At 43.7% G+C, this 70,161-nt stretch overlaps 1 protein-coding gene, 1 long non-coding RNA gene and 1 pseudogene across 4 annotated transcripts; all 3 read left to right on the top strand.

The window, feature by feature from the left end:
* The first annotated feature begins 11,645 nt into the window (after positions 1 to 11,645).
* On the top strand, positions 11,646 to 12,122 carry LOC120550700. The gene is made up of 2 exons (XR_005637767.1): positions 11,646 to 11,722; positions 11,766 to 12,122. It is a non-coding gene; the product is annotated as an uncharacterized LOC120550700 (long non-coding RNA).
* An 8,916-nt stretch (positions 12,123 to 21,038) lies between these two features.
* LOC120550788 lies at positions 21,039 to 22,192 on the top strand (annotated as a pseudogene).
* A 7,660-nt stretch (positions 22,193 to 29,852) lies between these two features.
* tmem81 (transmembrane protein 81) lies at positions 29,853 to 63,415 on the top strand. 3 transcript variants are annotated; one of them, XM_039788748.1, is made up of 6 exons: positions 29,853 to 29,960; positions 37,922 to 38,166; positions 41,339 to 41,457; positions 62,166 to 62,281; positions 62,867 to 63,060; positions 63,279 to 63,415. In XM_039788748.1, the coding sequence occupies exons 2-6, from the start codon at positions 37,942 to 37,944 to the stop codon at positions 63,396 to 63,398; spliced, it is 774 nt and encodes a 257-aa protein (XP_039644682.1). In that variant the 5' UTR covers positions 29,853 to 29,960; positions 37,922 to 37,941; the 3' UTR covers positions 63,399 to 63,415. The 3 variants fall into 3 exon arrangements, with proteins under 3 accessions (XP_039644682.1, XP_039644680.1, XP_039644681.1); XM_039788746.1 differs by having other exon boundaries at positions 41,312 to 41,457; XM_039788747.1 differs by having other exon boundaries at positions 29,871 to 29,889; positions 41,312 to 41,457.
* Positions 63,416 to 70,161: the final 6,746 nt, after the last annotated feature.

The raw sequence follows: 70,161 nt of genomic DNA, 5'->3' as shown, positions 1-70,161 counted from the left end.
CCCGCCATTACGTAATATAAAAAGAGAGAGAGGGGAGGGAGGGAGGGGAGAGAGGGAGAAGAAGGAGGGATGGAGAGAGAAAAAAAGAGAGAAACAGGGAGAGAGAGAGAGAAACAAAGAGATAGAGAGGGGAGAGAGAAGACAGACCAGAACAAGAGAATAAGAAGAGAGAAGACAGACTAAAGTTCATATCCCTGCCCTGAAGTCTCTGGGTGGGTGTCTGTTGTCATGGTAACCTGACTAGCCAGTGAATGTTTGTAAACATGTCCCTGAAGTGTAATCAAGTTAACGAAAGCAACACCTGCTGAAACTCTCAGCTGGGCCAAACTGAAGCTATTGAGAGACACTGAGAGCAAGCTTTCAAACAAAGGCTCAAACTGCCAAAACGATAAATACTATCGGGTCAAAATGACGTCATCCTGAGCACCACAAGGCCTTTGTGAACGTATCGCATATAAAATTTATATGGATAAACGTAAAAATGTGGTCATATCAGCGATTTCAAAAAGTGGTTTGCTAGCGTGTTTCGCTGGGAAATATCCACGAAGTTGTAACATTGAAGCCAATGGAGAACGAAATGGACAACTTCTCATTTGGAAGCTCAACCAGCCAAAAGTAAGGTGTATCACAAAACTGGTAGCAGATTTTCTGAAACTAGACAAAAATACCTACGTTTTGATGTAATAATTGTGTTTGGACAAAGTAGATATTGGGGGTGGAGAACAATTTGTTGAGCAGGGACAAAGATAATTTTTTTCAAAGCTTCACCCTCTACCTATGACATCATCCACTCTAGCAAGCTAATACACACTCTGTTTAATCCGTAAAATTTCCTGAAATGATCACTAAACTTAAACAGGTTTTGACAAAAAGTGTAAAAGATATCAAACTGAAAAGCACAAGCCGGATAGCTGAATATTTTATGAACATTTTTAAAGTTTGTTTGACGCTCTGTAGGTGAAAGTATGAAGGAGCTGAAAATTTTGGGGAGCCGGAAGAGGATTTGAAGGATTTGAAGTCTGCTCTCATTGACTTTAATGTTAAAAAAAGTGTTAAAAGCTGAATATTTTAAAAAGTAGAAATAGTAGAAAAAAAGTTGAAGAAGTCCCATCATTAGCTGAAAGAGCTGAACATTTGAAAAGTGGAATGGTTTAAATAGGTGAAAGTATGCAGAAGTTACGCAGAGCCAAAAAACTTACAGAATAATAAGAATAATAAAAAAACGAATACCAATAGTTGGAATGCTGTTGAACAGCATTCCCACTAATAATAATAAGCAGAAAAATAAAGAACAGGATAACAATAGGTGGAATGCTGTAAAACAGCATTCCCCCAAATAAAACCGAATAACAATAGGTGGAATGTTGTAGAACAGCATTCCCAACTAGAAAATGCATTTCCCGCGAAAATGCGTGGGAATGCTGAATAGCTAAACTGCTAAAGCCAACCGGTTGAATAGCTGAAATCTGTAAGAAGAAGTTGGAAATAGTGAGAATAGTTGAAAAAGTGGAAATTGTTTAAAAAGTTGGTTTTAAAAGCTGAAAATGACAGAATATGTAGAACATTGTGGAGTCTTTAGCTGAAGTTGAAGAATAGTTGAAAAGAAAAGGAAATTGGTCTCAATAAGTAAGAAAGTAAGAGAGGGAGGGAGGAGGGAGGAGAGAAGGAGAGAGAAGAGAAAAAGAGAAGAGGAGAGGAGGGAGGGATGAGGAAAGGAAGGAGAGAAAAAAAGAGAGAGAGACAGAGAGAGATGGAGGGAGAAGGAGGGATGGAGAGAGGACAGAGACAGAGAAAAGAGAAAGAGACAGGGAGAGGGAGGGAGAAGGCGCGATGAAAGAGAGAAGGAGAAAGAGAGAAAAAGAGAGAGAGACAGAGAGGATGGATGGAGAGGACAAAGGGAAGGAGGAGGGATGGACGGAAGAGAGAGAGAGAAGGTGAGAGAGGAAAAAAAAAAAAGAAAAAAAAAAAAAGAGAAACAGAGATAGAGAGGGAGAAGGTGGATGGAGAAAAGAGAGAGGAAAGAGAGAGAGAGAGACAGAAGAGAGAGAGGGAGGGATGGAGAGAGGACAGAGAGAGGGAGAGAAGGAAGGATGGAGAGAAAAGAGAGAAACAGGGGGAGAGAGAGAGAAAGAAAAGAGAAACAGCGAGATAGAGAGGGGGAGAGAGAAGACAGTCAGAGAGAAGTGGAAGACCACAGACTACTGTTCATATTACTGCCTGTAGTATCTGTATAGACTACTGTTCATATTACTGCCTGTAGTATCTGTATAGACTACTGTTCATATTACTGCCTGTAGTATCTGTATAGACTAGTGTTCATATTACTGCCTGTAGTATCTGTATAGACTAGTGTTCATATTACTGCCTGTAGTATCTGTATAGACTAGTGTTCATATTACTGCCTGTAGTATCTGTATAGACTAGTGTTCATATTACTGCCTGTAGTATCTGTATAGACTAGTGTTCATATTACTGCCTGTAGTATCTGTATAGACTAGTGTTCATATTACTGCCTGTAGTATCTGTATAGACTAGTGTTCATATTACAGCCTGTAGTATCTGGGTGTGTGTCTGTGAAAGTGTTGTCATGGTAACCATGGCCTGGGAATGTTTATAAACTTGCTTTGATGTCTGTAATCAAGCTAACGAGCCTGTCACCTGCTGAATCTGTCAGCTGTGCTGTGCTGCAGCTATTCAGAGTCCCTGAGAGCGAGCTCTCAAACAAAGCCTCACTGTGGCAACAACATAACTGCTATCAGTCAAATGACGTGATCCTGAGCACCACAAGGCCTTTGTGAACGTATCGGTATAAAATTTATATGGATACACGTAAAAATGTGGTCATATCAGCGATTTCAAAAAGTGGTTCGTTCAGTGTTTCGCTGGGAAATATCCAGGAGTTTGATCATTGAAGCAAATGGAGAACGAAATGGAGATCTTGTCATTTGGAAGCTCAACCAGCCAAAAGTAAAAGGCGTAAAAACTGAGCAGAGTTTCTGAAACTAGACAAAAATACCTACGTTTTGATGTGTAAATTGTGTATGCCAAGTAGATATTGTGGGCGTGAGAGCAATTTGAGAAGAAGGGACAAAGATAATTTTTTTGAAGCTTCACACTCTGAATGATGACATCATCACTCTAAGAAGCCACACACACTCTGTTTAATCGATAAAAAATCCTGAAAAGATCACTAAACTTAAAAGGCTTTTTCACAAAAACTGTAAAAGATGTCAAACTGAAAAGTAGACCCCAGATAGCTGAATATTTTGTGAACAGTTTAAATTTTGAATCACGTCTGTAGGTGGAAGAATGTAGGAGGAGATACATTTTGAAGCAGAGGAAGATTTTAAAGGGTTGAAGGCTGCTCTCATTGAATTTAATGTTAAAAAAAAGTGTTAAAAAGCTTAAAATTTAAAAAAGTATAAATAGTAGAAAAAAAGTTGAAGAAGTCCCATCATTAGCTGAAAGAGGTGAACATTTGAAAAGTTGAATGGTTTAAATAGATGAAAGTATGTAGAAGTTACAGAGAGCCAAAAAAGTACGGAAGACGGAATAATAACAAATAAAACCGAATAACAATAGGTGGAATGCTGTAGAACAGCATTCCCCCAACTAGAAAATGCATTTCCTGCAGAAAATGCGTGGCAATGCTGAATAGCTGAATTGCTAAAGCTAAACTGGTCGAATAGCTTAAATCCGTAAGAAGAAGTTGAAATAGTGAAAATAGTTGAAAAAGCGGAAATCGGTTTAATAAGTATGAATTTCATTAAAAAGTTAAAAGTTTATGCTAAACTGAACTGTTTGCTTTAAATGTTGAATAATGACAAAATATGTAGAACATTGTGAGGTCTGAGTAGATTTTCTAACTGATAATGACTCATATATGCAGAAATATGAAACAAATTAATACTGTTATACTGTTAAAGATGAAAGTTGAAAAGGCTGAAAGAATAAACATTTTCATTATTATCAGATATATACACTGCATAGAACAAAAAAGCATCAATCTAGCTGAGATGAGATGTGAAATATATTAGGTGAAAAGAATGGGGCTGAACAAGAAGAAAGAGAGGAAAGAGAGAGGGAGAGAAAGAGAGAAGAAAGGAGAGCAGGAGAGAAGAGACGAGAAGAGAGAAGAGAGAGGAGAGAAAGAGAATAAAGAGAGAAGGAGAGAGAGAGGAAAGAGAGGAGAGGAAAAGAAAGATAGCAACTTTGACTAAAATAGACTAAAAAGGCTGAAAGTTTAAAGACTTTGTATTATTATCAGCCATATCCATTGCGTAGAACAAACAAGCATGACCCTAAAGAGCTGAGAGGTGGATATATTGCCTGAAAAGAAACAGGCTATATACATGGATGAAATCACAAATGACCCTGGAGGGAGAGACAGAAGAAGGAAGGAGGGAGGCATAGAGAAAGAGAGGGAGACAAGAGGGAGGGATACAGACAGCGGGAGGGAGGGAGACACAGACAGATAAGGAGACAGACAGACAGACAGACAGAAGTGGAACGCAAATGATATAGACTGATGATCATAGTTAGTCTAGTTAGTTGACTCCTACAGCAAGCCTGGAGTAATCAGTAGACTGTCTGTGAAAGGGTTGTCATGGTTACTAAGGGCCTGGGCAATGTTTATAAACATCTCTTTGATCTGATAACGATAGCACCTGGTCTTAATATGTCTCCTGTAGTACACGCCAGCACTTCCAGACACTGAGAGCAGAAGAAATAGTTTCATTACTATCAGATATATACTGCGTAGAACAAAAAGCATCAATCTAGCTGAGATGAGATGTGAAATATATTAGCTGAAAAGAATGGGGGAAACAAGAAGAAAGAGAGGAAAGAGAGAGGAAAAAAAAGAGAGAAGAAAGGAGAGCAGAAGAGAAGAGATGAGAAGAGAGAAGTGTGTAATGAGAAGTTGTGTGTGTGTGTGTTTGTGTGTGTGTTTGCATGTGTGTCTGTCTTTGTGTGTGTGTGTGTTTGTGTGTGTGTGTGTTTATGTGTCTGTTTGTGTGTCTGTGTGTGTGTATATGTGTGTGTGTGTGTGTTTATGCGTGTGTGCATGTGTGTGTTTGCAAAATAAAACATGAATAGCTGAATTGCTAAAGCTAACTGGTTGAATAGCTGAAATCTTTAAGAAGAAGTTGAAGTAGAGAGAATAGTTGAAAAAGTGGAAATGGTTAAAAAGTTCAAAGTTGACGCTAAACTGTTGGCTTTAAAACCTGAAAAATGACAAAATATGTAGAACATTGTCAGGTCTTTAGCTGAAGCTGAAGAATAGTTGAAAAAGTGGAAATTGGTTCAATATGTATGAATTTCATTGAAAAGTTGAAGAACACCACTAATATAATATTATATATAATAATAAAATAATTTCTTGAAATACATTTGTAGAAAAGCGGTAAGCTAAACTGTAAAACTGTCAAAAGTGGAAGTTTCAATGAATTGACTAAAAAGACTTATTATCAGCCATATCCATTGCATAGAACAAACAAGAGAGAAAGAAAGGGATAGAGAGGAAAGGAGAGGGAGAGAGGGAAAGAAAGAGATGGAGAGAGAAAGGAAGAGAGGGGGGAAGAGAGGGAGGGAGAAGGAGGGATGAAGAGAGAAGGAGAGAGAGAGAAAAAGAGAGAGAGAAAGAGATAGAGAGAGAGGCAAAGGTAAAGAAAAAGAGACAGAGAGAGAGAGAGGGAAAGAGAGAGATGGAGGAAGGGAGAGAGACAGAGAGGGAGGGAAGGAGATAGAGAGGGGGTGAGGGGAGACAGAAAAAGAAAAAAAAAAAAAAAAAAAAAAGAAAAAAACATAATACCCCCCCCCGTGTCTCTGTATACCCACCTTTTTAAACCCCCCCCTACCTCTTTTAAAAAAACTACTAACCACATTCCTCCCCCAAAAACCTAAAAACACTATTCACCCCAAACCCATCCTTTAACACCTATAAAAAAACAAATAAACACACCAATAATAATATTAAAAAAATACATTTAAAATTATTCATTATTATATTTTTAAAAACTATTTTTATTAATATTTTTTTTTTTATATATATTTTCATATTACTTCGTTTCAGTACTGATATAATATGTTCATATTACTGCCTGTAGTATCTGTATAGACTACTGTTGATATTACTGCCTGTAGTATCTGTAGTAGACTACTGTTCATATTACTGCCTGTAGTATCTGTATAGACTACTGTTCATATTAATGCCTGTAGTATCTGTATAGACTACTGTTCTGTATAGACTACTGTTCATATTACTGCCTGTAGTATCTGTATAGACTACTGTTCATATTACTGCCTGTAGTATCTGTATAGACTACTGTTCATAACTAACTGGATGAATAGCTCAAATCCATAATAAGTTGAAATAGTGAGAATAGTTGAAAAAGTGGAAATCGTTAAAAAGTTCAAAGTTGACGGCTAAACTGAATTGTTGGCTATAAAAAGTTGAAAAATGACAAAATATGTAGAACATTTTGAGCTCTTTTGCGCAAGCAGAAGAATAGTTGAAAAAAGTGGAAATTGGTTCAATAAGTATGAATTTCATTGAAAAGTTGAAGAACACCACTAATATAATATAATAATAATAAAATAATTTCTTGAAATACATTTGTAGAAAGGTAGAACTAAAACTGTAAAACTGTCAAAAGTGGAAGTTTCAATAAATTGACTAAAAAGACTTATTATCAGCATATCCATTGCATAGTACAAACAAGAGAGGGATAGAGAGGAAAGGAGAGAGAGAGGAAAAGAAGATAGAGAGATAGAGAGACAGAGAGAGAGAGGGGAGGGAGGGAGGGAGAGAGGGAGGAGAGGAGGGATGGAGAAAGAAGGAAATAGAGAGAGAGGGACATTGGGAGAGAGAGAGAGGGGATGAGAGAGAGGGGGGAGAGAGAGGGGGATGAGAGAGAGAGGGGAAATACAAAGAGAAAGAAAGGAGAGAGGGAGAGACAAAGAGAGAGAAAGAGGAGAGAGGGAAAAGAGAGAGAGGTATAGAGAGAGAAAGAGAGAGAGAGGATAGAGAGGGAGAGAGCAAAGGGAAAGAAAGAGACAGAACAGAGAGGAAAGAGAGTGAGAGAGAGAGAAAGGAAGAGAGGGGGAGGTAGAGACAGGGAGGGAGAAGGAGGGATGGAGAGAGTGAAAGAAAAAGAGAGAGAGAGAGAGGGATAGAGAAAGAGAGAGAGAGACAGATAGAGGAGAGAGAGGCAGATGGAAAAAGAGAGACAGAGAGGGGAGCGAGAGAAGACAGACAGACAGACCAGAACAAGAGAATAGAAGAGAGAAGACAGACTAAAGTTCATATTCCTGCCTGTAGTATCTGGGTGTGTATCTGTTGTCATGGTAACGACTGGCCAGTGAATGTTTGTAAGTAAAGTTGAAGTGAGAGAGTAGTAGAAAAAGTGGAAATCATTTGAAGAAGTATGAATTTCATTATAAAGCTAAAAGTTGACGCTAAACTGAACTGTTGGCTTTAAAAGCTGAAAAATGACAAAATATGTAGAACATTGTGAGGTCTGAGAGGGAGAGACAAAGAGAGAGAAAGAGAAGGAAAGAGAGAGAGAGGGGGATAGAGAGAGAGAGAGAGGGATAGAGAGGGAAATAAAGAGATGGAGAGCGAAAGGAAGAGAGGGGGGAAGAGAGGGATGGAGGAGGGATGAAGAGAGAAGGAGAGAGAGAGAAAAAGAGAGAGAGAAAGAGATAGAGAGAGAGGCAGAGGTAAAGAAAAAGAGACAGAGAGAGAGAGAGAGGGAAAGAGAGAGATGGAAGGAGGCCTGTAGCCTGTAGTATCTGGGTGTGTCTGTGAAAGTGTTGTCATGGTAACCAATGGCCAGTGGATATGTTTATAAACTTGCTTTGATGTCTGTAATCATGTTGATGAGCAACACCTGCTGAATCTGTCAGCTGTGCTGTGCTTCAGCTATTCAGAGTCCCTGAGAGCGAGCTCTCAAACAAAGCCTCACAGTGGCAAAACCATACCTGCTATCAGTCAAATGACGTTATCCTGAGCACCACAAGGCCTTTGTGAACGTATCGGTATAAAATTTATAGGGATAAACGTAAAAATGTGGTCATATCAGTGATTTCAAAAAGTGGTTCGTTCAGTGTTTCGCTGGGACGAACAGCATTCCCCCAATAAAGAACAGGATAACAATAGGTGGAATGCTGTAAAACAGCATTCCCCCAATAAAGAACCGAATAACAATAGGTGTTTATAAAGAACCGAAAAGTTTATAAAGAACCGAATAACAATAGGTGGAATGCTGTAGAACAGCATTCCCCCAATAATAATAATAATAAAAAAAGCGTAGAATAATAAAGAACAGGATAACAATAGGTGGAATGCTGTAGAACAGCATTCCCCCAATAATAAAAAAAAAAATAATCCTTAGAAAAACAATAGGGTTCCACGCTCCGCTGGAGTGTGAAACGCGTTGCCTTGCAACACGCGGTTCCCTTGCCCCCTCGGGCTTGGACCCCTAATAATAAAATATATCAATGTTTTGCTTATTATTTCAAGTAATTAAAACAGTGCCATCTAATGGCAGATTGCCGCTACATTTGCCACAGATGCTGAATCGGCCATGAGGAACAACGTTGTCAAGTTTCGGGGCATTATGCTCGAGTGTCAAGATACGCAACTTCCTGTCTAGACACATGAAAAATGCATAAATTAAAAATGGGCGCCTTACGGTTGGGCAGAGCTAATGAAGGTAAACTGGAAATATGTCCGCAATGATTAGAGCATTAGGTTTATTAAATCTGGTGAATATCGGAGCAATTATGGCCAAATTAAGGCCTTCCACGCATTAGGGAGTGCTATGGAGCCCGCTTACAGGTATGGGCCAAATTGCTGTACAGTCTCGCAAAGCTCCCAGGTGTTTATCTGGGTGCCAATTTTTGTGAGTTTTTGTATATATTGAGGCCGTCAAAAATGTTCCCAAGGGCTAAAACCAATTAGGGGGCGCTATAGAGCAACCATACTACTCCGAAGCCTAAATGTGAACTCAGATCAAAGAATTTACTATTCTGCACATGGCTGCAAAATTTTGAGAGTTTGTGTGCATCTTAAAGTCCTCAAACAAGTGTTGGTAAAATGAAAATTTTCCCAAGATTTGGAAATTTTAGAATTTTTTCAAAAAATTGCTCCATTGACTTCAAGATGAGACCTATGTTCCCTCAAAATTTGGTATATTAACTTATTACTTTTAGCTGAATTATGGCGCTCGTTAGCAACACCCAAACCCAATCACTACAGAACTTTGCAATTTTCACCAGGTCTGACGTGTGCAAATTTTTGTGAGTTTTCATGCATTCTTACCCCCTCAAAAATGCGACTCGGAAAAATAATAATAATCCTTACAAAAACAATAGGTTCCTCACACTTTCAGTGCAAGGCACCGTTGGGGCTGTGCTCGGGCCCTAAAAATAATAATAATAATTCCTTCAGTTTCAATAGGGCCTTCGCCGCTGTCTGTGCTTGGGCCCTAATAATTTATACTTTATTAATCCTGCAAGGGGAAATTACAATGTTTTCACTCTGTTGTTATTATACACACATTACACACAGACCTGAATTACACACACATGCTCAGTACCGCTACATGCACTAATGGAGAGATGTCAGAGTGAGGGGGCTGCCCATGGAAAGGCGCCCCAAGCAGTTGGGTGTTTGGTACCTTGCTCAAGAGCACCTTGGCAGTGGCCAGGAGGTGAACTGGCACCTCTCCAGCTACCAGTCCACCACCATACTCTGGGGAGTGGGGTGGACTTCTCCTAAAGTCCACTGTCATCTCCACAGTCTTCTTGGGGTTTAACTCCAGGTGGTTCTGACTGCACCATTAGACCAGCTGTTCTACCTCAGGAGTTTTACAGACGGGTTCTTTGAGGTGCAGTCATTAGTGTAGAGGGAGAAGAGCAGCGGGAAGAGGACACACCTCTGTGGTGCGCCAGTGCTGATAGACCAGGTTTTGGATGAGATGCTCCCCAGTCTGACATGCTGCTGCCTGTCAATCAGGAAGCTGATGATCCACTGACAGCTGTTGGCAGGCACTGAGAACTGGGTGAGCTTCTGATGTAGGAGTTCAGGGATGATGATGTTGAACACCAAGCTGAAGTCCACAAGCAGGATCCTGGCATACGTCCCTGGGGAGTCGAGGTGGTGCAGGATGTATTGCAGTTCCATATTGACAGCATCATCCTCCGACCTGTGTGCCCTGTAGGAAAACTGCAGGGAGTCCAGCAGGGGTTTTCTTATGTCCTTCAGGTGGCTCAACAACAGTCTTTCAAAGGATTTCATGACCACAGACGTCAGGGTGACAGGCCTGTAGTAATTTAATCCTGTGATGGAGGGTTTTTGGGGACTGGGATGATGGTGGGGCGTTTGTAGCTGGAGGGCACTTCACACAGCTCCAGGGACCGGTTAAAGATCTGTGTGAAGTTGGTGCCAGCTGTTCAGCACAGACTCGCAGACAAGAGGGGGACACACCATCAGGTCCTGGAGCCTTCTTGATATTCTCCTTCTAAAAGACCCGGCACACATCACTCTCACAGATCGTTAGCGCAGGTTGGGGGAGGGGGTTGGGTGTTGAGGGAAAACCTTTTGTGCGTGAGTGGTGTGATAATGGGTGCTTTTCAAACCTGCAGTAAAAATCATTCAGGTTATCAGCCAGTCTGGGATTTTCTGCAGGGAGGGGGAATGGTCTCTTGTAATCCGTGATCTTTTGCAGGCTGTGGGATATAGATACACACGCTTTGCTGACCAAATGACTTATGTTCCTATAATATACTGCCTAATTATTACAGCAAGCTGCCTAGACTTAACGAGCTAAAAGTATGCTGCACGAGAACAGAACCAAGGCTGCACACAGGTGGCCTGCATTGTGCAAAGGAGGACATGTTCCTCTGTGGAATGCAGTAAGCAAGGACGGAGGACACCAAGACCTGGCTCAGTCACAATCCATCAAAAGCAACAGCCCACTTTGTAGAGACAGATGTTCTTGTGTGATATGTAACTGCCCTTGTTAAACCTCAATAAAAGACAGGCAAAAGAGGAAGAGAGTCAGAGCTCACTGGTGAGAAGCAGACTGCGGAGTCTGCTTACGGAGTGATGCTCTCCTTCTATAGAAGCCTATTGTATTAATACATATCTGTGTCTGTGAAGTTATTGCTATCTATTTCAGAGAAGAAGTCCTCACCTGGGAGTGCACCTTGGAAGCACGACAATTGGGGGCTCGTCCGGGATGAGAGGAAAAGAGGATTCTTCAAATTGATTGACAAAAGTTCGGTCCAAGGGTGAAAGGTTGCGTTGAACATCTGGTGCCATAAATAAGGTAAGCAGACCATTATTCTGCATTGACTATTCTAAATCAAGGGTGTTCAACGTCTTAGTAACCCACAGACCGCTAAAATTAATTAATTAAATACATAGTGACAACTTCCATTTCTATAAAGGTACAGGAAATATGGTATGGTTTATGGAACAAATATGAGGAAATATTTGTGAAAGTCTGAGTTTGGCAACTCCACCCGTGTCCTGACGAGGAGCGGTTTTGGCTGGGTTGAAACACCCGAGAATTGAGACATCTTAAAAACAAAAAGGTTAAGTTAAGGTTAATAAGGGTAAGTCCTCCACAGTAGAGGTAAGTCCCAGGTAATTGTAGGGGTAAGTCCTCCATAGTAGAGGTAAGTCCCCCGGGGTAAGTCCTCCATAGTAGAGGTAAGTCCCAGGTAATTGTAGGGGTAAGTCCTCCATAGTAGAGGTAAGTCCCCTGGGGTAAGTCCTCCACAGTAGAGGTAAGTCCCCAAAGGAGTTGAAGTCTCCTAGGTATGACTGGTGAACGATTGTATTATTGAACCATTTCACACTATTTAGGTGATATGACAAAATAATCCAATGTTCACATGACTTGTTGGTTTTGGTGTCAGACAATTGAGCTAGTTCGATTGTCCAAAGGCTGAGAACCAGGGTATAGCGAGCCATAGATCTCAGCTGGCCAAAATCATAGGGAAACTTGATTTTGGTGTCAAATAGGAATATTACTTTCCTGTTTAAGGGTTGAGAACCAGGGACATAGTGTGCCATAAATCTCAACTGGCCACAATCAAGGTTTAAAAAATAAAAAAAAAAATTTAGGGTAATGCATGAATGAACAATGTGTATGAATGCTAAATAGAAGCAATTGAAGCAGCAGCACTGCCTGAAACCTGACGGTGTTAACGTAAAGCAGTGGCCTGTTGAAGTAAATTGTGGATATTTAGATCAAGGGATTTTCTGTGTGGCAATTTAGAAGTATTGAGTGTGTGGCAGTTTTGGATAAATATTTCTGGCAAAATTAATAAGCATATTTTGGCAATCTCATAAAGACCAGTGTTACTAGTTAAGGAAATGGACGGAGAATTCGACAGAGAGATAGATGATGGGGGTTGGGGAATTAAAGGACCATATAAGCCAGTTGGGGAGCAGTTAGAAGTAATGGAAAAAGCAGTGAAAGCGGCCTATGGGACAGGGAAGGAGGCAGAGGATATGATAATACAAATGAGGAAAGATGTTAATCAGATACTGACCGATCAGGGGGAAATTGCTAAATGCACAGATCCACTGTTAGCAGCATTTTGGAAGACAGGAAAAGAGAGCAGGTCAGGATCAGGAAGAAGCACAGAAAGATGTGAAAACAGGCAGTTGGCTAAAAAAGGGAGAAGCCAAGGATAGGAGAGATAAAGCAAGTCAAGATAGGAAGAAGTGGGCACTATGGGCGCTATTATGGCAGGGAGTGAGGCATCTAATGGTTGATAATACAGGTCATACACAACCACATAAACCTCCATCGTACTCACCACCTCAGCCCACTACAGGGTTGTACCCAGTGTTTGATGTTAAGGAAGGAGCAGTGGAAGTTACAGGGCTTGGCAGATGTGTCCCCTCAGCCCCGTTTGCGGGCCAGGACCAAACCCACAGGGGGAAGATTAGGCAACCAACTGATGAGTGGCAATTACAGAGACTCAGAGATGAATTTGAAAACCGCGGCCAAGGCAGCAGTGGGAAGGAAAGCAGGAAAGGCAGTCTTACCGACGGTGCCGGGGCAGGACAGGACAGGGACAGGGATGGGGACGAACTGAAGCGGGGGTTGACTGCAGAAGACGTTTTTAGGCTAGACCGTATCCTAACGGATGCGCTAGAATTCAATTCAATTCAATTTTATTTATAGTATCAAATCATAACATAAGTTATCTCGAGACACTTTACAGATAGAGTAGGTCTAGACCACACTCTATAATTTACAAAGCCCCAACAATTCCAACAATTCCAGTAATTCCCTCAAGAGCAAGCAGTGCGACAGTGGCGAGGAAAAACTCCCTCTTGGGAAGAAACCTCGGACAGACCCAGGCTCTTGGTAGGCGGTGTCTGACGAGCCGGTTGGGGTTGTGATGAACAGTGGCGATAGTAGTCACATTAATAATGGAACAGTGACTGGATGTAGCGGGAAGCTGCGGGGTTCAGCAGGCCGCAGCATGACATTGCAGGGCGTCGCTGAGCTCAGCAGGGAGTGCAGCAGGACCACGCGCGACAGCTGCAACCAAGGTCTTGGTGCCAACGTTCTCTCAAGGAAATACGCTGGGGAAAAAAGCATAAGGACTCCGGGGTAAACTCCCCAGAAGCTAGGATTAGTAACAAGCAATTCTGGGACGGGCTGCACACAAATAGTAATAGTAATAGTAACAGTAATAGAAACAGTAATAGAAAGGGAGAGGAGAGAGCAGCTCAGTGTGTCAAAGGAAGGAAGTCCCCCGGCAGTCTAGGACTATAACAGCGTAACTATAACAGGTAACTAAGAGAGACAGGTCATAAGGAGAGTAGCTTTTCGGGCTTAGAACTCTCCCCCTGCCGGATCTGGCTTGGCTGGCCTGCCTCCCTCTACTTTGTTATGTATTATTAATCTAACAATTATGAAGAGAAGCAGTTGGGCCAGTTAGGTGAACACTGCAACTCCTCACTCCCCTAACTATAAGCTTTATCAAATAGGAGAGTTTTAAGTTCATTCTTGAATGAGGTGACAGTTTCTGCCCCCAACCCCAGATCGGGAGCTGGTTCCATAGGAGAGGAGCCTGATAACTGAAGGCTCTGGCTCCCATTCTACTTTTAGAGACTCTAGGGTACCACCAGTAACTCTGCATTCTGGGGGGCGCAGTGCTCTAGTAGGACAATAGGGTATTAGGAGCTCTTCTAGATATGATGGTGCTAGACCATTTAGAGCTTTGTAGGTCAAGAGAAGGACTTTAAACTCAATCCTGGATTCAACAGGAAGCCAAGCGCAGAAGCTAATACAGGAGAAATATGATCTCTTTTCTTAGTTCTTGTGAGAACACACGCAGCATTCTGGATCAGCTGGAGAGTCTTAAGAGACTTATTTGAGCAACCTGACAGTAGGGAATTACAATAGTCCAGCCTGGAAGTAACAAATGCATGGACTAGTTTTTCGCCGTCGTTTTGAGACAGGATATTCCTAATTTTGGCAATGTTACGAAGATGAAAAAAGGCTGTTCTTGAGGTTTGTTTTAGATTGGCATTAAAGGATATATCCTGATCAAAGATAACTCCTAAATTTCTAACAGTGGTGCTGGAGGCCAGGGCAACACCATCCAGAGTAGCTATATCTCTAGATAATGAAGTTCGGAGGTGTTTAGGGCCCAGCACAATAACTTCAGTTTTGTTAGGGTTTAACATCAGAAAATTATAGGTCATCCAGGATTTTATATCCTTGACGCACTCTTGAAAATTTTGCTAGCTGACTGGTTTCGTCTGGTTTGATTGACAAGTATAATTGGGTGTCATCCGCATAACAGTGAAAGTTAATTGAGTGTTTTCTAATAATATTGCCTAGAGGAAGCATATATAAGGAGAATAGAATTGGTCCAAGCACTGAGCCTTGAGGAACCCCATGGCTAACTTTAGCGTACTTGGAGGATTTATCATTAACATTCACAAATTGAGATCGATCAGAGAAATAGGACCTAACCAACCACAGAGCAATTCCTTTAATGCCAACCAAGTGTTCCAATCTCTGTAACAGGATTGAATGGTCAATTGTGTCAAATGCAGCACTAAGATCTAGTAAAACAAGAATGGAGACAAGACCTTTGTTTGCAGCAGTTAAAAGGTCGTTAGTAATTTACACCAGTGCCGTCTCTGTGCTATGATTCTTTCTAAATCCTGATTGAAAGTCATCAAATAAACTGTTGCTATGTAGAAAATCACATAACTGATTAGCAACCACCTTCTCAAGGATCTTGGATAGAAAAGTAAGGTTAGATATAGGTCTATAGTTTGCTAAGACCTCAGGATCCAGGTTGGGTTTTTTCAGAAGAGGTTTTATCACAGCTACTTTAAATGACTGTGGTACATAACCTGTTAATAGAGACATATTGATCATATCTAGTAATGAGGTGTTAACCACAGGTAATGCTTCTTTGAGTAGTCTCGTTGGGATGGGGTCCAAGAGACAGGTAGATGAGCGCTGAGGATATCTTTAACAATAATTGTTGAAGATCTATAGGATAAAAGCAGTCTAAGTAAATGTCGAGACTAGTCTTTATTTCCTACGACTCTGCGTTTAAAAGGTGAACCGTTAGAAGTTGAGTGTAAAAGGTGATGAATTTTATCTCTAATTGTTGTAATTTTATCATTGAAGAAGCTCATGAAGTCATCACTACTCATAGCTAGAGGAATAGATGGCTCAGTAGAGCTGTGGCTATCTGTCAGCCTGGCGACAGTGCTGAAAAAGAAACCTTGGGGTTGTTCTTGTTTTCTTCTATTAGTGATGAGTAATAGTCTGATCTGGCCTTTCTTAGGGCCTTCCTATAGGTTTTTGAGACTTTCTTGCCAATCCAAACGAGATTCTTCCACCTTGGTGGGAACGCCACTTACATTCGAGGTTTCGCGAGATTTGTTTTAATTCGCGAGTTTGGGAGTTATACCAAGGTGCTAGTTTCCTTTGCTTCATCATCTTCTTTTTCAGGGCCCCGGGAGTCCTAAGGTCCGTCCGTAGGCGTGTACGTAACACCGTCTACAAATGCATCAATTTGAGAGGGACTGAGGTTAACATACAGGTCCTCTGTTATGTTAAGGCATGACATAGAGTCGAATGCTGTTGGAATATCTTCTTTAAATTTAGCTATAGCACTGTCAGATAAGCATCTGGTGTAGGAGCTTTTATCTAATTTAATATAATCAGGTAGTAAGAATTCGAAGTGATTAAAGAATGATCTGATAATACCGAATTCTGGCGAAATATTATTAAATCCTCAATTTCAATACCATATGCCAGCACAAGTTCGGGGTGTGGTTAAAAGAGTGCGTCGCACACTCTGACTGAAACCGATTGAATCCAGTAATGAGTTGAAAGCAGTACTAAGGCTGTCATTGTCAACGTCCACATGGATATTAAAATCACCTACAAGAAGTACTTGGTCTGATTTAAGGACTAAACATGATAAAAACTCTGAGAATTCAGATAAAAATTCAGAATACGGACCTGGAGCCCTGTAAATAACAACGAATATAATTGGCTGTAATGTTTTCCATTTTGGATGTTGAAGATTAAGAACAAGACTTTCAAATGAGTTATAATGTAATTTAGGTTTAGGAGTAATTAGCAGGCTTGCATCAAAGATGGCTGCAACTCCCCCTCCTCGGCCTGAGCCTCTAGGAATTTGAGTATTAATAAGAAGAAGACTAGAAGGAGACTTTCAGGGAGCCAAGCCCAAGGTGAAGGGACAGTCAGATCCAAGCCCCGACTCAGGGCCCGGGGAAATCACCATGTCCCTCACCGGGCGTTGGTCAGATGAGCCTCCTTACCACCTGCGTTCACGCAAGGTTGACCTAGAACATCAGGGAAAGGGTAGAAAGAAGAAAGGAAGGAAACAGGAGGAGGAAGTAGAGGAGGAAAATGAAGATGAGGAAGAACCGGAGCGCGTAGTACTTAATAACCCTCTTTTTAGAGTGGGAATACAGGACAAGTACAGACCATTTACCATGGGCGATCTACAGGGGCTGGTAGACAAACTTCCACCCATAACTGAGGGCGGGGGCAACTGGCTAGGTAAATTGGAAGGGCTAACAGCAGGCCACAAATTAGCTTTGGGGGACTTTAGGGCTATAACTCACCGCTGTATGTTGGCCACAGAGCGTGAGAGCTTGAGCTAGAGGCCGGTACCAGTGTACAACCAGACTCTACTCCATTCTACCTTGTCTCTACCGCCATAGGTAGACACCTGAGGGACAGATACCCTATTTCCAATGCTGCAGCCATCCCCAAGTTCAAGTGGGATGCCAAACAAAGCCCTAGAGACTTCCTAGACTGCTGTAAGGAATAATGGATAAATCAGACAGGCTGTCACCCTGGCAAACCAGGAGTACAGCAAGAGTGGTACAGAACTGCGGTGCTTAAGGGAGTTCCAGAACCAGTTAAACAGGCTATTGAGGAAAATCCAGACATGATTGGTGCAGACTCCACTAAGTGGGAACGCCACATAATTTTCCACATGACACACGCTCAAGACAACCAAGACACAGAGGAATCTGGCCTTAAAGAGCTTCAGGCTCAACTGCTCAAAATGCAATTAGCTGAGGCTAGGCAAAAGATTAATGAGGGAAAGAAAGACAAGGACAAAAAAGGCAGACATGTTATGGCTTTAACTGCAGGGCCCCCCACTCCTGACCTTTTCCCCATTCCTGACTGGATCCCAGCCCCTCCACACACACAACCACAACCCAACCCCCACCCTATAGCCGGGGTCCTCCCCAATGGCAACAAAATAGTGGGAGGGGATATGGGAGAGGAGGAGGGAGACCAGGGAGGGGGCGGGGCGGCCCGCCCCGAGGGGGAACTCCAGGAGCCTGCTTTGTCTGCGACCAGATGGGACATTGGTCTAAGGAGTGTCCACAGCGAGGGGTCACCAAGGGGGAAGGGGTTACCAGCAAAGGGGTCCATACCAGCCACTGCAGGGACCACCGACAGGGCCACCCCAAGCACAATTCCAGATGGCTGAATGGAACTGGGCTGGCCACAATGACACTCCCCAGCAGAGCAACAGGACCCAGGGACCACGGCAGATCCCATGGTGTCCATGAGAGTAGAAGGAACTGTCCAGCCCTTCTTAGTTGACACAGGAGCTACTTGCTCAACAATCAGACATTGTCCATCACAACACATTTCACCAAGTCACATTACGGTGATGGGATTCTCTGGGGAAAAGCAAAAACTGCCAATAACAAAACCACTGCATACAGCTATAGGGAACCAATGCGTCCTCCATCCATATGTTGTTTCTCCCACGGTTCCTATGAACCTCCTTGGCAGAGATCTCCTCATAAAACTGGCGTGTCTATCCTGTGTTGTGCTGATGGAATATTACTGACTTTCCCTGACGGCCGTCAAATGACCTGTTCTGAAGGAAACCAGGGCCACGGACAATACATCCTTTCCCCCACCTCTGACTCCTATGCTGACATTTACTGGGCTATGTTGTCTCCAGAAGGCCCGGGCTCCGGGGGTATCCTGAAACAGTTCTTCCTCTGGAAGCCCTGGATCTCGCAAGTTGCACCCTTTGTCCCTCCCCCAGATCCCCCACATGTCACCCTAAATTATGATGTCCACTCTGATCTCTGTTATCAAGACGCTTTTGACACGATAGCGGACACCAGATGGGAGATATTCACCCAAAACATCTTTGTGGGACCAGAGGGCGTAGCCGCCTCGGTCCAGCTAACTCCTGAACAGTTGCCATGGTTTGTTATGACTGAGGAATCTGCCCCACATGTTTCACTCGCCCTGCAACCAGGGTATGAGGCTAAATCCCTAGGCCCGATGGTCAAGACAGCCCTGACTGCCACCGACTGGACACTCACTCCTCTCCCCAAGGTTCAATACTCTCCCTCCACCAAAACCTTCCGCATTCTCTGTGAGGGTCGAGACACAGCTTTTCTCCAACATGACTTAATTGCTAGGCACCATGGTAGGGAAAGGACTGACCATCAAGATGCTAAAGCCATGTTAGATGGTCTTCCCACCACTCTCTGGTCACAAACACCGAATGATGTAGGTTTAGTGCATTGTGCCCCGCTGACCTTTCACCTTAGGCCATCTCCGCCTGTATGGATACCACAATACTCATGCTCTCGGGAAAAGCAGCTAGGCATTTCAGATACAGTCACAGGATTGATTGAGGCAGGGGTTTTAGAACCTTCTCGTTCCCAGTGGAACACACCTATCCTCCCAGTTTTGAAAGCAGAAACAGGTAAATATAGGATGGTCCATGACCTACGCGCTATTAACGCTCTAATTGTCGACACCACTCTCACTGTACCCAACCCACATGTTGCTCTAGCTGACATAGGGCCACAGCACCATTGGTACACAGTGTTAGATCTCTCAAATGCATTTTTCTGCCTCCCTCTGGCCGAATATCTGCGAGATATTTTCTCATTCACATACATGGGTCGCCCCAAGCGATACACACGCCTACCACAAGGGTTTAACCTCTCCCCAGGCCTGTTTAACAAAGTTTTGAAAAACTCACTGACAGATTGTACCCTACCACCGACAACACCGTTCTGGTACAATATGTAGATGATCTTCTGATAGCTGCACCCACCGCAATGGTGCCTGTCTGCAGGCTACCAAAGATGTTTTGACCACCCTGGCAGGAGGGTTACAAAGTAAGCAGGAAGAAAATACAAGTCTGTAGAAGAGAAGTTACCTTTCTGGGCAGAATCCTTTCAGGCAGTGGTGTAGGTGTTTCCCCTGCACACAGATCAGTTATTTTGGCCCACCCGAAACCATGTACTGTAAAAGACATGTTGTCATTTTTGGGCTTGACAGGCTACAGCAAATCCTATGTTCCAGGCTATGTCGACCTTACAGATCCCCTCCGGGCTATGGTACGCCAACAGGGCATGCGCAATTTGTCCTCAGCCTTAGACTGGACATTTGAAGGCAATGAGGCATTCATAAAACTTAAACAATCCCTTGCTGCAGCAGCAAATCTGGCCTGCCCAAACTACTCCCTGCCCTTCCACTTGGATGTTTCTGAAACAAAACAAGCAACTAATGGGGTTTTGTTTCAGAAAAAAGGGGGTGACAGAGTAGTGTTGAACTACATGAGCATCCCATTTGAACAAATTGAAAACGCAACGCCCGCCCTGCACACAACATGCTGCAGGGGTGGCAAAATGCATTCAGAAATCATCACACATAGTTATGGGACACCCCCTGATAGTGTTGACCTCCCACAGCATAGTGTCCTTTGTTAACTCAGCCATGTTTTCACTCACACCAACCAGACAAAGGCGAATCAGCAAAGTTTTGCAGGCCCCAAACCTGACCTTTACACATGAAGGCATTAACATGGCAGACCAGATGGGGGAGGGGGAACCACATGAGTGTGAGGACAGGACAAGAAAAGTGGAAAAAGTCAGACCAGACTTAGCTGCACAACCACTAGGGGAAGGAAGAGTGCTATTCACAGATGGGTGTTGTTTTAGACATGAGACTGAGGGACTGAAAGCAGCATATGCAGTGGTTGAAGACACAGGAGGGGAAGTGGTAACATTAGAAGCAGAAAGGATGCAAGGTGCGCAGTCAGCACAGAAAGCAGAAGTGGAAGCACTCATCAGAGCCTTAGAGCTAGGAAAAAATCAAGCAGTAACTGTATACTCTGACTCAGCCTATGCAACAGGAGCAGCTCACCTCGAATTACCACAGTGGCAGAGGGCAGGGTTTTTGACAGCAGGAGGAAAACCTATTAAACATGAGGAAGAAATGAAAAGATTAGCAAAAGCTATTCTCCTACCAGCCAAGGTAGCTATAGTCAAATGTAAGGGCCACAGCAATACTCAAGATAGAGTGAGTAAAGCAAATGAAGCAGCAGACAGCGCCGCAAAAACCGCAGCAGGATATTTGGCACACCATCTAATGATGACTACAGATCTAGAAACCAGGGCGGAGCTCAACCGGGAAACAATCATTGAGCTACAAGCACAAGCTTCCCCCCAAGAAAAAACAGTATGGAAAAACAGGGGAGCCACACAAAATGAAGGATTGTGACGAGGCCCGGACGGCAGACCTATTCTGCCACCAGGGGTACGGGAGACGGCCCTAGAAGAAGCTCATGGGGTGGGACATGTAGGGGTCAGTCAGATGTTGAGAAACCTACAACATTGGTGGCATCCATTCATGAAACCAATGGAAGAGCAGGTAACCAAGACCTGTCCCCAATGCCAAGCATTCAACCCTAAGCCTACAGTGAAACCAGACGGGGGACAGTACCCCCTTGAGACAGTGGCAGGGAAAGAGATTGTGATTGACTACACTGACATGACGAACAGGGTACAGGGTTGCAGGTATTTGCTGGTGTGTGTGGATTCCTACACTGGATGGCTAGAGGCCATGCCCGCAAAAAATGAAGACGCTCAGACCGTAATTACATTTCTAATCAACCAATACATTCCCCAGCATGGGTTCCCTGAAAGGATAAAGTCAGATAATGGTTCCCATTTCAAAAACAAAGATTTGCAAAAGGTGGAACTCATGTTGGGGCTAAAGCACAAATTTGGCTCTCGTTATACCACCCCTGAATCTCAAGGCAAGGTAGAAAGGATGAACCTGACCTTAAAAAACAAAATGTCTAAAATATGCAACCAAACAGGGGTGAATTGGCTGCAAGCCCTCCCCTGGCTCTCATGTCGATAAGAATGTCAGTAAACAGTAGGACAGGCCTCTCACCATATGAGCTACAAACAGGGAGGTGTTTTCCCGGGGCCCTGGTCTCAGCTTCCACTTACTGAGCCTTCACCTGTAACCATTTCTCACAAAGCTTTTTTCCGCCAGCTACAGGGCACAGTCTCTTTGTTTTCTAAACAGGTGACCGCAGCACACCCAGACGCAGAAACCAAAACCCTCCAGACGCTGAGTGGGTGCTCCTGAAAGCAATTAAGAGGAAGTGGTCTGAACCTCGCTGGCAGGGGCCCTTCAGAGTGACGGCGAGAACATCCCACGCAGTACAGCTCGAGGGAAAAGGTAAACAGTGGTACCACTGGAGCCAGTGTGCTGCAGCCCAGGAGCGGGCGCCCCACCAAGGAAGAAGCCAGAGATCTGGCTGCCAGCGCGGAGGGCTCTCCGCCCGACACTAGGGAAAAAGAGGCAGAATAATCCTCTCCAGTGTCCAACGAGGTCCAGGGTAGTCCACCCCTGAAAACCTGAAGAAGAGAAACAAGGGGGAACAAGCGCTCTCTTCCCTACAAGTAGCGCGCAGCTACCATCCACCGTTGAACCCAACTTATTGGGCGTGTGTTTTTTCCTTTAACACCAGCCCCCCGACCGCGGGTTTCATTAACCATTTTTCATTGTGTGCAAATTGCAGGAGTTGTCTGGTTTGAGTCTGAGCTGAGGGTTAAAACCAACTTGCGTAGAAGCGGTGTGTTATTGTTATAGTAACTTGTATGGGAAGAGACTTGCCAGGGAAGGAATAAGCTTGCTAGATGTAGTTGTGGCGGATCTTAGGGGTACATAGCGTCCCCATTGTTACTTTCATTTTCTGGTATGATTTTGAACTCCCCCGCCAAAACTGCCCCACCTAGGTGTTACCCTAGAAGAACTTAAGTGCCTTGTAATTGTAAATATTATGTTGTGGACTCACTTAGGTGAGTCCAAAAAGAGGTGGGAACTTTTTATTCCATAAAAAGTTAACAGAAGTATGCTCTTAATATTAGAAGTGTTTTTCCATTTTCTACAATTTTTACCATCTTTTACATTTTCTACTGAAGTGTTTTTACAATTTATCTAGAAGTGATTTTTACCTAGAAGTGCCTTTACCTGGGGCGCCATGTTCTGACTCTATTTTTGTTTTTTGGAATATCTCGTCTCTCTTCTCTGACCTCTTTTCTCTCTTTTTTTGGTATGTTGAACTCTAGTAGAGTTCAAAGGGGGGAATTGTGGGAGTAGATACACACGCTTTGCTGACCAAATGACTTATGTTCCTATAATATACTGCCTAATTATTACAGCAAGCTGCCTAGACTTAACGAGCTAAAAGTATGCTGCACGAGAACAGAACCAAGGCTGCACACAGGTGGCCTGCATCGTAAAAAGAGGACATGTTCCTCTGTGGAATGCAGTAAGCAAGGACGGAGGACACCAAGACCTGGCTCAGTCACAATCCATCAAAAGCAACAGCCCACTTTGTAGAGACAGATGTTCGTGTGTGATATGTAACTGCCCTTGTTAAACTTCAATAAAAGACAGGCAAAAGAGGAAGAGAGTCAGAGCTCACTGGTGAGAAGCAGACTGCGGAGTCTGCTTACGGAGTGATGCTCTCTTTCTATAGAAGCCTATTGTATTAATACATATCTGTGTCTGTGAAGTTATTGCTATCTATTTCAGAGAAGAAGTCCTCACCTGGGAGTGCACCTTGGAAGCACGACAAGGCCTCTGCAAACTGATGCAGGGTCATTGTCTAAGAGACTATTTTTTAGTTTCTCACTGTAACTCCTTTTGGCTACCATGATCTCCTTTGTCAGCTTGTTCCTGGCCTGCTTAAATAGGTCCCGGTCCCCACTAGTGTAGGCCTCCTCTTTGGCTTGACGCAGATTCCTAAGATTAGGAGTGAACCAAGGTTTGCTGTTGTTGTATGTGCAGAAAGTCTTGGTTTGCACACATACACTACCGGTCAAAAGTTTTAGAACATCCCAATTTTTCCAGCTTTTTATTGAAATTCATGCAGTTCAATGTCCTATTGTACTCTGAAATGAAAGAATAGAACAAATGAACAATTTCAGTTAAAAATGAAATCAATTTATAAACCAAAATGTATTCTAAATTTTTGACTCATCAAAATAGCCCCCTTTGGCAGATATAACAGCTGAACACACTCGTGGCATTCTTTCTACAATGGAAATCAAATATTCTTCAGAAAGTTCTTTCCAACTCTGTTGCAGAAGTTCCCATAAATGTGTGGCACTTGTAGGTTGCTTTGCTTTCACTTTTCTGTCCAGTTCATCCCAAACCAGCTCAGTGGGGTTTAAGTCTGGTGACTGTGCTGGCCACTCCATGTTTTTAAGCTTACCATCTAGCCGTTTTGGTTCAGGGTGCCTTTCACTCTGTACAAATCACCGACCCTGGATCCAGCAAAACAGCCCCAGACCATCGTGCTTCCTCCTCCATGTTTGACAGTTGATGTCACACACTGAGGAACCATCCTTTCGCCTACTCGACGGCGTACAAAAATCCTGCGTGATGAACCGAAGATTTAAAATTTTGATTCATCAGTCCATAGCACCTTCTTCCAGTCTTCAGTTGTCCATTGACGATATTTCTTGGCCCTGGCAAGCCTCTTTTTCTTATTCTGATGTCTTAGCAATGGCTTTCTTGCTGCAACTCGACCTATCAAACCTGCAGCTCGAAGTCTTCTCTTTACAGTTGAAACTGAGACTTGCTTATTACGACCACTATTAAGCTGTGCTTGAAGCTGTTGTCCTGTGAGCCGCCTATCACGCAAGCTGTTGACTCTCAGAAACTTGTCTTCTGATTCTGTTGTGGCTTTGGGTCTGCCAGACCTCTTCCTGTCAGAGTTTCCTCCAGTTTCTAAGTGCCTTTTGATGGTGAAGAATACTGTACTCACTGACACCTTGACTTTTTTTCACAATTTCTCTGTAGGAAAGACCAACATTCTTCAGTGTTATGATGGTCTGTCTCTCTTCCATTGTTAATTGCCTTTTTCCTGCCATTTTTATAACAACACACTACTTTCTGCAGTACAGTACTGTTCATATAATGCTCACAAGGGTACGGTACCACAGTGTGTTCCAACAATACTTTTATACAAACAGAGGGGGTTGTAAGTAAAAGTTGGAACACCTGTGGGAATTGGTAACCTCCATTGCTGCAGAACAGCTTTACAGTGTTTACCCATTTCTTGTTCCCTGAAAAAAGCCTTTTTGTAAAATACTGAAATGTACATTATTTTTCAGTTTTGGGTAACCTTACTTTTTTTTTTAACCTCAGGCAGTTCACCACTTACCTTTGTACCATTTCAAGCTATTCATTGGACTTGAACTGCTAAAATTTCAATAAAAAACAAAAAAAATTGGGGTGTTCTAAAACCTTTGACCGGTAGTGTATGTCCTCGCAAAAACTGTAAGATGTTACAGTGTCAGTGAGGTCATTTAGGTCTGTAGCTGCAGCTTCAAAAACGCTCCAGTCGGTGCAGTCAAAGCAAGCCTGCAACTCCAGCTTTAATTCCCTTGTCCATTTCTTTACAATCTTTGCCAAAGGTTTGGAGGTTTTTTTGAAAGGTTGGGATGAGATGAAGCAGACAGTGGTCAGAGAGTCCTAGAGCTGCCTGGGGAATTGCGCGATCGGCATCCTTTAAAACTGTGTAACAGTGGTCTAGAGGGTTTTTGTCTCTGGTGGGAATCTTGATATGCTGTCTGTATTTAGGGAGCTCCTGGTTGAGTTTGGCGTTGTTAAAATCCCCAACAATAATGGCGAGAGAGTCTGGGGGCCCTATCTTGCACTCAATTCAAACTCAAACTCAACACGCAATTGCCTTTGTACACCGACGCATGTATCATTCCTATTTTGCACCCGACGCACAGCGGACTTTTCCCTCCACAGACGCACGTCGGTAAATTAGGCAATGTATTTGCACTCCCGGAGGCGGTTCAGCGAAAAGAGGAGGCGTGTTCCGGTGCAAACGTTCCCTGGTGCTATTTTGCAGTTTCAGAAAACAATTCCGCCACTGACCAGGAAAAACCTGGTTTAAAGTCAGTGGTGCTAGTCTAAAATCAGTGGTGCTAGTCTAAAGTCAATGGCACTAATCTAAAGTCAGTAGCGCGTTATTCAGATGCTATTTTAGGGGCGCATGCTTGGCCATAATGTAGCGTGTGCACAACGCGCATACACTTCTCTCATCTAAACGGACGCAGCAGTTCCCATTTTTGCAAACTATACATAATTACAAAGAAAAATATTACTGAAAATGCGCTCAGGTGTTTGAATAGGTCAGGAGGCTGTGTTTTACACAACATTTCCATGAATCATGGATGTGTTGATGACATAAATGAGGAAATATTATAGGAATTAAGGAGACGTGATGTTGAACTACAGAGGGATTGGACACTCCGGCGGAATCTGGTCCGGGAGTAATGTGCGATGCGCTCCTGGTGGAGCGGGTGGACGGAGATGGAGTGGGGGGAGGAGGAAGGGGAACAACAGGAGCAGGTGGTGCGTTTGGAAGCCCACGCTCCATGGCTGCAGCAATCCTCTCCAGACTTGAGGAGACGCGCCCGAGAGGCCGCAGCAACATCGCCACCCGGCCAAGACGGGCATTTATTACGTTGCCGCATCCCAGATAGCTCCCGCTGGCGTGCGCCAGGCAAATCCGCCGTCATAATAGCAATCTGCCATGCTCTTAAAGGGAATGTGAGATGACGCTCTGATTGGTTATTTTCACGTTACGCCCAAACCACACCTAGCTACTTCAGACCAACCCATTTTAGATTTACGTCGGGCGCAAGAGTCATTTATCCCGCCGGCATAATAGCAACAGCGCCCGAGATCTACCCACAAAGCTACTTGCGTTTTGCGTTTCATACTTGCGTTTCAGAGCGTTAAAATAGGGCCCTGGGTGTTTTTTCTCTATGTCTGTTATCTGGTCGGCTAGCTGTTGTTGCGCATCTGCTACGCAGGCTTGTAGTAAACACCGACCATAACAAACAAGGAAAACTCCCGCGGAGAATAGAAGGGCTTACAGTTTATGAAGAGGGTCTCTAAGTGAGGGCTGCATGTCTTTTCCAGCACTGTAGCATCTCTACGCCAACCTTTGTTTAAGTAGAAGCAGATTCCACCGCCTTTCGTTTTCCCCGAAAGCTCTGTGTTGTGGTCCGCCTGGATGAGTTTCAGTGAAACACAGGGCGGTGGATCTGTAAAAGTGTGAGTTTGTTTGGTTTAGAAGCAGCAGCTCATCCATCTTGTTTGCCAGGGACCGGATGTTTGCCAGGTGAATGGCTGGAAGCGAGGTGCGTAGTCCCCGCTTCCTTAATTTCACCAGCGCTCCTGCGCGTCTCCAACCAAGATTTTCAGAAAAACTGGGTTTGTGGAAACCGGAGAAAAAGTTCCTGTAGAGGTTTGCCTGATGTTTAAGAGTTCCTCTCTGGTATTAGTTAGGCTACTGGTAAAAAGTGGAATTTTGTTGTACTATTTCCACCTCTGATCAAAATCCTTTTAGTGGATACAATAATGATTTTATGTCCTTAAATTACCATGACTCCAACATAAGTTCAATGGTAATGTAAATATGGCTACCAGTGTTGTAGTGAAAACCCCCTAAACCGAGACAAGTCATCACCAAGACCAGAGTGTATCGAGACCCAGACAAGACCAAGACTTTTAGGGGTTGAGACCGAGACAAGCCCAAGACCAAGAGCTTTTCCCCAATTCCCAAATTTGTACCTCCTCAACTCCCTGATCCTTGGTCCTTGGGCTTGTGACCCGAAAATCTTTGTCAGTGCGCCATGTTGAAGGACGTCCCAATTTCTAAAATGTACACAAGGAGTGAGGATCGAGCATCGAGGAGGCTCCTCGGAGGAGTTATAATCCAGGATACACCGATGTATCCTCGCAGAAGACTTTTCACCCATGGCATGTAAACAAAGAGGCATGCGAACGGAGGAGAGAGAGAGAGAAGGGGAGAAGAGAGAGAGAGAGAGAGAGAGAGAGAGAAGGGGAGAGATAGATAAAGTAAAGGGGAGAGAGGGAGAGAGTGATAATATCCGTGGTTAATCTAACGTTTAAGATTGGGCCAGTCAGATCATACAAATTAACATTCTGATTAAACAACCCTCTGAGCCTGAGCTTTTCATACACGATAAAAAACGGCTTCTCTGATTCATAACTTAATAACTTTATAACCATAATGAGAAGAAACATACCGTCTTCTCCAGCTAAAAGCTAACACTCGCCCCGTTTTGCTGATGTCTTTGTTGTCTTTGTAGCCCTTACAGAAGGTTTTGTATCCAGCCTGGAAATACAGAGTTGTTCAGGGTCTTTGTGCAATACTGTAAATCCAAACTGTTACATCCAAGATTGATACACTTTTTGTCCATAATTTATGAGTTTCTCGCCGTCGATCGCCGCTAGCTCGGATGCTAACCGTCCATTTTGTTGGAAGGTAGATGTTAAACTTACTGGCTGATCCACGCATTAATAATAGAGTGCGTTTGCGTGAGTGTATATATATAATATGGGCCTACTGTAGCCTTTATATTTGCATAGTTCTTTTCATACAAACCTTTCTAGTGTTTTACTACCTGTAAAGGCTGTAGCCATATACTGTGTATGTAGGCTATAGGTTGTTATAAATACGTATATAGGCCTATGTGCATATGTGTTAAATACATCAAATAAGAATGTATGATAAAATGCAGCGTATCACAAAACGATAGACAGCTGATGCAGTTGTGCTGCATGTCATATTTAATTGTCATGGCTTTTAATGACGGCTCCGAGGCAGAGATGTCTTGTGTTTGTTAAATCCTTGTTGCCTCGACTCCTCGACTCAAATCTCCTGTGAGCGGGACTAAGACGCCAGGACAGGAATCAAGGAGAGGAATCAAGGAGAGGAATCTGGGATGCACAGACTGGGAATTGGGAGAGGGCTCAAGACTTTGAGGGGTTGAGACAGACAAGACCAAGACCAAACAACTGAAACATTTTTATTATTACTATAATTGCCACTGTTCATCACACCCCCAAACGGCACCGTCAGACACCGCCTACCAAGAGCCTGGGTCTGTCCCAGGTTTCTCCCTAACAGGAAGTTTTCTTCACCACTCAAGGTTTCTCCCTTAAAGGGAGTTTTCCTCGCCACTGTCTACTGCCACTAAATGCTTGCTCTTGGGGGAATTATTAGAATTGTTGGGTCTTTGTAAATTATAGAGTGTGGTCTAGACCTACTCTATCTGTAAAGTGTCTTGAGATAACTCTTGTTATGATTTGATACTATAAATAAAATTGAATTGAAATTAAAATACCTTCAAATTTAAAAACAATATGCGTACTGTAAATAAACAGTAGTTTACTGGCGAAGCTGCTGCCAGTATGTTACTGGTGAATTGCATACTATTTCCGGCATAAATATTCCACAATGCAATGCGATAGTAACAACAACGTTCATAACAGACGGAGCTCTGTAACATCAGCAACACTTTGATTTACATTTCTACATATTTAAACGACTGTTGGTCTAGTTCTTCACCTCTTTCAGTACTGTAGGTGTTATCTGGCGATGCTGCTAAACCTGAGGTCAGCAGGGGTTACCATGGTTACGAGGCTCTCAGGAACTGACTTACCTTTTGCCAGTGACTTTACTATTACATTGGTGTGCATCCGAAAAGATACGCATTACTGTTTATTTACACAAAAGTATTTTGCATAGTGCAAAGCAGGTGCCCATATATAAAGGTTTACTCCTCGACGCAGCGGCCGCGGTTTGACTCCGCCCTGCGGCCCTTTGCTGCATGTCATTCACCCTCTCTCTCCCCTTTCATTTCTTCAGCTGTCCTATATAAATAAAATGGCCAAAAAATTATCTTAAAAAAAAAAAAGTATGTTGAACGATACATTTCGGATGCAAACCATAGAGTGGTGTGTGAATGTATCACGTGGTGTGAAAATTGTACTTAGAATTTTGACAGTTACCTGCAGCCTGGAACTCTGGTTGTCACGACACAACATTCAATTCAAAATACAGTACATTTGATAATGAGATCCAGCAGATTGGACTCATGTTTTATGTCTTCGGTTTGTGTTTGACTTCAGCTTCACACGGCGGGTGAGCCCACTTTGACTTTCCCAGCAGCTCCAACGGGACATTTAAACACAGAGGCAGCAAATGTTGTGCAGGTTAGCATCGTTTTAGACCAGGGGTGTCAAACTCTAGAGGGCCACACTAGAAAATGAGAATCACATCAAGGGCCAGACGTGTATAGTTTATTGACATGCTTTTATTTCAAAATAGTCAAATATCTTTGATTGTATTACTGCATGTTGCTTTTTTGACACATTTTTCGTCATTGTTGTAGCTGTTTTTGTTTCTTTTAAAAAAATGCTTCCTTTTTCTGACATTTTTGTCTCTTTTTTCATATATTTTTGTTGCTTTTTCGACTTTTGTCACATTTTTGTCAACATAAAGCCCTACAAAAGTCAGCCAAAAAGTTTCTTAGCCATGATAGAATTTAGCAAATCAAGCAAAACAATGATTACATTTTTAAAAGTAGGCTACAACACAGCTGACTCACAACAACCTGTTTCACAGCCTGAATATAAAAAAACTCTCTGCTTCTGGGGGAATTTCTGCCAAATTCTGCTTTGAGTTATGCGTAATTACAGTTTGAAAATTGTTTCCTGTTTGTTTGGGTTTGGCGCACAACTAGGTGGGCCAGAATGTATTGTGAACCTAAATTAATTTGTGGGTCAGATTAAAATCTGCAAGGGGCCCGGGTTCAGCCCATGGGCCTTGAGTTTTACATGTCTATTTATGGAGTTATATTCCTATCTTTATTCAAGAGAACATTCTTTCAATTTGAGAGCATTTCTTACTGATATTACGTTCAGATGGACAGTAAATAAACGTAAATTCTAACGGAAAGCTAACACACCCTCAATGGGGCAGGGATCATTTCATTGGTCAACACTACAGCTGGCAGATGTCTTCCGGTATGAGACGCACAGGGTAGACGCGCGCTCAATTTGCTCCCACTAACGCACTTTTTATCACCTTTTTATACCTGGAATTCTTCAATTTTTCTTTCTCAAACTGTTTACGACAGGTTTATAGTGCGGTACTGACTACTCAGCAATGTCCAAGTCTAAGGGAAAAACCGCTGAAAAGGACAAGGAAACTACTCCGGCTGCTAGCTTAACTTTGTCCGAGATTAGCATGTTACTGGAAGAGCACAGGGCGGCTCTGGCGTCTGATTTCAAGTCATCCTTCGACTCGCTGACATCCACGCTGGATAACATCCATTCCACTGTGTCGGACCACGAACAGCGGGTCTGCTCCCTGGAGGCCAACGCCACCGAGGTTGACCAGCGGCTTCAACAACTTGAGACTACTTGCGCCGCTTTGCAGGGAGAGAGCAGGGCACTCGCAGTCAAATTGGCGGACCTGGAGGGGCGCAGCAGGCGCCAAAACATCCGCATCATCGGCCTGCCTGAATCGATCGAGGGCCCTCGTCCACTTGCTTTTTTCTCTCAGTTCCTCGTTGATGTCCTCGGCACGGAGGCCCTCACTTCACCCCCTGAGAGACCGGGCGCACCGGAGCCTCGCACCCAAACCTGCGCCAGGAGGCAGACCACGGCCCGTCATCCTGCGCTTTCACCGCTTCCAAATCAAGGACTTGGTGATCCGCGAGGCTCGCAGGCGAGGTGATCTGTCCTACAAAGGCCACAAGGTCCGCTTCTACGATGACTACAGCCCCGACGTGCTAAAGCAGCGTGCCGAGTTCAAGACCTCCATGGCCGAACTGTATCAGCGCGGCTACAAGCCGGCTCTCCTCTACCCAGCGAAGCTGCGCATCACCATGCCTGATGGGGAGAAGACCTGGCTCCTGTCTGCTTCAGCGGCGGACAAATTTGTCCAGGGTTTACACAAAGATCCGTAAGCAATTGATCTGGTATATTTTCCTCTTGTTATTTTATCCCCTTGGTATTTTTTCAGTGCAGTCTATGGCTTCGTGAGTTGTTGTTTTTTTTTTCTTTCATATAGGCTAACTGATCCCATCCGCTCAACGTGTGTACCGAGTTTATATTTTATTATTATTATTTTATTTTTCTCTCGTATCTGACTCGCCTGACTAACTGGAAGTGGAAGGGACGATCATTACCGCTGTGTATACTCTGTAACGGATTGACTGCAAGGCTATTACTGCTGTAGGCTCATGTTCAGCTGGCCATTACTTTAGCTGAGCCTTAATGTGTGACTGTTATGATTGTTATGTTTTTCACTTGAGGTATTTAAAAAGATTGAACTTTTGTTCTTAAAGTTTACTATCGTTATGTTGTGGGAATGGAGCGATAGGTTTTGGGAAGTATTAAGATATGCTGATGTATATGTCAGAGAGTTGTGAGTTTCTGCTCCTTGCAGCAACTTCACTGGGGTTTGGGCTAAGGGGAGGGGATGGGTGGGGGGCGGCTTGTATGTTTGATGTTTCTTCTGTTAGGTTTCCCGTCTTGTCTCTGATCCATGTATTATTTTTATTTTTTTATTTTTTCTTCTGTGTGCTGCTCCTGCAACTTGGCATGCTCAGTCTGGCCAGGCGCCATGCCCTCTTTCATCAGGCTGCTGGCTTGTGGGGTGGAGGTGTACTGGTACAACATCCACTCAGGCCCCCTAATATCACTGTATGTTAAGTTTTAACTCCTTGTCAACACCTAGGGGTGCTTTAAGATTCACTAGTTGGAATGTCAAGGGGCTGAATTCTCCTGTAAAGCGTAACACAGTGCTTAATCATCTGAAACAGCTAAACACCAAAATTGCCTTTCTACAGGAAACTCATCTCAAGCCATCAGATCACCTTAGGCTTCGTAGAGGGTGGGTAGGCCAGCTCTACCACTCCTCTTTCTCAAGTAAGGCTCGTGGTGTTGCAATTCTTGTCCATAAATCAGTTCCGCTTTCTGTATCCAAGGTCATAGCAGACCCAAATGGTCGCTTTGTTATCATCTCAGGGAAAATTTGTGGCAATAATCTGACTTTGGCGAATGTGTATGGCCCGAATTGGGACAATGAGGATTTTTTCAAAACCTTTTTTTTCTTCCTCCCCGATTTACGTTCCTGCCAGCTCATCCTCGGTGGTGACTTCAACTGTTGTCTTGATCCCTCACTTGACCGTTCGTCTAACAAGACGTGTGCCCGATCTAAATCATCCAAAGTCATTCAACTGTTCATGGAGCAATATGCAGTCTCAGACGTGTGGCGATTTTTCAATCCTACCGCCAAGCAGTTCTCTTTCTTCTCCCCTGTCCATGGTACTTTCTCCCGGATTGATTTTTTTTCTAATTGACAGCAAATTACTCTCCTCTATCTGCTCATGCTCCTACAGCCCTATAGTAATCTCAGACCATGCAGTGGCCATAGTTGACATTTGCCTTCCTGGTAGATCCCTGTCGCGATCCCCCTGGCGCTTTGATTCGCTACTTCTTCACGATCCCAATTTCGTTAATACTATCAACAGTCGCGTCGACCTCTTTATTTCCACTAACGTTGATCCGGCGGTGTCTGCTGCAACAATTTGGGAGACATGCAATGCCTATTTAAGAGGAGAAGTAATTTCCTACTCTGCTTACCATAGAAGGATTGCTGCTGAAAAGGGTTCTTGTCTCTCCAGTGCTATATCAGAACTACAAACAAAATGTATAGACTCTCCTGACGCAGACCTTTTTAAAGAACTGCTCATGAAAAAAGCAGAATTTGACATCCTGGCCTCTGATGAGGCAACAAAATCTCTATTAAAAACACGACACAATTATTATGAATTTGGAGATAAACCAAGTAGACTACTCGCTCACCAAATCCGACAATCTTCTTCGTCAACGCACATTGTTAGAATTAGAATTAGAACTACCACTGGAACAACTATCAATCCTCGAACCATTAATGACCAATTCAGGGACTTTTATAGTCTGTTATATACTTCTGAGAGCTCATCTGATGAGGCACAATTTGAAAACTTTTTTGGGTCCTTGAACATCCCTTCGATTGACCCTGAAACATCTTCTGACCTGGATAAACCCTTTACAGTGGGTGAACTCAAAGGAGCCTTGCTGTCCATGCAGAGTGGGAAATGCCGGCCCCGACGGCTTTCCAGCTGAATTTTTAAAAACGTTTGCTGATAAGCTGTCTCCACTTCTGCTAAACATGTTCAATGAATCGCTACAGGCTGGCATCCTCCCCCCCACACTACGCCAGGCCACTATTTCTCTTATATTGAAAAAGGACAAAGATCCCCTATTCTGTAGCAGCTTTCGCCCTATATCTCTGCTCTGCGCAGATGTCAAGTTATTGGCTAAGATGCTGGCAAAACGCTTAGAGTCTGTTCTGGCCACCATTATTTCCACAGACCAAACAGGGTTTATTAAGGATAGACACTCCTTTCACAACGTCAGACGGCTGTTTGATATAATGTACTCGCCCTCGTCCTCAGATTCTCCGGAATTAGTCATCTCAATGGATGCTGAGAAGGCATTTGACCGTGTCGAATGGCCCTATCTGTTCCATGCATTAAGACGCTTTGGATTTGGCAACATATTTATTTCTTGGATAAAGCTCTTATATACATCCCCCCGAGCCTGTGTCCGCACAAACAATGATTACTCTGATTATTTCCCCCTCAATCGTGGTACTCGGCAGGGCTGTCCTCTTTCCCCGTTACTGTTTGCCATCGCCATTGAACCTCTTGCGGTGGCCCTCAGGTCCGGTCGGTTCCGGGGCATCTGGAGGGGAGGTGCTGAGCACAAACTTTCGTTGTACGCAGATGACCTATTACTGTTCGTCTCTGACCCAGATAGATCTGTCCCACTTGCGTTGGCCACGCTGAAGGAATTTGGGCAAATTTCTGGTTACAAACTAAATCTTCAGAAAAGTGAGCTTATGCCCATTAATGCTGCAGCCGCGGCCTATCCCCTCTCGGACTTGCCATTTAAGACGTCTTTAAGTAATTTTAAATATTTAGGCATTTGTGTAACCAGAAACTACTCGGATTTGTTAAAATGTAATTTCTCCCCTCTGCTTGCTCGACTGACTCAAGACTTCCACCGTTGGTCTCTCATACCTTTATCTCTGGCTGGTAGGATAAACTGTATTAAAATGAATGTGCTTCCCAAATTCCTCTATCTCTTCCAATCTATACCCCTCTTTATTCCAAGACATTTTTTCCACTCACTTGACAGCCTGATCTCTCAGTTCATATGGAACAAAAAACCTCCCAGAATTCGAAAAGACACTCTACAAAAACCCAAAGAAATGGGTGGCCTAGCACTACCAAATTTTTTATGTTATTACTGGGCTGCTAACATTCGATCTATACTGCACTGGTATCACATTAACAATCAGCCTCCACCGTGGCTGCAGATTGAGGCTGCCTCATGTGGCTCCTCCTCTCTAATGTCCCTTTTGTGCCTCCCCCTGACATTATCACCATTATCTTATTCCAGTAATATTATAGTGAAGAACTGTCTCAAGATCTGGACTCAATTGAAACGCCATTTGGGGTTACAGTCAATCTCTCTTTTATCCCCTGTACACTCTAACCCTCTGTTTACTCCCTCTATCAATGATCGGGCTTTCGCAGCCTGGGAGGATCATGGGATTGTATCTGTCAAACATCTTTACATTGAGGGAATATTTGCATCTTTTGACCAACTAGTGGGTGTATTCAAATTACAGAGATCCCACTTCTTCAGGTATTTGCAGGTCAGAGACTTTGCTCGCAATCGCTTCCCTGGTTTCCCTGCTATTCCTCCTTCTACTTTAATTGACACTATTTTAAATATTAACCCCTACCTTAAAGGTTCCATCTCAGAGCTCTACTGCACTCTCCTTACACACCAATCCTCGTCCTCTGATAGACTGCGCACCATCTGGTCCGAGGACCTTAATATAGAGATAGAGCCTGAGGTCTGGCAGTGTGCTCTGAAATGGGTCCATTCTTCATCTATTTGCGCCCGGCATGGGGTTTTGCAATGCAAAGTAATCCATAGAGTTCACTGGTCTAAAAGCAAACTATCTCGCATTTACCCGGGCACCAGTCCAAATTGCGATAAGTGTCACTTAGGTCCAGCTAACCTCAGTCACATGTTTTGGACCTGTCCCGCTCTCTCTCGGTTCTGGAATTCTGTATTTGTCTCACTCTCGGCCATCACATCTACCAAAGTCCTCCAATCACCCTTAGTAGGCCTGTTCGGTGTCCTACCCACTGCCAACCCTCTGCCCTCCTACTTCACTGAACTGGTGGCTTTTCTCACATTATTAGCAAGGCGTGTCATTCTGATGCACTGGAAGAGCCCGTCTCCCCCCTCCCACACCCATTGGATAAGGGATGCCTTATCCTTTATGAAATTAGAGAAAATCAAACACTCCCTCCGTGGCTCCAATGAAATTTTTTTAAAGATTTGGCAACCCTTTGAAGAGCATGTCCAGTCCCTCCGGCTGGATGCTCCCCCCACTGGCTAAACATCACCCTGATCTGCACCTTCTTGTGACTCCTGGCTGGCTCACGTTCTCTCCCTGTACTAGCAGCACACAGTTTGTCTCGTCTGTGAGTGTCTATTAAGTGTCTCATGTCCTTAAAGTGTTTTTTATTTTTATTTTATATTTTTATTTATTAATTTCTTTTATTTATTTATTTATTTTGTTTTGTCTTTTTTCCCAATTGGTATTATGTGCTTCGAGGTTTGTGATTTTGTGTGGGTATTGACGAACTTTATCCTTAAGTAACACCACTTTGTTATTAGTGCTTACCTCACCTCATTCGATGGTCTGTTACCTTACTCACTCGGATGTACATGGGGGTCTGTGTCTGTTGTTTTTGTTGAAAACTCAATAAATAAATCATATTTAAAAAAAAAACACTACAGCTGGCATTCTATTGGTTGGGGAATTTATATAGGGTTGTAACACAAACTAAATCAGAGTGCAGGAGATATCTGAGAGCAGAAGATTTGCAAGCGTGCAGAATCAGCCTGAGTGCGAGGAGAAGCGCCAAAGCAGAGAGCAGGAAATCTGTCCAAGCAACAACATATCTGAGTCCAAGCAGAAAGTTTGAGCACAAGCAGAGCAAATCCAAGCGCAGGCGGTGACTATTTCAGTGTGAGAGCAAGGTTTTGAGGGAAATTATTACAAAATCTGAACGTAATATCAGTGAGAAATGCTCTCAAATTGAAAGAATGCGCTCTTGAATAAAGATAGAAATATAACTCCATATGTTTTAGATTGATCCAACATTTTCTCACAGCTGTTAACTCCAGTTTGAACATATGACACAGAACTGTATGTCTTTAACTTCCTTTGTCTTCCAGGGTTAATCTAACTGTAGGTACATCACTCTGCATATTGGAGAGCAACTGTGCTTTGACACCATACGGATGTTTCTTAGAGATACAAATGTGATTACAAAAAACAAACTTGCTCGAACATCTCGACTGCAGTGACGATAAAATACAAAACCTCTTTCTTCTTCCAACTGTCTTTATGATACTTATGGGCTTTTCACATGGGGAGCGCCACGTATTTATTTCACACATATCCACTGTATAGTTTCATTAGATTCATTAAGTTGCAGGTTTTGACAGTTAATTGTTTGTTTCTTCATACTCACCTTTTCTTTGTTCCTTTTTTTTTGGTCCACCATGCAGAAATGTTTGATGAGAAGCCACCCAGCAGCATGGTGTATTTATGTTAATGACATCATGCGACCAATCCAAGTCATGGGGGCTTTCTGTGTATAGTTAATTTTCATGTGTTGGTTAATGAATTTGAGGGGTAATTGATACGTATTACGTCCCTCATAAAGTTTTCTTTATTGTGTAAATGAGTGCGAACTGTGTCTAGCTTTATCCAGACTTTGGTAATGTTAGAAGTGTTCGGTAGACTCACCACTGAGAGATGGTGGTGCAGTGCAGGGCTGATTGAGAGCCCTGTAATGGCAGGCCTTTCCTCTGCTGAGGGAGAGGAAATCTGTGATGATACAAACACATTCTTAGGAAAGATTGAGTGTTTAGTTGTACGAAGAGAAGAAGTCTGCCTGTCTATCTTTGACGATCTGGCTATGCTACACGACAAAAGCTAAAAACCTTTTAATTTCTTGCAGATTTACCATCAAACATCAAAATGCAACGAGTAGCTGTCAGGCATCACCTTGTCCTCCTCTTCTTCCTCCATCTCCTGAGCACAGCTGAACTGGAGGCGGTGGATAAAGTGCTGGTGGAGGTGATCGTTGACAGCTCCCCCTGTAGTGCCACCTGTGGGCTGGGCGTTAAAACTCAAACCCTGTGTTTCTTAAAAGATTCCGAGACAGCCATGGAAGAAGGCGTGAGAAAGGAAGATGGAGCAGAGGTAACAGAGCCGTCTTAAAGGTCCCATATTGTAAAAAGTGAGATTTCCTTTTTTTAATTTATGGTAGGTATGGCAGGTCGATATGCTATATAAATACTGTGAAAGTATCAATACGCTCAATCTACAGAAAAATGCACATAACCGTATTCAGAAACTTTGCCTTTAAACGAGCAGTCAGGATTTCCGTATGGTTTTGATGTCACAACAATGCTATAAATAGGTAGAAAGTGCCGCTACAGTTATTTCCTGGGCTGCAATGACAGTGCAGAGACTCACAGAGCACAGATGCGAAAGACCCGAAAACACTGAACAATCAGAGTGGACTGGGATTTTCAGGAGGGTGGCTTAAAAGAGACAGGCGCTAAAACGTAGCGTTTTCAGACAAAGGGTGAATACCGGTATATTCAGACAGACAGGATGAGAATGTTTTTTTACATTAAAGTATGCAAACATCTTCTAGTAGAGGCGCAAACTACAAGTATGAACCTGGAAATGAGCATGATATGGGGCCTTTAAACATCTAATGTTAACGCTAAATGATTGAGAAATGTAAGAAGGAAAATGGCTCTGACTTTAAAGGGGTGATAGAGTGATTATATAGGGTATTTCACACTGTTCCTTATGGTCTACTAATGGGGTATGTAACATTAGTTGGGCTGAAAATGGCCTGGTTGATATTTTATTGGCCCTTATGCATCCCTGTGTTTTGGCCCTATTTCTAACAAGAGCTTTTCTTCCAAATATGGTATGGTCATGAATATTTAGATGAGCTGCGTGCGCTGCGTTGAGCCTTAGCCGCATTACACCACGTAGACGCGGCGCTGATTGGTTGAGCGAATCGCCATACACACGCATGAGATTACGTGCTGATTGGTTGAGCGAATCCCTACTACACACACATTAGAAACGCGACAGAATCTCATATTCCAGACACTGCAATGTTTCCTTACCAAATTCACTTCTGAGACTTTTTTATGCGAGAAATCAACTATATAAAGCTGAAATATGGGCCGTTTTATGAAATTTGGTAAAACTGTGTGTCGGAGTTCAGCTGCCTGTGTTGCTGCCTCGCCGCCCGGCCTGCCTTCCTCCACAGACCCCGGCCTGCTGTGAGCTCGATTGAGCTCCGACATTGCTTCGCATCCCACAGCACCTCATACCTGCGCAAAGTCACCGTTTGGGCTAATCGACTAGCTACCAAACGCCGCTGCCCTGACAGAGCTCCAGGGCCTGCATCTCCTCTCTTCCTGCTAGCTAAATGGCCCGTGTGTGAGAGCGCGGTCAGCGAGCTTGTTACACCAGCAATCTCTTACCACATGTTACACACATGTCACGCCACTTAGCTAAACAACATATACCTAAATGTCTTATAAAGCTAACAACGGTGTCCGATTTCAAGTTAATGAATATTTGTGAGCTGTAAGGGTTTCGTTAGCTGCGACTTTCCCTTCAATCCTATGTGTACAGATTGCGGCTAGTTAGCTTCATTTTGGGTCGTAATTCGAGTATATTTACAGTTTGAATTTCGTCACGCCACACATACAACATCTAACTAAATGTCTTATAAAGCTAACAACGGTGTCCGATTTCAAGTTAATGAATATTTGTGAGCTGTAAGGGTTTCGTTAGCTGCGACTGTCCCTTCAATCCTATGTGTACAGATTGCGGCTAGTTAGCTTCATTTTTGGTCGTAATTCGAGTATATTTACAGTTTGAATTTCGTCACGCCACATATACAACATCTAACTAAATGTTTTATTAAGCTAACAACAGTGTCCGATTTCAAGTTAATGAATATTTGTGAGCTGTAAGGGTTTCGTTAGCTACGACTGTCCCTTCAATCCTATGTGTACAGATTGCGGCTAGTTAGCTTCATTTTTGGTCGTAATTCGAGTATATTTACAGTTTGAATTTCGTCACGCCACTTATACAACATCTAACTAAATGTTTTATTAAGCTAACAACGGTGTCCGATTTCAAGTTAATGAATATTTGTGAGCTGTAAGGGTTTCGTTGGCTGCGACTGTCCTTTCAATCCTATGTGTACAGATTGCGGCTAGTTAGCTTCATTTTTGGTCGTAATTCGAGTATATTTACAGGTTGAATTTCGTCACGCCACTTATACAACATCTAACTAAATGTTTTATTAAGCTAACAACGGTGTCCGATTTCAAGTTAATGGATTTTTGTGAATTCCAGAGGAATTCTAAGAGGAGGCTAGCTAGCTCTCCTTGATAGAGCTCCATCCAGCCGCAGGCTCTATCAATGAGACTCACGGACAAGCGGCATTTATTTCCCCAATCGTTTGTTTAAATAACTCAACACATTATAATTACACACATTAAAAGAGTAACTGGAACCTGTGGTAAGAGAATGCTGGCGTAACAAGCTTGCTGACCGCGCTTTCACTCACATACAACGGGCATTTAGCTAGCAGGAAGAGGGGAGTTGCAGGCCCTGGAGCTCTGTCAGAGCAGCGGCGTTTCGTAGTTCATTAGCCCAAAACGGTGACTTTGCGCGGGTATGAAGTGCCGTGGGCTGCCAGACGTAACGGAGCTCAATCGAGCTCACAGCAGGCCGGGGTCTGTGAGAAGGAGGCAGGGGCGGGCGAGGCAGCAACACAGGCAGCACCGGCCTCTGAAGTCCGACACACAGTCGGACAAAATTTGCAATTAGACATCAATTTTCGTAAAACAGCCCATATTTGACCTCTACATAGTTGATTTCTCGCATAAAAAAGTCTCAGAAGTGAATTTAATGGTAAAATAGCATATGAACAATGTATACAATTTCTGAGATCTGCACGACCTAGATTCAGAAGACTAACTGATCTCAGGTCAGTTGTGTAGCCTATGCAAATGTTGGGGCGTGACAAACACAGACTAGAGCCAAATGAGGAGGAGCCGCAATAGTTGACGTCAACTATGGGGCTTGTTGAGATTCGCCCATTTTCAGAGGCAGTTTCAAATAGTGAGATTTGCAGAGAAAAGAGGTGTCAATGGGATTTAGAAGTTTTATGCATGTCCTAGTTACCCACTAAACTGTCATTATTCAACTATGACAAGGTAAAATCAGTTTTGCATTCTATCACCCCTTTAATAACAATAATCATTGTCATCTGCATGTGGAAATGGCTTAATGAAAGGTGTTGAAGGCGTGTCGTGTCCGTAAGGTGAAGTGTCTGGAGTCGTGGCAGTGTGGACTCAGCACCATGACTGTGACTTCAGGACAGAGAGTGGACATTGATTGTCTGGGAGAAGTCATGGAAGCGATGGGAAGGTTTTCCTGGAGGTAAGGATGGAGGATCCAGGAGTGATTCATGTCTATATGAATGCAAACAATGAAAAAAAAAGAAAAACTGGCTCTCATACTGTAGACCCACTACAGAATAAAATGTAAAGTTTTGGATTGATTGTTACTCTCTAGTCTAACTGTAGAAGTGTGAAGCCTAGTTTCCTCCCCCCAGGACTAGATTAACCCTGCAAGGTGTCCCAAGGCAAAAATGAGCCGTGGGCCTTTCATATTGCCAAACTAGTTTGGTTAAAAATGTACAATGAATTTAAGAATATGCATCATTTAAGTATTCTACTATTCTACTAGATTTTGAGACAGGAGCCCACTACAAATAGGATTTCAATTTAAAATACAGGAGCCACTTCATAGAGAAATTAAACAGCAGACCTCCAATGGTTTAACTTCTCACCTTGCTGAAGTGATGAACAGGTGTACTCTATGACCTGTGACATCACTGGTTGGTGTGGCTATCGGTTCTGACCAAACCTAACACCCATCAGTGATACTGGCTGGGGTCAGAGGTGAAACAGGTTAGAAACGTTTGGGGCCCGGGACAGTAGCCCACTTTGGCCAGTTGGTAATCCAGCATTGCCTCAACTTCTGTGTGTAAAATTCTCACCGTGACGTTGCACTAACACAAAAATTGCTTTATTATATTTATTATATTATCGCGTTAACTCATTAATTAATTAACGCCGACAATTATTTTATCGTGCATTAACGCAGTTTTTATTATTTCTTTTATTATTGTAAAAGTCTGTTGCTCACAGGCTTTTACTTTGTAAAAGTCTGTGCTGACTGCTGCCGCGCTTACAGGAACCGGAAAAGAAACTAATTGACGGATAAACAAACCAACAAACATGGAGAAGGGTACAGAACTTTTACATGGCCATTTTCATTTTAAAGTTCTTCCAGACGGCTCAGTCGACAGAACCAAAGTTATTTGTAACCACTGCAAAGTTCATCCATCTTCGTCCGCTTATCCGGTATCAGGTCGCAGGGGTAGCAGCTCCAGAAGGGGACCCCAAACTTCCCTTTCCTGAGCCACATTAACCAGCTCCGACTGGGGGATCCCGAGGCGTTCCCAGGCCAGGTTGGAGATATAATCCCTCCACCTAGTCCTGGGTCTTCCCCGAGGCCTCCTCCCAGCTGGACGTGCCTGAAACACCTCCCTAGGGAGGCGCCCAGGGGGCATCCTTACCAGATGCCCGAACCACCTCAACTGGCTCCTTTCGACGCAAAGGAGCAGCGGCTCTACTCCGAGCTCCTCACGGATGACTGAGCTTCTCACCCTATCTCTAAGGGAGACGCCAGCCACCCTCCTGAGGAAACCCATTTCGGCCGCTTGTACCCTGGATCTTGTTCTTTCGGTCATGACCCAGCCTTCATGACCGTAGGTGAGGGTAGGAACGAAAACTGACCGGTAGATCGAGAGCTTTGCCTTCTGGCTCAGCTCTCTTTTCGTCACAACGGTGCGATAAATTGAATGTAATACCGCACCCGCTGCGCCGATTCTCCGACCAATCTCCCGCTCCATTGTCCCATCACTCGCGAACAAGACACCAAGGTACTTGAACTCCTTCACTTGGGGTAAGGACTCTGCACTGCAAAGTTGAATTTTCTTATCACCGGAGTACTTCCAGTCTGAAATATCACCTAAATGAAATACACACCGTTGATACCAGCAAATCATTCAACGAAACAAACAGTGGCGCGAGGCGTCGGCAGACTACGTTAGATGCAGCATGTGGGAGTATAGATTAACAAAGGCAAGAGAAGCTAACACAAGCTAACACTAGACATCAGTGGGTAACCATAGTTACCTCGGAATTACAGTGCATTATATTGATGAACAGTCAGAGCATTCACATGCTGTGACTGTAATGAAAACAGAGGAGAGACATTATGCTGAAACGTTTGTGTTTCACCTCACTCTAACAGGGACATTTGGTACTGAACAGAGACTGGTTATAACAGGGACATTTGGTACTGAACATAGCCTGGTTATAACAGGGACATTTGGTACTGAACAGAGATTGGTTATAACAGGGACATTTGGTACTGAACATAGACTGGTTATAACAGTGACATTTGGTACTGAACAGAGACTGGTTATAACAGGGACATTTGGTACTGAACAGAGACTGGTTATAATAGGGACATTTGGTACTGAACAGAGACTGGTTATAATAGGGACATTTGGTACTGAACATAGACCATAGGTTATGCTACTCCCTGATAAAAGAAAACAAATGTTTCTGCTGTTATCTCAGAAATTGCCTGTTTTAATGTTATGATTGTGGCTCAGGTTTTATTTTATATATAACAAACAGGATAACATGAATGCCCTGGCAGTGGCAATAAGCTTTAATTTTGTATTTGCTTTGATTACAATGTTTAAGTTGAGATTTACACTAAATATTTTATTTAACTGCTACTGTATAAACAAAATGCTAATGTTAAGTGTTTGCAAAACAAATGTTATGGCACTTTCGTTCATATGGCAGAACATTTAAAATAAAATATTTACACTACCTTTGAATTCATTATTGGATTTTGCGTATAACAATGCGATTAATCATGATTAGTCAGGGAGATCATGCGATTAATCGTGATTAAAACTTAATCGTTGCCCAGCCCTACTAATTATACATTTAAAATAATGAGTTCATGGTATAATCGCTAGTTTCAAGTCTTCTTCAATACATCATGGTGTTCATTTAGTAAATGATGGTCCCATTTATTTTAAAATAGACAATAATAATAATTTATACTTTATTGATCAGGCTTGGTCACCTAAAAATGCTGTGTTCAGCGTTCTGCCAACCTAGCTAGCTGGCTACCACTAGTGTTTGTTTTTGGGTTTTTTTTATCATTTTTTGATCCAGCTAGCTCAAATTTTTCTCCCTAGTAGATGTAATTTAGAGTCATCATTAAGTGACAAAACAATCGGGTAGGAAGTCGACATCCTATCACATCAGATATTATTGATGTTGTTTTATTCCAGAACTCCTGCACCTGTTCACACTCCCAGACCATGTGCAGGAAAGTTCCAGTTTGTTCAGGTTGGCAGAACGTGCAGTAGGGAGTAGGAATGGCTTTAGAGACGTATCTCTTCTGAGGAGTCCAATATGTCCTATGACATATGTTGAAGTGGATCTGCTGGTGATTTGGGTTCTTGGAACAGTGGGAAATGTTGTCCCAAACTGTCTCCCAATTAATTACGTTCCCCTCCGGGCTCAGCTCTCGCTCCCATTTCTTTACTATTGGGAGTTCTCCTACAGATACTTGCATCAGTTTAGCATAAATCCTGGACACTAGTCCTCTCACCGGAGAATCAACAAGCCATTTAATGATTGGGTGCATCTCAAGACTGTTTCCCCATGGTACTCCATAACATTTTAGGGCTGATCTTAAGCGAAGATAAAGGAAGAAGGATGCCCTAGGGACCTCAAAGCTAGTTCTCAGGTCCTCAAAACTTAACATACCTTCATCATTGAATAACTGGTCTAGAGTATAAATACCTCTGTCACTCCACTGGTTATAAACAAAAGGTTTGTTACCAGACATTAAGTGTATGTTGTGCCAAATTGGGGTGTTCAAATGCCACTTATTGGTGTAGCGTAGTTGCTCCTCCACCTGTTTAAAGATGGTCAATGTGTTGGTGATAATAGGGCCATAGGCTAGCATACACTATTTTGGACACACACCTGCAAAGGCAAGGTCTTGCAGACGGAAACGTTCTGAAGAGAAAACGCAAAAGTGGCGTTGCGTTATCACTTTTTATTCTGCGTTTAGACGAGCGTTATGAGGGGGAAATCTGCGTGCATACGGTGACGCAAAAGTGTATGAAATTCGATGTAGTATGCACTCCAGGCGGCTAGGTGGCAGTGTGAAGCACTGCCACACAACACCACCAAGTCCGCGCGCCTGCGTACAACCTTCCTTCTACTTCTCTCCCTAGTAGCGCGAAATCAAAACACAACATGGCGAAGCGAACAACAAAAGCTGACAATTTTGTCTGGACAGACGAGGAGGTGGAGTTACTGCTCCAAACAACCTTAGATTACAAAGCCACAAAGGCACAACAGGGCGTGGACTGGGAGTCCTGCCAGGCAAAATATACAGACATATGGACCGAATTTCTTCAGCAGTATCCTGTACCTGGAGGGACGTCATATCCACACGAGAAAGACGCTATCTGTAAAAGTCAGATATCATCAAAACTGAAAGCCATCCGGATCAAGTATAGGCAGGCTGTGGATACCCAACGGCGGAGTGGCCATGGGCGAGTAATCACTCTATATTTTGATTTATGTAACGAAATATGGGGTGGGTCGCCAGCCACCACAACAATAGAGGCTGGTGTTGAAACATCAGAGGTGAACGACACCGTGGACACCAGTAGTGAGTCAAACGCGAGCATCTTATCGCCTGATCTGTCGAACACAGAAGAATCAGTTGTCAGCCCCCATACCTCAGTCCAGAAGCGGAGAAATCTACTTCAGGTATGTTTTTGTTCATAGCCTACATACACCATGTCCAGTGGTATAGTCTACGTGTTACGCAGCTATACGCATGTTACCCACTAAGCTCTAGGATTTCACTTAAAAATGTCCAATGACATGTAACAACGTACTTTCCATTATAATTTTGTCATCTATGTTTTTTTGTCATTGCATAGGCTAAATAAAAAGATATTTCCTCCGTAAATAAGACAAAACTCCGTAAAAATAAGTAAACGTGTCAGAATGCAGGAAAATGAAGTCTTTGATGCAGAAACTTTTCCTGGGGGAGGACACCCAGACCTCCCACTATGATATGCCCCCCCCCCCCATATATATAGGCCCATACATATACAGTACAGTATACCCACTACAATACATTAGACTACACCACTGACCATGCCATACGATTTATCATTGTCAATACCAAAGATATCATTAGCTAATGAATGTTAATACTTTCCCTCTGTTCTTTTCAAGGCAAGGCTCGATGGCCATAGAGGTGAAAGGCTCCAGAAGAGAATTCGGGTGGATCCAATGCAGACTGACCTCGACATAAAGAGGAAGATTGTAGATATCTTGGAGAAGGCTGAAAGGAGCAACAGCAGTAGGCTGGACACAATTGCAGAGGCTCAAATTAGAATAAGCCATAGTTTTGATGTCCTTGTGAGACACTTGACATCTCAGCCACAAGAAAACCGTGCCCCACCTGACCACTACAACACAGCACAGCTCATGGCCCCCGCACATCCGTACACACCACCACCCATGGGCCCTGCACATTTATACACAGCACAGCCCATGGCCCCCGCACATTCACACACACCAGCACCCATGGGCCCTGCACATTTGTACACAACGCCACCAATGGGCCCTGCACCTCCATCCTCCTACAGACAGTTACTGCTGGGGGAACACTCCGATGAGGAAGAAACTGAACTTGTGAAACTTTGAGTTCATAGACAAAGTTAGTTTGTTGACATTTTGTTACTGTTTTTTGTGCAGTACCTGCCTACTGTTTAAGCACTTAACTTCATTATTTCTCAACCACTGGGCAGAGGCTCACTAGTGGGCCACAAAGGTTTGTAAATGTCAGGATAACTGTACAAAAACAATTCATGTTTACAGTATTATCAGAGGCATTACTTCTGTTAACAATATTTACCAGGCTCTGTTGTGTTGCAAGTATGGAGTAAAAAAAAAGAGACCCCATGCTTTAGTTAATATGGCACTTTATTATTCATTGCATTGTTGTTTTTTAATTGTCTGTTGCAATAAAAACAAAGTAAAGAACAAGTTTGCAGCTTGAACAAGCAGAGGTTGAAACACACCTGAGATTAAACACTGTTCATGTGGACTAATAAATGAAGGAATACAAGTGGCTTGTTAGTTGAATCAAAAAGTCATTTTAACAATGCTGTGCTGTACGTGAATACACAATAGGTATACTGATCTGTATAAAATACAGAGTCCTCATGGACCCATTGCTCACCTTGCTGTAGAGAACGTACAGCCAGTGGTCAGCTACCTTGGTCACTGTCCACATGTGCAGTCTAGTCCATAGGCCATTAAGGGTCAAGGTATTTGGTGAGGGTTCTCCTCACTCTCTTTCCACTTCCCTCATTACAGTCGGTCAGATAGCTGTTGGTCTGTGTGGGAGGCTGCAGATCCCTGTCACGCTCTATGGCTTCCTGCTCAACATGGTGATCCACAGTGTCATTACAGGACTCACAGTAGTTGTGGAGGACAAAGCAAGCGTAAATAACACTTGGCAGGTCATGGAGATTTATGTCCATGGGACGCCTCAGGGCTGCAAACCTGGCCTTTAGCCGACCAAATGCACATTCAATCACCATACGGGCCTTACACAAACAAAGCCCAAAGTACTGTTCTGATGGGGTAGAGCCTCCATTTGAGTACTCTTTCATAAGGTAAGGGAGAAGGGGGTAGGCAGGGTCCCCCAAGAGAAAGATAGGTATGGGCTCCTCTCCATCCACTATCTGCCTTTCGAGTGAAGGTATCTTCCCAGTCTTGAAGTAGGAGTTCACTTTGAAATTGGCGAAGACACGCGCATCGTGGACACTTCCAGGCCATTTTATGACCACATCCATGAATCTGTAAGGCAAGCAAATAGCATCTTTTAATTCTAAGTGCTTTACAATTGTATACAATGACAATACAGTGAAACATACATGGGACATAGAAAGAGCACAAGAGTGCTTAAACACCTTGATTAGGCCTACCTGTATTTGTGGTCTCACACAGCTTGGACATTCAGGGAAAACTTGCCCTTCCTGTTTATGTAGTCCATGGCGTTGACGGCTGGCTGTTTAATTTCAATGTGAGTCCCGTCTACCGCTCCCAAACATTGGGGCATTGCATGATCCTGCAGAAATCCGGAAACAAGCTCCTCTGCCTCGGGCACAGAAAATGGCAACTGTATGTATTTCGGACCGAGATGGACAGTTATGGCTTTGCATGTTTGTCTGATGATGACCGAAACAGTGGACCGTGATAAGCCGAAGGCGTTCACGGTTTTTCTTAGCCGTCCCTCGTCGCTTAAATAATACAACGTGCAAGCTACCTTTTTGAAGACTCCAACAGGTGCTCTCATGTTCGTTATTTCACCCTTGATGTAAGGACGAAGTTCTTCACTTAAGGCAACAAGACAATCTTTGGACATACGGAAGTTTTCACGCCATGCATGGTCATCAACTACTCCTTCCACAAAGTTGTCCCACCATTTACTGGTTCTACCAGGTCTCGTCCAAAGCCGTCTAGTTTGCCTCCGACGAATTGGTGCATCAACAATTTGATGGAGGTAATTAATGCGCCTTCTCTGATCTGTAATACGATCTGTGAATATTTCGTACAACTGCTGAAAAGACTCTTGTATGTTTATCAGAGCTGCTAGGGCAACTTGAAGGTCCGACGTATGGAAATAATCCCACATGTTTGTTGTTATTTTCTTGTACTGGCGCATGCCTGTGACATAAACGCGTACGCGACGAGAGCCACTGAGCAGATCGGTGCCTTCACTGTCTAGCAGACTTTTGCGTTTTTACCCTTTAGACGGAAACGTGACGGTGGAGCATTTTTAAGATTTCCACTCTGGAGGGTGGTTTCACTTTTTTGCGTTTTTAAGCCCCAAAAACGCCGTCGCCGTATAAACGAAAGGCACATCCGATAAAATATTTTTACGTTTTCACCCGCGAGCGTTCTCGTGTAAACAGGGCCTTAGACTTCCAGTGAGGTTTTGCTCTATTTCTCTCCATGGGACTGTGGATGAGGGGTCCATCCACACTCTGAGGGCCCGTAGCTGAAAGGCTCTGTGGTACACTTTAAGGTTGGGGAGGGCCAGGCCTCCCATGTTTGTTGTACGTTGCAGGGTAGAGTATTTTAGCCTAGGTTGTTTATTATTCCAAATCTACTGCTGAATCATGGTATCAAGTTTCTTCCAGAAATTTATTGGTGGGGGTAAGGGGATCATTGTACTTAAGAAATTCACACAAGGAACTATGTTAATTTTAACAACAGCAATCCTGGACCGTAGCGATGCCGGCAGCGCAGACCAGTTGGCCAGATCTCTTTGAACACTACTTAGTATAGTTTCATAGTTGTCCTGGACCACTCGCTGTAGCGATGCGTGAATGGTGTTGCCCAAATATGTAATTTTGCTTTGGGTTGGTATTGTATCAATAATAGCTGATATCACCTGTCCGTTGTTCAACAGAAGAAGATTAGATTTATTCCAATTGATTTTATAGCCGGAGATTGAGCCAAATTCGTTAAAGATCTTAAGAATTTTTGGGACAGAGTCCTCAAGGTCAGAGATGTACAGCAAAATATCATCTACTAATAATGATATTGAGTTGTTATTGGATTTAATCTGGACATAACATTTTATTCTGCCTTATGGCCTGGGCTAACGGTTCAAGAGAGATCGCAAATAGCATGGGAGATAGCGGGCATCCCTGTCTCGAGCCCCGCACAATAGGGAATGGCTGTGAATGCAGGCCATTGGTTGAAATTATGGCCATGGGACTCACATATATAGTACCATATCAATGAATTTGGCTCCCAAACCAAGCCTCTCCATTACTTGCCACAAGTAGTTCCACTCTAGGCGGTCAAAAGGCTATTGGCTTCTTCTATTACATGGAGTAATCTGCGTATATTGTCTGCAGCGTGACGCTTTGGTATAAAACCTGATTGGTCAGGGTGGACAAGCTTCTCAATAAAGCGTTCTAGGCGTAGTGCCAAGACTTTGGAATAGGGTTTAATATCCGTCCGAATGAGGCTGATGGGCTTGTAGTTTGAGCACTCCGTAGGATCTTTGCCCTTTTTATGTATGACCGAAATTAGTGCAGTGTTGGTTTGTTGATGAAAGGTGCCCCTCTCTTGGGCCTGAGGTTAAAGTTTGTAAAATGGTAGGTCAATGCCTATGTCAAAGTATTGTAGCAGAAGTTCTGATGGAATTCCATCCAACCCCGGTGTTTTCCCTTTCTTAGATGTTTTTAATGCTGATTTAAGTTCCTCTAATGTTATAGGTTGACCCAGTTATTCTGCCTCCTCTGGGTCAAGAAGAGGCAGGTTTTGCCACTGTGTCGGATCTGGATTGCAGGAGGATTCATACAACTTTGAATAAAAGGATTGGAAAGTGGCGGTGATATCTTAGGATTTGTTGAGATACCTCTGTCTGTGCGAATGCTGTTGATAGTAGCTCTGGATTCGCTTTGTTTTAATTTTAGAGCTAGCAATTTGCTTGGTTTGCGACCATTAAAATAGTAATTTTGCCTCACTCTGCATTATGAATTCAGCTCTCCTTCTTAGCAAATCATTTAGCTCTGCTCGATTTGTGACTAAAAGAGTATGTGTAGATTTAGAAAAACACGTCTTTAGAGACTGTTCTAACGATTTACAATGTTCTTTCAACTCCGCAATCCTTGCCTCTCTCTTTTTCTTCAAAATGACCGCAAAGGAAGGTGTGAAATCTCGAATAAATCCTTTAGTGGCTTGCCAAATGTACGCTGGGGTCCGAAACTGAGTGATTGATTGATATAAACTCCGCCAGCTTGGCTCTAAACTCTGTATCAAAAGCGATGTTTTGGAGAAGGGAATTGTTAAATTGCCATCTCCTAGATCTTTCTCCTAGCATATCACAATGGAATGTGGTTTTCAGCACATTGTGATCAGACAGAATTGCTGGTTCTATTGCTATTGTGTGGAACATTGTCTTAAGCTCACTGGAGCACAAAATATAATCAATGCGGGAGTGGGTGAGGTGACGTGTGGAAAAGAAGTGTAATCCTTGCTAGTAGGATTGTGCATCCTGATGGTGGGATTCCACAACTGCTTTAAACATGTCCGATATGCGTTTTTGGGCTTTCGTGTGATTGACCACTGATCTATCCTGATTTAAATCTATTACTGCATTCATGAATCCCCCTATAATTAGTGAATATTCATTGGGAGAAAGCAATTCATTGGTTAGGCGTGGGAAGAAACTTTCATCATATGTAGTCGGTGCATATACCGAGGCTATTTTCCTACTCCTTATCGTGGTACATATTAGAGTCCGGATCGGGCCGAATTTTTCTGTCCGAGGCCGGCCCGCGTCCGACAGAGGCGTGACCAAACCCGGCCCGAGCCCGACAGGTATTAAGAAATTTGTGTCCGAGCCCGACCCGAGCCCGACACAGTTAAAATCTCATTTTTTTCCTCATACTAATGACACATGTAGGCTACGTTTGTGGAAAGCTTTTATTAAGCAACTGTAGGAAGGCATTCGGAAATAATAATAATAATAAATTTAATTTATATAGCGCTTTTCATGGACTCAAAGTCGCTTTACAGGGCAGGGTAGATTATAAAAACATAACAAAACAAAACGAGCAAACAAAACAAGTAGAACAAAACAAGATACAGATGAAAAAGGGAGGGGGGCAGGTGGACTATGGGTAGGCTGAGGTGAAGAGATGGGTCTTGAGGCGGGACTGGAAGATGGTGAGGGACTCAGAGGTGCGGATCTCTTGGGGGAGGGAGTTCCAGAGCCTGGGAGCTGCTCTGGAGAAGGCTCTGTCCCCAAAACAGTGCAGGTTGGACTTTTGGATGGAGAGGAGACCGGCTGAGTGGTGTGGTTGTGGAGAGAGATGAAATGGGATCTGTTGGAAAGGTAGGAGTGGAGCCAGCTGAGTGCAGTACCTTTGATACCGAGGTCTTTGAGTCTGGTGAGCAGGATGTTATGGCTCACAGTATCGAAGGCTGCACTCAGGTCGAGGAGGATGAGGATGTTGAGGGAACCGGTGTCAGCAAAGGTGAGGAGGTCGTTGAGGACTTTGAGGAGAGCGGTTTCTGTGCTGTGTAGGGGGCGAAAACCAGATTGGAGAGGTTCGAATAGGTTATTGGCATGAAGATGGGTTTGTAGTTGTGAGGCGACTATGCGTTCCAGGGTTTTAGACAGAAAGGGGAGGTTGGATATTGGGCGGTAGTTGTTGAGAGAGGAGGGATCCAGACCAGGTTTTTTAAGGATTCGGGTGACAGCGGCAGTTTTGAAAGCAGAGGGGACAGTTCCAAGGGACAGTGAGGAGTTGAAGAGGTTAGTGAGGTAGGGGCATAGGACCGGGAGGCAGGACTTCAGAAGTGGAGTAGGGAGGGGGTCAAGGGAGCAGGTAGTGGGTTTGGAAGAGCTGATGAGTTTGGAGATTTCAGGAGGAGTGACCGGGTCAAACTGGGAGAGGAGGAAGTGTGGAGGAGGGGTCGGGAGGTCTGGAGGGATGGGGAGAGGAGGGTCCAAGGTAGGTGCTGGAGTAGATCCTGGGAGGTCAGATACAGGGGATAGAGATTTGTAAATGAGATTGATTTTGTCAGTGAAAAAGTGGAGGAATGAGTTGCAGAGATCCGGAGTAGAGGTAAGGAGGCTGTTGGTCCGAGGCTTGATGAGGTTGTTCAATGTGGAGAAGAGGGTTCTGGGGTTTTGGCAGGGGTCGGTGAGGATGGTGGAGAGGTAGGCAGATTTGGCAGCAATGAGGGCATCTTTGTAGGCGATGAGATGGGATTTATAGGCTTCATGATGGACTGTGAGGGATGATTTCTTTGTCAGACGTTCACGTTGGCGGCCAGTTTGTTTCCTTTCCGGAGTGCAGGTGTGTACCAGGGTGAAGAGGTGTTAAAAGTGACGAGTTTTGTTTTGAGGGGGCCAGGGTGTTGAGGGAGGTAGACAAGGTGGAGTTGAGGTGGTCTGTAAGGTCATCGGGTGAGGTGAGGGTTGAGTCCAGGTGGAGAGTGGTGGAGAGCAGGTCAGAGAGATGGTGGGGATTGATAGATTTGAGGTTGCGGAAGGTGATTTCTCTGAGGAGGCGGGGGCGTGGGGTTGGAGAAGGGATGGTGAACCGTATCAGTTTGTGATCAGAGAGGGGAAAGAGGCATGGATGGAGGTCGAGCACTGGTTGGTTGGTGGAGCAGACCAGGTCGAGGATGTGACCTTTTTCATGGGTGGGGAATGTGACATGTTGGGTGAGAGAGAAGTTATCCAGTAAAATGTTGAATTCTGATGAGAGCTTGCAGGTGGGGGAGTCCATGTGGATGTTTAAGTCACCGAGTAGCAGCAGACGTGGAGAGAGAGATGAGGCTAGTGTGAGGAGTTCAGTAAAATCAGAGAGGAAGGAGGGATTTGGTTTAGGTGGCCGGTAAATGAGGATGACTGTCATGGAGGAAAGAGTTTTGAAGGCGAGATATTCAAACGATGATACTGAGGGGAGGGTGAGTTCTGTGATCCGGAAGTTCTGATTGAAAATGACGGCGAGGCCACCTCCACGGTGGGAGGGGCGGGGTTTGCAGATGTAGTTGTAGCCAGGGGGGGATGCTTGGTTGAGGGAGAAGAAGTCGTTGGGTTGTTGCCAGGTTTCGGTGAGCAGAAGGAAGTCAAGAGTGTTGTCGAGGATTAGTTCATGGAGGGCAGGGGCTTTATTGTTGAGCGATCGGGTGTTGAGGAGGGCAAAGTTGGCATGGTGAGAGGGTGGTGGGATGGGAGCAGGCTGGAGAGATCTGAGGTTGTCCCGGTTAGCAGTCGCGGTGGTCGTTGGGGTGTGCGGGTATTGCAGTTGAGGGGGGACAGTGAGCCGATTAGCAAATGATTGGAGAGTATTATTGAGTGTATGTGAAGTGGGGAAAGCACTGTAGTCCGGTCCGGGTTTTCTGTGTAGCCTGATGATGCGTTCAGCCCTATGTGAACCAGTGGGTGAAGCATTCTGATGACGTGGGACAGGTGCAACAGAGCGTGCAGGTGACCAGATGGATGGAATGGATTGTCCGTGGTGGAAGAAAACAAACTTGGCGGCAGAGCTTCTGTGGATGTAACGTGGTCGATGCGAAGTCCGAGCGCGTTTGATGACTGGGATGCAGGATGGAATGGAGTAGTTGACGAATTGGACCAGTTGCAGAGTTGAATATTTGATCATGATGCCGAGCGGAGGGACGGAGAGCTCCGTGATAGTGGTTAGCCATGGGCTAGGTGCACAGAGGTGGAGGTGGAGATGGATGAATGAGGTGAATGCCAAAATGATCCACTGCATGACCGAAGGAGAGGAATGTCTAGTCTTGGTCGCGGCTCGCATCTGGTGGAGGTTGCCTATGAGGAGGAGGTCAGCAATCGGGTTAGCCGCCGTAGCAGCTAGGATTAGCCGCCACGCGTTTGGTGAATGGGGGCAGCTAGCTAGCTAGCGGCTAACCGACGAGGCAAGAGTCCGGTCAAGGAGCCCAGGCGGCTTCGGGAACCAGCAGAGAGACTGTCCAGAGGTACAGAGGCTGTCCAGAGGTAGGGGGTACAGCGAACACAAACACAAGAGAATAGCAGACGAATAGCAGACGAATAGCAGATGAATAGCAGACGGAGAAGCGGCGAATAACCAGCGCCAGCGTCCTCTCACGTCGGTTTATTTTAAAGTGATAATAAATAAATAAATGTCAACAGATGAACGCATCACCGCACACGGGGCAACAAGCGCACGTTAATAAGCTGTTAAAATGTTCAATGGGTTAACCTTTCCTGATCGCTTCGTTTCCGACCGTGATCAGAAAACCAGGGGAGACTGGTAACCTCCAGGGCCGACGTTATAACATGAATAACCACTAACTCTGCTCTGGTTGCATCTACAACATGTCTGCTTTCTCTTTCTCTATCTCTCTTCTGCCCACTTACCACACACACACACACACACACACACTGAGCTCTCTTAAAAAGGAGCCGCAGCACTATTTTACAACAAATGCCTTATCGCGCTGATGTGACTGAGCCCGACCCGACCCCGACCATAATTTCTAAATATCTGTCCAAACCTGGCCCGGCCGGTCGGGTACCGTCGGGACCCGTCGGCCTCGGGTCGGGTATCCATGCCTTAGTACATATATAAGATATCCTGCCTGAAGAGTCTTTAATGCTTTTGTCTACGGTAAGTGCAGATTTCCGCAACAGCAACACGATGGAGCCCTTGGTTTTGGTGTCGTCACTAGTTGAAGCAGCAACCTTTAAAGTATTTATTTTGTAGACGATTTACATCTCTTTTACGTAAGTGTCACTCTTGTATAAGTGCCACGTCTATGTTTTTCCTTCTTAAATAATCAGATTAGATTAGATTAGATAATACTTTATTTATCCCACAATGGGGAAATTCACTTATTACAGCAGCAGTTTTTCCACAATAAAAACAAACCAACAACCAAACAAACAAACAAAAGTATTTAAGTAAAGTGAGGTGGCCATAGTGCAAAAAAAATACTGTAATGTAAGTAATTGACGTGAAATTAGATTGAAAAATATGTAATTACATAACAGCGAAAGTAATTAACCATAATATAAATTATATTTATATTTAAGTGTGACCATAATATAAATAATATTGAAAAAGTAAGTACTTGGAATGGAAAAATATAAATACAGATAATAAGAAATATATACATAGAGCCATGCTGAGTGGTGGGTGATTGAGACAGGACCCGAAAAAAAGAAAAAGAACTACAACAATTATCGGGTGGTGTAGGTGTTGTAGAGTCTGACAGCGGCCGGGATGAAGGACCTGCGGTACCTCTCCTTCTTACACCGTGGGTGTATCAGTCTGCTGCTGAAGGAGCTGCTCAGGGACCCCACAGTGTCATGTAGGGGGTGAGAGGTGTTGTCCATGATGGATGTCAGTTTGGCTAACATCCTTCTCTCCCCCACCACCTCTATGGAGTCCAGAGGACAGTCCAGGACAGAGCTCGCTCTCCTGATCAGTCTATTGAGTCTGCTCCTGTCTCTGTCCGAGCTGCCTCCTTTCCAGCAGACCACAGCATAATGGATGGCAGAGGCCACCACAGAGTCATAAAAAGTCCTGAGGAGAGTCCTGCACACTCCAAAGGACCTGAATCTCCTCAGGAGATGGAGGCGACTCTGGCCCTTCTTGTAAAGAGCATGGGTGTTATCAGTCCAGTTCAGATTATTGTTTAGGTGAACACCCAGGAATTTGTAGCTCTTCACTACCTCAATGTTCGATCCCTGAATGCTCACTGGTGTGAAGTGGGATGTTTTCCTCTTAAAGTTGACGATCATCTCCTTCGTCTTGCTGGTGTTAAGCTGAAGCTGGTTGAGCTCACACCGGCTGACAAAGTCCCTGATAACCGTCTTGTATTCCAGATCGTTTCCCTCAGAAACACATCCAACAACGGCTGTGTCATCTGAGAACTTCTGGATGTGGCAGTGGGTGGAGTTGTGAGTGAAGTCCGAGGTGTAGAGGGTGAAAAGGAATGGGGATAGCACCGTACCCTGAGGGGCACCTGTGCTGCAGAGCACCACGTCACACACACATTGATGAAGCCTCACATACTGTGGTCTGTTGGTGAGATAGTCTGTTGTCCAAGCAGCCAGGTGTTGGTCCACTCCAACACTCTCCATCTTTACTCTGAGCAGTGAAGGCTGGATGGTGTTAAAAGCACTGGAGAAGTCGAAAAACATGACTCTCACAGTGCTCCCGCTGTCCTCTAGGTGTAGCAGCGATCTGTGCAGAAGATAGATCACTGCGTCGTCCACCCCAATCCCAGGCTGGTAAGCAAACTGCAGGGGGTCCAGCTGTGTGCCCACCAGGGGTCGCAAGTGTCGCAGGATAATCCTCTCCATGGTCTTCATCAGGTGAGAAGTTAATGCAACAGGCCTGAAGTGGTTTGGCTCCTTCGGGCGCGGCGTCTTCGGTACCGGGACCACACAGGAGGTCTTCCACAGAACTGGGACTTTCTCCAGGCTCAGGCTCAGGTTGAACAAGTGCCTGACCACACCACAGAGCTGGTCAGCACAGTCCTTGAGAAGTCTTGGGCTGATGCCATCCGGGCCCGGGGCCTTCCTTGCCTTGATCTTCTTTAGTTGACTCCTCACCTGATCATCTGTTATGGAGAAGGGAGTGGAGGATGACTGGGGTGGGGATGTGGGGATGGTTGGTGATGTGGTTCTCAGGGGGGGTGAGAGGGGGGTGGTGAACTGATGAGGGGGGGGAGGGAGCGGGCTGGTGGGCTGTTGGTAGTTAAAGGTGGTCGTTGAAGGTATCAGGCTGAGGAGGGGAGGGGAGGGGAAGGGGAGGGCCGGCTAGGGGAGGTGTGAAAAAAGGGGCGGTGGTTGGAGAAGAGGGCGAGGAGGCAGAATCAAATCTGTTAAAAAACAGATTCAGTTCATCTGCCCAGTCCTTGTCTCCGCTGGCTTGATTTCTCCCCACACCTTTGCCGTGGCCTGAGATGTTCTGCAGCCCTCTCCAGACGTCCCTGGCGTTGTTCTGTTCCAGCCGCTTTTCCAGTTTCCTCCTGTAGATATCCTTCCCCTTCCTGATCCTCTGCCGGAGTTCCTTCTGGACTCTGCGCAGCTCCTCTCTGTCCCCTGATGCAAAAACCCTCTTCTTTTCATTTAGCAGGGCCTTAATCCCAGAGGTCACCCAGGGTTTGTTGTTGGGAAAACACTGAACCAACTTGGAGGGCACAGTGTTCTCCACACAGAAGTTAATATAGTCTGTGATGCATTGGGTCATACTATCAATGTCACTGCCATGGGGGCTGCACAGTGCTTCCCAGTCTGTAGTTTCAAAGCAGTCTCTGAGCCTATCAGTGGCCTCCTCAGACCACTGCTTCACAAGCCTCTTCACGTGTTGGTGTTTGGTCACCACAGGGGTGTAGTCTGTGACCAGGTGGATGAGGTTGTGATCTGAGCGGCCAAGTGGCGGGAGGGGTGATGAGGTGTAGGCATCTTTGATGTTTGCATACAGTAAATCCAAAGTTGTAACGCCTCTGGTGTGGCATTTCACATACTGGGTAAAGGTGGGGAGAGCAGAGGACAGGGAAGCATGATTGAAATCCGCAGAGATGAGGAGGATGGAATAGGGGTGCTGGTTTTGAAGTTTAGAGACGACAGTGTAGATCTGATCTGTAGCTGCAGCAGCGACCGCCGAGGGAGGGATGTACACGGTCACAGCAATAACCTGTGAGAACTCCCTCGGGAGGCAGTATGGCCGCATGCTAACCGCTAACAGCTCCAAGTCTCTAGTGCAGAGTTGCTCCTTCACAACGATGTGTCCTGGGTGGCACCATCTATCGTTCACAAACACAGCGATCCCCCCTCCCTTTTTCTTACCACTCTCCGTTGCTTTCCTGTCCGCTCGTAAGAGTTTAAAACCATCCAGGGTGACGTATGAGTCCGGAGAAAGTTACACAGCACCGCCTCTCAGTGAAGCACATGAGGCTGCATTCCGGTACTCCCTCTGCAGCCGGGTCCGGCGCCCAGCTCTTCCATCTTGTTGGAGAGAGATCTCCGTTCCCCCATGATGACAAATGGTAAACATGGTTTATACCCGTCTTTTCGCTTCTTTCGCTTCTGCACTCTTGCGCATCTCTTTCCTTCTCCGTAACTCTGTGGGGATCTCCTGCTGCTCTGCACAGAGAAGGGGTGTGTGGCGCAGAGCCAACAGCTGATCCCGAGTGTAAACCAATGGGGCCGTGGTTGAATGGGGAGCCATGTTGGGTGAGCTTCCCACAGCCGTGCCAAAAAGTTCCAAAAACAGCAAGAGGCAAACTACGAATGTCACAAATATGAACATCCCTAGCTCCACACTTGCTTAAAGTGTCGAAGTGACAAGAAAAATAACAACAAAAAAACACAAAAACACAGTAAAAACACTAAAAAAAAGGTAGAAAAATTCAGAGCTGCTGTAACAAGCAGCCACTCACGCGGCGCCATCCAGGAATTTAGCTTGTTTGATCGTCCCGTTTAGCCACCTGATGTTAACTGAAAGGATTGAAAGCTCAGCCATCTTCAAAATATACATGCATACATGTCTCGAGTACCCTACCGGATTTTGCTGACAAATCTGTAGCAAAGGTTGAAATGTCAGCTCTGAGCAAGGTGTGACAAAAACATAAAAAGTAAAATAAATCCCCTAACCCTCTGAGACCGCAGACCCACCTCCCCTATCTGTAAGATGTGTGACCACATCAAATGCAGTTTGCGCAAAACTCCAGCTCAAAACTACACCTCCTGACTTAAGTCACAGGTTAATTGAAACAGGTCTAGTGAATTTTTATGTTAAACATGAACAATATTATAAACATCTTCAAACTATTTCTGGACGAAGCTGTGTGAAAAACCAATCTAGCTCCAATCTAGTTGGAGCAATAAGCAGACTATGAGCTGAACAGACCGTATCCCTCATGTTCTTTCAGTCTAGCTTAAATGTCCTCAAAAATATAGATTGTAGACTGAGTACCCAGCATTCATCATTCCTTACAGTCTGGTTAGATGTCCCTCCAACGGTTGGTTTCAAAACTTACACACAGCGTCCTCCAGTCAAACTCTGTACAGTGGCCCAAATACCGTTAGTCCACAGGTGCGGAGTCCTCCAGTCGCGGTCCCGGCATCAGACGCAAAGTCCCGCTGTCGCTCTCCGTTTCCTTGCGGCGCGCGATGGTCCATGTATGTAGCACGTCCTCCTCCTCTTCTAATTCCAGCCAGAAAACACCCGGCTCAGCGGCTGCAGCAAAGGTGAACTCTCTCGCTCCGCGGGTCGTTCCCAGGGCAGCGCGGCAGATGAACGAGTCCGAGTTGCGTTCAACGTGCGGTGCCAGCTCGTGTTGTATCCCTTCAGGCATCCGAAGCCGCTGGATCTTGAGTGTGACGCAGTCAGATTAGTCCGGCTCACATACCATGATTTCCTAAATCTCAGGTTCTGCCCCCAAGCCATTCATTTCGGCCAGCACTCCCATCACTGCGCTGTAGATCACTGATTTAAGCACATGTAGCTGCTTCTCCAAGACCCGGTCAATTAATTCTTCCATATTAGAGAACGTGTTCACATTAGCCACCACTCCATTAGTCGTCGACATGCTAGCAAATTTCTCCGAACGAGCAAGACAGCCCAGGCGACGAGACACACTCTTTCGTGCCTGCAGGCGTTTCACCGAGTGACAACAGACAAAACGATTTGGCGTAGAAGAAAAAGTAATAGACCTGGTTACTTAATGAAATACGGAGGCAAGTGTCGGAGCTCAGTCTCTTGCAAGCATAGCAGCCGCTGGTCACGTGCTTCTTCCACCACTAGCGTTTTCTGGTAACTTAAGGGAAAGTTTGCAGATTTTCTGTACTGCAGTAAATGCAGATGAATGGTGGCAGTACTTTGTTTATCTAGTGGTAAATCTCCACTAGATGACTCGCTTCAGAACGGTTGAAATTCTGCAACTGTCTCTCTTTAGCATTTAGCTTAGCGCAGCGCCATTGCATCCATAAACAACACTGGCCTGGCCACATCTTCCTCTCCAACTCCGCCCTCTCATAAAATTAAAAAAATAAAAAATCGCCATATCCAGTTGCATACAGCAGTCCACAAACCACTGGGTGACTGATGCTACGTCCATTATTTTTCCGACCTAGCTGACGTTTCTTGCTTTGCTAGCGTCTTTGATAAACCCAATATAGCATTAGGAACAGCAACATCTCACTGCCGGTCAGACTTCAGGTAAATCTGGGTTTCTCCGAGAACATGTTTACATTCTTTAATGTTCAAAAACCCTATTCACCCTCTGTCTGAAACGCTCCGTTTTAGTGCCTGCAAAGCCGGTCTACGGAAAGCCTTTCCACGCCTATTCAGCCCCATTGTACCGAATTTGGTAGCAGTTCCACCAGAGTTCCACTGGGGGTGATCGCAGGCGAGTGCAAAATGAATGGGACTCTATGGAGCTAGACGGCTAAATTTGTCTCTTTCGCCTGAATGTCGTTGAGAAATTTCAGATTTGATTGTAGTTTTTCCAAGTTCAACATGGATTATAGGTCGAAAGTTGAATGAAAGAGTACTTATGTCCTTTTGATTTCTTACAGGTTGAGTCGTTGTTGCCCATAACACTAGCATTCTGCTAATAAATGCTGATTGGTCAGTGAAGGACTGATTCCGATTAGAGATCCCACTTGACGGCATCCGAAGTAGAACCAGAATGTCAGAGTGAATATTTCGGCGTGGTCTTTATAACATTAGCAAACCTCTTTCTAGCATGTGTATTGACAGGGAGAGTCTAATCTGTCAGCTGTGTTGTCGAAGCCTTTAGAGAACAAAGGAAGCGACTCAGAGCTTGCTGTAAAGAAGTATCTCTGGCCATATATGTTTATGACATCATGGACATTTTAAAAGGCTTTTTAGAACAAAAAAGCCACTTTAAAAAAATCTAACACCCAGCAGTGTGTATTTGCCTAGCCTCCCCTTTCGAATGCAACATTCAAATTACTAGACAAAAAATGATATCCTGAGAAAAGTGGATTTCGACTCGCCTGTGAGCGCCCCCTATATGGATCAATAGTGGAACTGCAACCAGTTCAGAAGCCGGAAGTAACAAGAGAGTGGCACTTCTTCCCTTATTAGAAATTCTTTGGCGCCTGTCTCTTTAAGCCGCCCTCCTGAAAAAGCCTAGTCTGCTTTGATTGGTCAGCCATGTGTTGTCTTCCACATCTGCGCTTTCAGAGTCACTGCATCATCATTGCATTGTAGCGGCAGTTTCTGAATTTGGGCTGTGTGCATTTCTCCGTGGATCTCAGTAGACAGTATTTATGTAGCACCTCAACCTGCTTTATGATCAAACAAGACATGGAACTCTTACTTTTTACAATAGGGGACCTTTAATGTTTTACATGTAATGTTTTCCTTTATGGCTCAGAGTATCGTGGCGATACGCCCGAGGAGTAATCAGCTCCGACGACTCTCTGTTTGATCGCTGGCATGCTCCTTTGCTGGACCGAGTGATTCTGGACCCCATCGCGGAGGAGGACGCAGGTAAACACACCTGCACATGCTCACACAGACCCTGGATTTTGGTTTATGTTCAACACTTAATTTCCTGGAGCTCGTAAGCAGGGTTGGTATTGTGAGAAATTTTAAGTTGAATTTGGCAACTGAAGATTAAAAAAAGATGGGTTGGAGGTATGAGTCCGACTCTACAGTTGCTTATCCTCAACCAAGTAAAGGTACATGTGAAAGAAAATGTGTAAATACAGATTTCTTTGACTCTCAAATTACAGGATGACTATAAAACAATTTTAAGTTATTTGATATAAAAAAATTTTTTTATCACAGAGCCACACTAGCTAAGAAGCTAACTTAATAATTGCAATGGTTTTGAGTTAGCGGTTTAAATCAGTGTCTCAATGTTTATAACTTCTAGACATAGAACGCTTCAAAATGTAATTAAAACTTGATGATGATATCCTAGAAACAGTACTGGTTGTCAAACAGAGACATTGCTACACAGGCAAATGCACACAAAGCATATGACACAAACACCTCCTGCTTGTCAGCTGATGAATGTAAACACATTTAGGAAAAGTGCCAATAAATTAACTAATCATGTCCAATTACCAGGCACCTATTGCTGTGTTGTGCAGGATGCCACCTTCCACATTGTGAAGACAGTTTACTGGGGGATCCGGGTTTTGCCCGTCGGCATTCTAAATCTGGACTATGAAAGCTCTCTGGTCCAGTGGGACTCCACTGGAAACCAGCAGAACCAGACCATGTCAGACCAGCAAGACTACAGGACGGCTCTTCTTTACACAGTACGGTTAGGTTTAGAAAGTGATGGGTTTGGGGATGCAATGATGTTTAAATTACATGTTTAATTTGACATATTGCTGTTACAAAAATTTTTTGTGTAGCCACCATATCCAAAACAAAAATCACTACATAAAATTAAATTCACATGTTCATTTCATGGGCAATGCCAAAGTAATGATTCTTCTCAACAGCAGTGCATTTTATCTGCCTGAAAACACAGGTGCTGATCAGTTTGAGCCTGGCAGGCGTCGGGGCTGGACTGATTCTTCTGGGGCTCTACTGGACACACTGTAGGACATATCAAGTTGGTTTAACTTGGAAAACACACCTGCTGCCTTGAAGATGCAAGTTAGCTCTACTTGAAGATTCTTTGTTTCAACTAGGAAATTTAAGTACATAAAGTTGATCTTCACTTCACTTCATGTTCTAGCTGTTTTGTAAGTGGTCAAAATTGATTGGCCTTTAATCGCTTCAACCTAACTCACTGTTTTAACTTAATACTTTGAGTTGAAACAAATATTTATTTCATTACTTTTATCAATGCAAGACAACTATACCTAGTCAAACAAACACATTTCTGCATTTATACAACTTTCAAAGTGTCCTTGAGCAAGACACTGAACCCCAAGTTGCTCCACTGCTCCTAATGCTTAGGATGGGTTTAATGCAGAGATAGAATTTCCCTACATTGTACTGAGTGAGTGCATTTGACTTCTAAGGAAACTTACTACTAGACAGCTAGATATTAATTTAAGTACTTACTTTATTTGGGTATTGCTGCTTTTTCTACTTTTTGTACTTCTGCTGTGTGTTTGCTGGATTTGCTGTGTTTTTTGGCAAGAATTTAGTGGTTTTACTTAAAGTGACTGAAAGTATTTAGTTTCAGTCTAGCTTAGTGTGAAGTGTGGAGCTTAACGACTGTCCAGGTGTTTTGTTGACTGATTAGCTAGGGTGGGGCCTCCTCACCTGCAGCCAACACCAATCACCTCCTTGTATTTAATACTGGCATTTGCGTGAAGCGGCAGCCTCATCGGACGAAGACTCGAAGGACAAAGATAAAAGAGTCTACGCGGGAGTCTTATTGGAAGGCTAAGTGGGAAATTAAGTGGGCTTGATATCTTCTTCATATCTGATATCTTACTTACAGTGCTCAGTGTCTTTATCTGGAAATATGCTGCTTCTCCATTCCTTTTTGTGTATCCTCTCGGAGATACTACAAACCATGCATAAGTTCGCAACATTCAGCAATCTGACCTCTCTTACCTATCCCACCCGTTCCACTCACTCAACACCTTGTCGCAGGTGACCTGTGGAACTGCATGTCGCAAGACTGAGTTCATATCTGGCTTTGCCAGTCATAGACAGTATATAAACTGGACCAACAGATCCCGTGTCTCTGGTCGGAGACCAGTGAAGGATATTAGAAGCACTTTTCCGGTGATGGCTGAGCGTTACTGCGCAGCCTCCAACTGAGCTTGAAGATGTAAATGTAACGTGAGCAACCTGTCTGAAAGTTGGAAGTCTTCTGGTAGCTGTGCCAAGAGAAATCTCAATCATTCCCAATCTTACAGAGACGGAGAGCGTAGGTATATGTAAGGAGATAACATAGGCACAGGCTAATTATTGCTAACTAAAATGCTAGTTAACATTAGTAATTAAACTTAAACAGCGAATGTAAGTCAAAACTGCCTGCGAGCTTCTCCTGTACTATACGGTTATTCCTCTACTGTGTGACAGTAAGTCTCGTGGTTATGACACAATCAACAAAAACGTCTGCTACGGAGCCATAACGTGAGATACAAGGTAATGGAGCCTTTTATCAGTCCCTCCAGAAAAACGCGATTATGCGATTGCATAATTCAATGCATAATCAGCCAAAGTCCGCATATTTATGCGGGGGCCGCATTTTTTCAAATATGCCGCACTTTCGCCGCATAAATTGCCAATTTCCGCGCAAAATATGCGGTGCTTGTATGATTTCATAATCCCCGCATTTTCGTTGCTAAAAAGTTACATATATCTTAGCAGAAAGTTGAAAAAATGTTGCGTTTACTTCACACAAGAGCAGCCATTTTCCCCTGTTGCCATGGGAACGTTAAGTGACGTAATTACGCGACGTGAACATCATCGAAAAGCAGGTGTTGGAGGTTGAATTTGACATGTACTTTGAGTCTCTTAAATTGGTATCCAATAAGAAAGCTATCTTAATATCTGATGTCTACTCACATTTTTTTGTTTAAGTGCTCCTGCTGTCTATATTATTAACAATTTTTAAAAGTCTGTCTCTTTTGTATCTTTTATTTTCCTCAGTTTAGACTATTGCTTTTATTTTTACTTTAATATTATTTGTATATATTTTTGTATCTTATTTGTTTACTTATTGCAATGACTTAATATCTAAACTATTTTTGGAAATTAAGTTTAAAAAAGCAGGGTGTTGGGGGAATCACTTTTTCTTCTTTTTCATCAAACCGCAGTTTTTGCAAGTTCCCGCAATTTTTGCAAGTTCCCGCAATTTCATCGCATAAAATTGCATAAATATCCTGCATATTCCATCGCATTTTTTAAGAAAACGTGCCGCATAATCAAAGATTTTTGCCCGCAACAATCACAAAAAAACTCAGCGTTTTTCTGGAAGGACTGTTTTATACATTGTTGTGTTTCTTTAGAAATAAACAATGGACAAATAGAGTCTTTAAATGCTTCAGATATAAAGTTATTCGCTGTCAGAGTAGGAGCTACACGTTCTGGGGAGAGGCTTACCCCCTTGTTGCCAGCCTGCAATCCCTTGACTTCCTTGCTCTCACTAGCTAAGTTTCCATCCACTTGTCAATCGAATTATCTGAAGTTCGGTAAAAAAACACATGCGAATAAAGCTGGTGAAAGTGTGTTTCCATCCAACAGCTTTAAAGCGAATAAAAACCTGTGCGTAATGACGTCACATGCTGTTTTGCGATTAAATTGGTATATCGAATTGATTTGAGACATTTTATGGTGTTTCCATTCATTTTTTAACTGAATCGCACAAGATTCAAGCGAACTTTTGCGAACAAAGTTTTGCTAGACAAAAGAAGTTGTTAATATTAGAAGCCAAGCTATAGCCTAAGCTCCGATGGACCTTTGTCTGAGGATATGATCCAGCTCATCAAAAAGATGGAATTTGCCTTATATTTTCCCTCCGGCACCGCTGCGAGACAACTCTCTTTTTTGAGCCGTGTATCGCTGTTTGAGCGCCTTCCATGTACTCCGCAGGACGTCCCACGGCTTGTCGTAAGGGACATTCTAAAACGCTTAACGTGAAAAAGCTTAACGTGGTTTAATGTATCTAAACAACGATCAATCATCACCAGATGTATCATGGTCATATCTTGTCATGAACACTTAAGCCTGTCAAAAAAACAAAATCCAAATCCAACGATTATAAGTTATCTCACGTTAATGTGTCAGATAACGTCCATAATATTTGGATATTGGGTTAGATTTGACCGTTTTTAAGTGGTTATGATGAGCAATATAGAAGAGGATTTTTTGGTGATGATTGATCGTTGTTTAGGTACATAAACCACCGTTGCTCTTTACATTAGGATTTATAAAGCCAATGAGAACCGTGGAGAGTCAACCCCCAGCCGCTCCGCTGCCCTGAAGCATAAACGCTTTATGTCAGATAACGTCCATAATAATTGGACTTTGGGTTAGATTATTTGACAGTTTTCCGTGGTTATGATGGGTAATATGAGAGAGAAATTTGGTGATGATTGATCATTGTTTAGGTACATTAAACCACGTTAAGCTTTTTCCTCGCCATATTAATACGGCCACTGATGAAGAAAATATTAACGTGAGATAACTTCTATAATCGTTGGATTTCGATTTAGTTTTTTTGACAGGCTTAAGTGTTCATGACAAGATATAACAATGATAAATCTGGTGATGATCATCGTTGTTTAGATACATTAAACCACGTTAAGCTTTTTCAAGTTTAGTGTTTAATGTCCCTGTCGTAACTGTTGGTCATTTCCTTTGCGAGCTCCTGATAAATTATGCCGTTTCTTAGATTTTTGCTATCTAAAATAGCTGTTATATTTTTCTGGTAAATTAAATTTAAAAAGTATCTCGTCTCCTCGTTTGTCCACTTACATCTGTTTTGTTTTGCAAACAGAGCGGAAATACTGGGCGGAAATGAACTGAAACTTCTTCTTCTTCGTTTTATTGCGGGTTGCAACCATAAAATGACCTAAAACTTAATCGCAATTCATTATTTATTCGGCAAATAACGTTTCCATCAGCGTTTATCGCATAAGCTGTATATCGATCAAGAGAAAATCCGATGAGACCGAACGTATTTCATTTGAGTCGATATTCATGAAATTCAGTCGGATTTTACTGTTTCCATAAGGCATTTTTTATTCGACATCACTTAATTCGGATAAAAACGGGTCGATGGAAACATAGCTACTGAGACCTGGGGTCCATTTCAGAATGCAGGTTTAGTGAAAACTCTGAGTTTGTTAACCCTGAGATGAGGGAAACTCTGGGTTTTCGGTTTTTCAGAGTCAGTTACTATGGTAACTGAGCCTGTGAACCTAACCTGGTCGGGAGCAGGTTTTCTTCTCAGTCTCCTCCCTATGACACAGCGCTCATTCATTTCCTCATTCATTTCCTCATTCATTCATTCAGTCTGTATCAGGCGCATTTCAGCGCAATTTTGTCATCTGCATCAATAAAATAGGATTGTTTCATTAACTCAGTTAGGTAACGTTATAGACTAAAGGTTTTTTCTCGAACATGGCATGTCCTTTTGTCGAGGATCCCGTTGATGAAGCAGCTGTATTACTTTGTTAGTTAAACATACATCAGGAGATGATAGAAGCCCCAACTATAGATGTATTTTCATTTCCAGATAGAGCTGCAGCTATCGATTATTTTAGTAATCGAATATTCTACTAAAAAAAAGGAAACCTGTCGCTTGTTATATAGAAAAGACAGGTTTCTTTTTTTAGAAAAAGCAAAAAAATGTATTGCCAAATTCCAAGACCCTTAAAAAAAAATACATTACAATAGTACATTTTTGGCGGCCCAAATGTTAGTACTTTTCACCCCATTCCCCTTCTTGCCTCTGGCTCTTTACACTGGATATGCAAAAGAGCTGTTCACTGACCAGAGGGTAAATGTGACTGTACGAAGCTTACAGCAGGGCTACTCAACTACACTGTTCTGGGGGACACATTTTCAGAAGCCTAATACACAGTGAGAAGCATAGATATAGCCATGGTGAGGAGAAAGAATAAAGAATGCATGATGACGTCATTCACGTGCATATTAAGTAGCCATGCTGGGGGGAGGAGCCGGTTTGTCTCCGGCAGCAGCTAAGTTTCCAAAGATTAGAAGCAAACTAATAAACAGTTAGACTACAAACCGACAGCTTTCGTTTTAGCTTGTTGGTAAAACATTGCTATTAGCAGAGTAGCATGCTGTAGGCTAGTTGTGTAAAACATTGCTATTAGCAGAGTAGCATGCTGTAGGCTAGTTGTGTAAAACACTGCTATTAGCAGAGTAGCATGCTGTAGGCTAGTTGTGTAAACAGCGCGGTGGACGAGAGCAGCAGACGTTAGCTACCTTGTGTCGGGTTGGCTCCGTGGAATGGATGAGTACACTGGAGGTTTGTTACAGAGATGATGTAGCAGCATGTTTGCACTCTAAAATTATCCCAAACTTTCCATAGTTTTCTCTCGCCTTCTCTTAGACCCTCGCTATTTTCGTCTTTCTTCATTTGTAATCTGGGCCGTCAGTCTTGTGTTTATATACTGTCTGTGCTTGTGTTGTGTTCGCAGAAGCGCAAACCTCTTGTGCGCTAGTAATAATCCTCCGTGCGGAAACACAGTGAGCCGTACAACCTTTGATTTAACGAAGCTTCGAGGCAATGAATTTTGCTTCGAGGATTTTTTGTAATCGAATTATTCGAGGAATCGTTTCAGTCCTATTTCCAGATTACTACCTATTTGAGCGGTATTGTTTTTCTTCCCAGTCTATCAGATATGTGCATAACCTTATCCGTCCTCATATCACTAACGTCACCCATCGTGGACATGCTCTTACATCAGAGCAGATTCTTTGTGTTGCATTGTTTTTTGCAAACAGCAGTTTTCTTTACAACATTGGTGATGCGGAGCATATTAGTAAAGCCACTGTATGCAGAGCCGTCAGAAAACACAAACCAGTGAGAGCCATTAAAGAAGAGTTCCACAGGATTGCAGGTGAATAATGTAAAACCCTTACAATGAATAATTATTAATTATAATTCGGATAATGACATGGTGCTGCAAGATCAGAATGGTATAAGTAATTTTAATTTCTTTTAGGATTTCCCAATGTGATTGGCTGCATTGATGGCACACAAATTCCAATCACTGCTCCTTCAGAAAATGACAGAGCACACAGCATTAATGTGCAGGTAAATTGACCACGGTCACAAAATGTCAAAAACTGCATTACAATACTGCAAGTAACATCTGTCATTCTCTGCACTGTCAGGATCATATGTGATGCTGCATATCTTATAACCGACGTAGAGGCCAAATGGCCTGGGTCTGTGCATGACTCACGGATATATCGTGAGTCTGCCCTGGAACGTGGTAAGCAGCCTAAAGCTTTGTACAGTATTATTCACCTGTCTCGCTCCTTAAATACACTCAAATGTATACACTATACATTACAGGAGAGTTTGAAGGCCTTCTGCTGGGTGACAGGGGTTACCCATGCCAGCCCACTCTGATCACCCCTTACCCTGACCCGGAGCCAGGCCCCCAACGTAACTTCAATGTGGCCCACTGCAGGACTAGGGCCCGGGGTAGATAACCATAGGCCTGCTGAAAGCTCATTTCCAGTGCCTACACCACCTCAGGGTAACCCCTGAGAGGGCCTGTGACATTATTGTGGCATGTGCTGTTCTCCATAATATTGCCACAATTATAGGAGAGCTGCCCCTACATATAGTGGACCCTGATGAGGACCCCACCCACCCTGCAGATTTCCAGGATGGAAGAGTGGTCAGAGACATTATATGCAGGAATCACTTCTACTAAAACACAAGCACCACCCAAATA

This window comes from Perca fluviatilis, chromosome 21 (genome assembly GCF_010015445.1).
Source record: "Perca fluviatilis chromosome 21, GENO_Pfluv_1.0, whole genome shotgun sequence".
Lineage (NCBI taxonomy): Eukaryota > Metazoa > Chordata > Actinopteri > Perciformes > Percidae > Perca > Perca fluviatilis.
This window is presented reverse-complemented; position numbering and strand designations above follow the sequence as displayed.

Bases quoted from the DNA above. Each gene is read 5' to 3' on its own strand.
- tmem81 (XM_039788746.1), top strand. From the start codon at position 37,942: ATGCAACGAGTAGCTGTCAGGCATCACCTTGTCCTCCTCTTCTTCCTC. The intron at 41,458-62,165 runs GTAAGGATGGAG...TTTATGGCTCAG, and splicing joins ATGGGAAGGTTTTCCTGGAG to AGTATCGTGGCGATACGCCC. The intron at 62,282-62,866 runs GTAAACACACCT...TCCAATTACCAG, and splicing joins CATCGCGGAGGAGGACGCAG to GCACCTATTGCTGTGTTGTG.